The sequence below is a fragment of the Ursus arctos genome, unplaced genomic scaffold, assembly GCF_023065955.2.
Source record: "Ursus arctos isolate Adak ecotype North America unplaced genomic scaffold, UrsArc2.0 scaffold_23, whole genome shotgun sequence".
Taxonomy (NCBI): domain Eukaryota; kingdom Metazoa; phylum Chordata; class Mammalia; order Carnivora; family Ursidae; genus Ursus; species Ursus arctos.
In genome coordinates, this window is record NW_026622908.1 from 36,928,362 (window position 1) to 37,000,450 (window position 72,089).

The 72,089-nt window shown below is 37.6% G+C and overlaps 3 protein-coding genes across 3 annotated transcripts; all 3 read right to left on the reverse strand.

Annotated features, from left to right (window-relative positions):
• Positions 1–17,404: 17,404 nt before the first annotated feature.
• On the reverse strand, positions 17,405–19,495 carry LOC123000391 (olfactory receptor 5AN1-like). The gene has a single exon (XM_044379783.3). The coding sequence runs from the start codon at positions 19,231–19,233 to the stop codon at positions 18,298–18,300; it is 936 nt and encodes a 311-aa protein (XP_044235718.2). The 5' UTR covers positions 19,234–19,495; the 3' UTR covers positions 17,405–18,297.
• Positions 19,496–35,682: 16,187 nt separating this feature from the next.
• Positions 35,683–36,846, reverse strand: LOC123000602 (olfactory receptor 5AN1-like). Its single transcript, XM_044381087.3, has one exon. The coding sequence runs from the start codon at positions 36,664–36,666 to the stop codon at positions 35,683–35,685; it is 984 nt and encodes a 327-aa protein (XP_044237022.2). The 5' UTR covers positions 36,667–36,846.
• Positions 36,847–44,741: 7,895 nt separating this feature from the next.
• LOC125282573 (olfactory receptor 5AN1-like) lies at positions 44,742–45,466 on the reverse strand. Its single transcript, XM_048217654.1, has one exon. The coding sequence runs from the start codon at positions 45,249–45,251 to the stop codon at positions 44,742–44,744; it is 510 nt and encodes a 169-aa protein (XP_048073611.1). The 5' UTR covers positions 45,252–45,466.
• Positions 45,467–72,089: the final 26,623 nt, after the last annotated feature.

Genomic DNA, 72,089 nt, shown 5'->3' on the forward strand with positions numbered 1-72,089 from the left:
CATTCAAAAAACATATGGAATTGTGGATTGTTTAATTAATTCATGATAAAATGTATCTTGTTAAACTTTGATAAGGTATAGGAAAAGGGGAAAAATTAACTTTTTGGTTAAGTTTTTGCAATGGGTACATCATTTCTCAAGATAATTAAAGAAAAGGTGACTGATGTAAATATTTATTGGAAATTTTACTATGTGCATCTAGCTAATCAAAACCTTTCCAATTCTGAATAAGGAGGATATGGCCAGTTGCTAAGGTTGTGCAGAGTACAAAATAAGCTAAAGAAAGCCAAGATGTTGCAATGAAGAAGAATAATATAAGTGAAAAAAAATGTTAAAAGAGACAGACCAACAATGCCTTGAAGGCATCTCTGATATCTGTGTTAGGCACACCCGTGCCTCCAGACCTGCAGGGACTCCAAAGATGACCACAGAGACCCTTTTGAAGTATTTCAAACAAACAAACTGAGGGATCAGAGGGGAGGGAGTGGGGGAATGGGATGGACTGGTGATGGGTAGTGAGGTGGGCACGTGTTGCATGGTGCACTGGGTGTTATACGCAACTAATGAATCACCGAACTTTACATCGGAAACCAGGGATGTACTGTATGGTGACCTACATAATATAATAAAAAAATTTTTTTAAAGTCCAATGAAATGGTACATGAGTACTTTGCTATATCATTATTTAGTGACCTGCTTGCCTTTTACTACTCAAAAATTATCAAAGCTATATATTAACATGGAAATCAACTTAATTAATATTATTATAACAGCAGACTCCTTAAACAAGAGAAAATTCAAAGAATCCTTGGAATGGATAAAGTTGGAAAATCTAGACAAGAATATGGGATCTTAGGAAATTCCCCTGAAAGTCAGCAAATTGTTATTTTTAATTCAGTGCTCAATTATTAACTTCTAAAATTTGTTAGCTTTTATAAACATTGTTTCACTAGATTCTAAATAATTCCACTATCCCCATTTTTACAGGTGAAAAAAAAAACAGAAGATAACAAAGCTCAAGGTCACAGCCTTAAGAAATTGCAGAACGGGAACTCAACATTCATCCCTCATCCTAGAATGATCCCTGACATTTTAGATTAGACATTAATCTTTTCAATGAGGGTCAGAGAAGTTAGGACAGGAGAAAGAAAACCCAAGAAAGAGCCCAGAGTGGAGGGTGTGGGAGTGAGGAAGAGGTGAAAAATGGGAGAGACTAAGGACCACAAACCTTGCTCCACACAGGTCCTACTGGAAGAATTACATGGCTTTTAAGACAGCACAGAATCCATTGTTCTCACCAAGTCTCGCCCTCTCACCTTGACCCAGATTCCCCAAGAAGACACAGCTGCTTATTTCTCTTCCAAAGGAATTTTCCAGGTGGGTTCTATTGCTCTCCAAGATGGGAGACTTTGGCCATGAAATAGGCTGTCCGCTCAGAGTAAGAGAGGAACCTACAGCTGGAGATCCTCTTAAATGTGTAATTGTTAAGGGCAGAGATAATAGGAGAAAAGACAATTAGAGGGAGAAAACTCTCTAGGTACTTGTTCTCTGGAGTCATGGTTGTCATGGAGTTTTTGTCCCTGCTAATTTCATGTCCCGTTTTGCCATGTCCCTTCAGGCTCCATTCCCCAGTTCCCCCATAGTCCAATCATGTCCATATGATTATAGCTTTTCTACTAGAAACTAAAGACTCATTAGAGCTGGAAAGAACCTAGGAATCATCCAGTCCAATACCTTCAATTACCAGGTGAGGAACCTAAAGCCAGAGGAGCTAAAAGATTTGCTCAAGATGACACTGGTAACATAATAGCTGGTAAAATGCCTCAGTTGAAATAAACTAGATATCTGAACATTTCCCTGTGTACGAAGCACTTTCATTTTAGACGTATACATTTGTACATTTTCTCAAATATCTGACCAGATCCAATCATCAAGCACCCTGTGAGACGGACATGGCATTATTTCCTATGCGTAAGCAAGGAAATTGAGGCAGTAAGAAAATCAGTAAAACTAATTCATGACAGAGCCATGACTTATCATGGTTACAAACCAGAGCACTGGTATCAACCAATCTGGGTAGAATTCTGACCCTTCCACTTGATGACTGTGTGACCATGAGCAAATTCACCTCTCCCGGCCTCAGGATTATCACCTGAGGATTACCATAAAAGGGGGCTGAGAGTAGTAGCTACTTCATAGAGTAGGTCTTCATAGAGAGAAGCAAATTGCATAATACTTATAAAGCACTTACCGGGAATGCATTACAAGCCTGCCTTCTATTAATACTCATTGTAATTTCTATGTTCTGATTTGGAGTTATTTCCAAAGTTATGCTGCATTACTAATCCCTCACTAAAAATATCTACTTAACATCATTCCCACAAACATTTTTTGCTTCTTTCTTTCTAGGGTTTTTTTGTTTGTTTGTTTCTAGTTTTCTGAAAATGAAAGTCATCTACCCTACCAGTGACTAGGGATACAGAGATGTTTTAGATAAGGTCCAATTTTTGATTTAATCTACTTCAACTATTCTCACTTCTAGGGAGAAAGGTGTGGGGTGTGCAATGAATTATTTAGCTCTTGCTGAGAGGTTAGTAGGTATATATTCCCCTGATAAGAAGTGTAATAACTTAGTCCTTAAACTGAGCAGGTTGTTAAGCTAGTTTTGGGGGCACCTGAGTGGCTCAGTAGTTAAGTGTCTGCCTTCAGCTCAGGTCATGAACCCAGGGTCCTGGGATCAGGCCCCATATTGGGCTCCCTGCTTGGCAGGAAGCCTGCTTCTCCCTCTCCCACTCCCCCTGCTTGTGTTCCCTCTCTCACTGTGTCTCTCTCTGTCGAATAAATAAAATCTTAAAAAAAAAACATAGTTTTAAAGATATAACACCAAAAGTACAGAATGTGAGCACCATGGCCATGCAATAGAGGACATATATCAGGTCAGAAAAACCCATGTAGTTTCCACAAATCACACTTTGTGATATTCAAATGAATGGTTGCTACAGTGGGAAGACTGTGGCCGACCTCTATGTGCCCAAAGGTTCTATCTGTAATATCTGCAATATAGTTTCTACCTTGCCATCTTCATATGGTAACACAAAAAATCCAATCTAAATGATGTAACTATGTGAAGTATAATGTTCTGTATAAATAATAATGTAATATGTATTAAATTAGTCCATAATGTCTTAAATGGAAAAAAATCTTTCTAAATTTTTCTTGAAAATCTCTTAGTTGGACTCTGTCTTCATGGAAGTCCAAGTCTCCTAGCTCTTCTGCTCCTGATCAACTTAAGGTCCTGGAATCCCTAGGAAGCTCAGATCAGGGACTCACTTCCTGCACCCTAAACACACCCTGACAGCCATCATATCTTGTGAAGCTAACTATCTGAGGTCTTACACATTCTCTGGAAACATACCAAGTACCATGATCCAGGCCTGCCTATGCCAAGAAACCAATGACATTATATAACTTTCAGGTGTACATATAAGCAACATCTATATACACTACAACGTGATCACCAGCAAAAGTCTAGTTACCAGTCATCACCATACAATTGACCCCCTTCCCCATTTTAACACTCCCCACTCTCCTTCCTCTCTGGTAACCATCAGTTGTTCTCTGTACCTGAGAGTTTGTTTTTCTATTATTACGTTTGTTATCTTGTGTCTTTAGATGGAATATATATGAGGGAAATCATATATTTGTGTCTCTCCATCTGTCTTATTTCACATAGCATAATATCTTCAAGGTCCATCCATATTGTCACAAATGACAAACTTTCATTCTTCTTTATGGCCGAGTAGTATTACATTTTCCATATATATTTTTTATTAAAGATTTTATTTATTTATTTGAGACAGAGAGATTGCTCGTGAGCAGGGAAAGGCAGAGGGAGAAGGAGAGAGAGAATCCCAAGCAGACTCCACACTGAGCATGGAGCCCAATGCAGTGCTTGATCCCACGACCCTGCGATCATGACTTGAGACAAAATCAAGAGTCAGACACCCAACCAACTGAGCCACCCACGTGCCCTCACATCCTTTCTACCCACTCATCCACTGATGGACACTAAGGTTGTTCCCCAAAGTCGGCTATGGTAAATAATGTTGCGATTAACATAAGAGTACGTTTATCTTTCTGAATTCGTGTTTTTTATTTCTTTGGATAAATATCCAGAAGTAGAATAGCTGGATCATATGGTAGATCTACTCTTAGTTTTCTGAGGAACCTCCATACTGTTTTCCAAAGTGGCTGAACCAACTTACTTTCCCACTAACACTGCACAAGTGTTCCCTTTTCTCCACATCCTCTCCAACACTTGTTATTTCTTGTCTTGTTGCTACTAGCCATTCTGACTGGTGTAAGTGCTATCTCATTGTGCTTTTGATTTGCATTTCCCTGATGAACAGGGATGTTGAGCATCTTTTCATATGTCTGTTGGCCATAGGTCTTCTTTGGAATTATGTCTGTTCAGGTCTTCTGCCCAGTTTTTAAATTGGACGGTTTGGCTTTTTTGCTGTTGTGTGTATCAGTTCTTTATATATTTTGGATATTAACCTCTTGTCAGATATATCATTTGCAAATACTTTCTGCCATTCAGTGAGTTGCCTTTTCATTTCAATGATGGTTTCCTTCACTGTTTCTCCTTCACAACTTTTTAATTTGATGTAGTCTCATTTGTTTGTTTTTGCTTTTGTTTCCCTTGCCTTTGGCATCAGATCCACAAACACATCAGCTAATTCTGATGTCGAGGAGCTTGCTGCCTATGCTTCCCTCTAGGAATTTTATGGTTTCAGGTCTTACATTTAAGTCTTTAATCCTCTTTGACTTAATTTTTGTGCATGGTATAAGACAGTGATCTAGTTTCACTTTTTTTGCATGAGGCAGTTTTATCAGCACCGTTTTTTGAAGAGACTGCTTTATTTTTTCATTGTATGCTCTTTGCTCCTTTGTTATAAACTAATTGTCCATAACCTGTTTTTTTCTGGGATATCAATTCCATTGATATGTTTATCTGTTTTTGTTTTTATTATGTTCAGTTAGTCAGCATTTAATACATCATAGGTTTTTGTTGTAGTGTTTTTGTGCTAATACCATATTGTTTTGATTGCTATAGCTTGTTAGTATCATAAATCAGAAAGAATAATGTGTTCAGCTCTGTTCCATCTCATGGTTGCTTTTGCTATTCAGGATCTTTTGTGGTTCCATACCAATTTTAGAATTATTTGTTCTAAATCTGTGAAGAACAATTTTGGATTTTTTATGTTCAATTAGACAACATACAATACACCATTATTTTTTGATGTAGCGTTCAATGATTCATTAGTTGCATATAACCCCCAGTGTTCATCACTACATGTGTCCTCCTTAATACCCATCACCCAGTTACCCAAACTCCCCACCCAACTCCCTTGTGTAACCCTCCGTTTATTTCCCAAAGTCCAGAGTCCTTCATGGTTTGTCTCCCTCTCTGATTTCCTCCCGCTCAGTTTTCCCTCCCCTCCCGTGGTCCTCCGTGCTAGAACTTACGTTTCACGTATGAGCAAAACTGTATGATAAGTGTCTTTCTCTGATTGACTTATTTCACTTAGCATAATCCCCTCCAGTTCCATCCATGTGGATGTATTTGGTGGGTATTCATCCTTTCTGATGGCTGAGTAATGTTCCACTGTATACATGAACCACATCTTCTTTATCCATTCATCTGTTGAAGGACATCTTGGCCCCTTCCACAGTTTGGCTATTGTGGACATTGCTGCTATGAACACTGGGGTGCAGGTGCCTTTCTTTTCACTACATCTGTATCTTTGGGGTATATATCCAGTAGTGAAATTGCTGGGCTGTGGGGTAGCTCTATTTTTAACATCTTGAGGAACCTCTATACTGTTTTCCAGAGTGGTTGTACCAGCTTGCATTCCCACCAACAGTGTATGAATGTTCCCCTTTCTTCACATCCTCAACAACACGTGTTATTTCCTGTCTTGTTAATTTTTGCCATTCTAACTGGTGTAGGGTAGTATCTCATTGTGGTTTTGATTTGCATTTCCTTGATGGCTAGTGATGGGGCCCATTTTTTCATGTGTCTATTGGCCAAGTGTCTATTCATGTCTTCTGCCCATTTCTTGACTGGATTATTTGGTTTTTGGGTGTTGACTTTGAGTTCTTTACAGATCTTGGATACAAGCTCTTTATCTGATAGGTCATTTGCAAATATCTTCTCCCATTCTGTGCACTGCCTCTTACTTTTGTTGACTGTTTACTTTGCTGTGCAACAGCTTTTTATCTAAATGAAGTCCCAAAAGTTCATTTTTGCTTTTGTTTCCCTTGCACTTAGAGACATTTCTTTAAAGAAGTCGCTATTGAAATTTTGATAAGGATTGCATTTAATCTGTAGATTTCTTTGGAAAGTATGGACATTTAAACAATATTAATTCTCTTAATCCATGAGCATTATATATCTTTCCATTTATTTGTGTTCTTCATTTTCTTTTATCTTTAGAAAAAATATCATTGTCTTATACAGGTCTTTCATGTCCTTGTTTAAATTCATTCGTAAGTATTTTATTATATTTGATACATTTGTAAATGATATTGCTTTCTTAATTTCTCCTCCTGCTAGTTCATTATTAGTATATAGAAATGTCACAGGTTTTTATATACTGATTTTTATCCTGTAACTTTACTAAATTTGTTATTAGTTCTAACAGTTTTTCAGTAAAGTCTTTAGGGTTTCCTATGTACATTATCATATTATCTACAAAGAGAGACAATTTACATCCTGTTTTCCTACTTGAATGCATTTTATTTCCTTTTCTTGCCTAATGATTCCAGCTAGTACTTCCAGTGCTATGCAGAATACAAGTGGTGAGAGGAGGCATGCTTGTCCTATTCCTGATTTTAGAGGGAAAGCATTCCGCTTTTCACCATTGAGTATAATGTTAACAGTAAGATTGTTTTATATGGCCTTATTTTGTTGAGGCACATTCTGTCTATGCCAAATTCGATGAAAGTTTTGTTTTACCACGTCTAGATGTAGAATTTTGTCAGATGCTTTTTTTGCATTTATTGGGATAATCATATTTTTACCCATCATATTGTTAATGTGTTATATCACACAGATTGATTTGTTGATGTTGAACCATCCTGGCATAACTGAAATAAATCCCACCTCATTATGGCATATGATACTTTTAATGTATTCTTGAATTCACTGTGCAATATTCTCCTGAAGATTTTCTGCATCAATATTCATCAGGCACAATGGGCTGTAATGTACTTTTCTTTTGGTGTCCTTGTCTGTTTTGGTATTAGGGTAATACTGCCCACATAAAATGAGTTTAGAAGTATTCCTTCCTCTTCTCCTTTTTGGAAGAGTTTGAGAATGATTGGCATAATTCCTTTTAAATATTTGGTAAAATTCACCAGAGCACCTCTCTGGTTCTGGACTTTTGTTTGCTAGGAGGTTTTTGATTACTTATTCAATCTCCTTACTAGTAACCGGTCTATTCATATCTTCTATTTCTTTTTTTTAAATTAGAAAATATATCTTTATTTGCTCTGATAAGAGTACACACTTATGATATCTATTTCTTCATGACTCAGTCTTGGTACTCTGTGTGTTTACAAGAATTTGTCCAATTCTTCTAGGTTGTCCAATTTTTTGGCTTGTAGGTATTCATAGTAGTCTCCTAAAATCTGTTATATTTCTGTGATATCAGTTGTAATTTCATTTCTAATTTTATTTACGTCATTCTTCTCTTTTTTCTTGGTGAGTCTAAAGAAATGTCTGTTTTGTTAGGTTTTTGGCACAATTGCAAATGGCATTGATTCCTTAATTTCTCTTTCTTCTATCTCACTGTTAGTGTATAGAAATGCAACTGATTTCTGTGCATTGATTTTATATCTTGCCATGTTGCTGAATTCCTGTTTCAGTTCTAGCAATTTTGGAGTCTTTTGGGTTTTCCACATGGAGTATCGTGTCATCTGCGAAGAGTGAGAGTTTGCCATCTTCTTTGCCAATTTGAATGCCTTTTCTTTCTTTTTCTTCTCTGGTTGCTGAGGCTAGGACTTCTAGTACTATGTTGAACAACAGTGGTGAGCATGGGCATCCCTGTCGTGTTCCTGACCTTAGGGGAAAACCTCCCTGTTTTTCGTCGTTGAGAATGATACTCTCTGTGGGCTTTTCGTAGATGATTTTGTGATATTGAGGTATATTCCCTCTATCCCTACACTGTGGAGAGTTTTATTCAAGAAAGGATGCTGTTTTCATCAAATGCTTTTTCTGCATCAATTGAGAGGATCATATGGTTCTTGTCCTTTCTTTTCTTAATGTGATGTACAATGTGGATTGATTTGCACATGTTGAGCCACCCTTGCAGCCAGGCATAAAACCCACTTGGTCCTGGTGAATAATCCTTTTAATGTACTGCTGGATCCTATTGGCTAGTATCTTGGTGAGAATTTTGGCATCCATGTTCATCAGGGATACTCGTCTGTAATTCTCCTTTTTGAAGGGTTCTTTGTCTGCTTTTAGGATCAAGGTAATGCTGGCCTCACGAACAAGTCTGGAAGTTTATCTTCCCTTTTTGTTTTATGATATAGTTTCAGAAGAATGGTTTAGTTCTTTCTAAATGTGTGGTAGAATTCCCCTGGGAAGCCATGTGGCCCTGGAATCCTGTTTGCTGGGAGATTTTTGATTACTGCTTCAATTTCCTTGCCAGTTATGGTTCTGTTCAGGTTTTCTATTTCTTTCTATTTTAGTTTTGGTAGTTTATAAGTTTCCAGGAGTGCTCCATTTCTTCAGATAACATAATTTGTTGGTAATATAGTTGTTCATAATATGTTCTTAAAATTGTCTGTATTTCCTTGGTGTTGGTCATAATCTCTCCTCTTTCATTCATGATTTTATTAATTTGGGTCCTTCCTTTTTCCTTTTTGATAAGTCTGGCTAGGGGTTTATGGATCTTATTAATTCTTTCAAAGAATCAGGTTCTAGTTTCATTGATCTGTTCTACTGTTGTTCTTTTAATTTTTAAAATGATTTTATTTATTTATTTATTTATTTATTTATTTATTTATTTATTTGAGAGAGAGAGAGCATGAGCAGGGGAGGGGCAGAGGAAGAAAGAGAGGGATAAGCAGACTTCCCGCTGAGCAGGGAGACTGATGCAGGGATTGATCCCAGGACCCTGGAATCATGACCTGAACTAAAGGGAGATGTTTAACCAACTGAGCCACCCAGGCACCTGGGAGGAAATATTTACAAATGACACTACAGATAAAGGGCTGGCATCCAAGATTTATAAGGAACTTCTAACTCAACACACAAAAAACAAATAATCCAGTCAAGAAATGGGCAGAAGACATGAACAGACACTTTTCCAAAGAAGACATACAAATGGTTAACAGACACATGAAAAAATGTTCCACATCACTTGGCATCAGGGAAATACAAATCAAAACCACAATGAGGTACCACCTCAAACCCATCAGAATGGCTAAAATTAACACGACCGGAAACAACAAATGTTACAGAGGATGTGGAGAAAGGGGAACCCTCATAGTGCTGGTGGGAATGGAAGCTGCTACAGCCATTCTGGAAAACAGGATGGAAGTTCCTCAAGACATTAAAAATAGAACTATCCTATGACCCAGCAATTGCACTACTAGGTATTAACCCTAAAGACACAGATGGAGTGATCCAAAGGGGCACCTGGATCCCAACATTCATAGCAGCAATATCCACAATAGCCACACTGTGGAGGAAGCTGAGATGTCCTTCCATAGATGAATGGTAAAAGAAGATGTGGTTCATATATACAATGGAATATTTACTCAGTCATCAGAAAGGATGAATACTTACCTCTTGCATTAACATGGATGGAACTGGAGGGGATTATGCTAAGTGAAATGAGTCAAGCAGAGAAAGACAAATATCATATGGTTTCATGGAACAGTGTGGAGGACCATAGGGGAAGGGACAGGAAACTGAATGGGAAGAAATCAGAGGGTAGACAAGCCATGAGCCACTCTGGACTCCAGGAAACAAACTGAGGGTTACAGAAGGGAGGGGAGATAGTGGAAAGGGTAGTCAGGTGATGAACATTAAGGTGGGCATGTGTTGTGATGAGCACTGTGTTAGTTAGACAGAACTAATGAATCCTTCAATATTACATCAAAAACTAATGATGTCCTATATGTTGGCCAACTCAACATAATAAAAAAAATAATAAATTTTTAAAAAAGAAAAAGAGAAGCAAGGAGAAGGAAGCAGAAAGTTTATTTAAAGATATAATAGCTGAGAACTTCCCAAACCTAGGGAGATACATGACCATCCAAGTTAATGAAGCTAATAGACCATCACGTTAATTCATTGCAAAACAAACTTCTCCAAGGCATATTATAATGAACGTGTCAAAAATCAAAGAAAAAGAATCCTAAAAGCAGCATCTGAAAAAAAGATTATAAACTACAAAGGAACCACCCATTAGGCTATCAGTGGATATCACAGCAGATACCCTTAGGCCAGGAGACAGTGGAATGACATATAAAAAGTGCTGGGGGAAAATGCCAGCTGAGAACCTCTGTCTGCCAAAGTTATCCTTCAGCTAGGAAGGAGAAATAAAGAGTTTCCCAGACAAATAAAAGCTGAGGGTATTAATCACCATTAGACTTTCCCAGCAAGGAATGATGAAAGGAGATCCTCGAGCTGAACTGAAAAGATGTAACCTGAAAACAAATGAAAATAGACCACACACTGGTAGAGGTAAATATACAGCCAGATTTAGAAGCCTATTTCTGTATAGGATAGAATTTTAACCACTTAATTATACTATAACTGTAGTATAGCTTCTATAGTTTGTTAATAAATACACAACATAGGGGTGCCTGGGGGGCTCAGTTGGTTAAGCCTCTGCCTTCAGCTCAGGTCGTGTTCCCAAGCTCCTGGGACTGAGCCCCGTGTCATAGGGCTCCCTGCTCAGTGGGGAGTCTACTTCTCCCTCTTCTTCTGCTGCTCCCTCGCTTGTGCTCTCTCACTCTGTTAAAATAATTAATTAATTAATTTTTAAAACACACACACAACATAAAAAGCAGTAAATTGTGATATCAAAAAAAGATGGAAGTGAAAGGACACCTTTTTTGTATGAGACCAGAGTTAAGTTGCCATCAGCTTAAAACCAGGGATGTTCTGTATGGTGACTAACATAATATAATAAAAAAACATTAAAATAAAAAAACTTATTTTTTTAATAGACATTTTACGTGAGCCATGTGGTAACCACAAACCAAAAACCTACTGTTGGATTCACAAAAGAGAAAGGGATATCAAAGCATACCACAAGAAAAATGACCAATTCACAAAGTTAGGAGGAAACAGGAAGACAAACAATGGATCAACAAAATGGCAGAAAGCAATTAGTAAGTTCACATTAGTGAGATAACATATTAGTAGGTATCCTAAATGTAAATACATTGAAGTCACCAACCAAAGGCACAACAAAAAAACAAAAAACAAGACCCAACTATATGCTGCCTAGAAGAAACTCCAGCTTCAGCTGTAAGGACACACGGGCTACAAGTGAGAAGATGAAAAAAGTGGAAACCAAAAGGAGGCAGGGCCACTATAGTTACATCACACAAAACAGACTTTTAGCCAAGATGGAAATAAGAAACAAGGAAGGTCATTATATAATAATAAAGGGGTCAATTCATCAAGAAGACATAACAATCATAAATACATGCACCCAATATCAGAGTGCCAAATATATTAAGCAAATATTAACATATCTGAAGGGAGAAACAGCAATACAATAATAGTAGGAGACTTCAATACCCCACTATCAGCGATAGATAGACCATCCAGGCAGAAAATCAATAAGGAAATTTTGGACAAAACCAAACATTACACCAGATGTCTCTGACAGACATATATAGAACATTCTATCCAATGGCACCAGAGATCATCCTTCTTAGTGCACAATGAAAATTCGTCAGAATAAATCCTATGATAGGACACAAACCAAGTCTTCACAAATTCAAGAAGACTGAAATCATGCCGAGTATCTTTCCCAACCACATTGTTATGAAACTAGAAATCAACAAGAGGAAAACTGGAAAATTGACAAGCATGTGAAAACTAAACAACACATTCCTGAACAACTGAAGGGTCAAAGAAGAAATCAAAAAAACAATCTACAACTGAAGGGTCAAAGAAGAAATCAAAAAAACAATCAGAAAGCATCTCAAAACAAATGAAAATGGCAACACAACACAGGAAAACCTACAGGATTCTACAAAAGCAGCTCTAAGAGGAAAGTTTACAGGGATAAATACATATACTAAGAAAAGAGAAAGATTTCAAATAAACAACCTAACCTTTTACCTCAGCAACCAGGAAAAGAAGTACAAACATAGCCAAAGTTAGCAGAAGAAAGGGAATAACAAAGATCAGAGTGGAAATAAATGGAATAAAGATCAGAAAAACAACAGAAAAAAATCAACAAAACTAAAAGCTTGTTTTTTTAAAGAGAAAACAAAGTGACAAATATTTAGCTAGACTAAAAAAAAAGAGAAGACTAACTCTAATCCTGACCCTAAATCTCATTTTATGAAGCCAGCATTACCCTGACACCAAAGAGAGATAAGGATACTACGTGAAAATTACAGACCAACATCCCTGATCAACGTAATGCAAAAATTCATAATAAAACATCAGCAAGCCTAAGTCAACAACACATTGAAGGATCATACACCTAACTCAGTGAATATCATCCCTGAGATGCAAGGATAGTTCAACATACACAAAATCACAAATGTGATGAACCACAATATAATCAAGGATAAAAATTATATCATCTCAATAGATGCAGAAAAAGCATCTGAAAAAGTACGATATCCTTTCTTTTTTTTTTTTTAAGATTTTATTTATTTATGTGACAGAGAGACAGCCAGCGAGAGAGGGAACACAGCAGGGGGAGTGGGAGAGGAAGAAGCAGGCTCACAGCGGAGGAGCCTGATGTGGGACTCGATCCCGGAACTCCAGGATCACGCCCTGAGCCGAAGGCAGACGCTTTAACGACTGCGCTACCCAGGCGCCCCGTACGACATCCTTTCTTAATTAAAACTGTCAACAAATTGGGTATAGAAGGAACTGACCTCAACATAATAAAGGCCATAAGTGAGAAAACCACAACTAACATTACATTAAACAATGAAAGGTTAAAATATTTTCCTCTAAGATCAAGAGCAAGAAAAAACTGTCCATTCTCGCCACTGTTACTCAACATACTACTGGAAGTCCTAGATAGAGCAATTAGGCAAGATAAAAAAATAAAAAGCATCAAAATCAGAAGGGAAGAAGGAAAATTATCTTAATTGCAGTTGATATATCCTTGTATCTAGAAAGTCCTAAAGACTCAAGTAAAAACCTATTGGAACTAATCAACAAATTCAGTAAAGTTGCAGTATATAAAAATCAACATACAGAAACCAGTTGCCTTTCTATACACTAACAATGAAACACCTGAAAAAGAAGTAAAATATATTACACCATTCACAGTAACATTAAAAACAATAAAAATACTTAAGAATAAATTTAACCAAGGAAGTAAAAGATCTGTACTATTGAAACTACAATACATTGATGAAATTATGGAAGACATACAAAAAAATGGAAAGACAGCCTGTGTTCATGGATCAAAATTAATATTCTTCAAATGTCCATACTGTTCAAAGCCATCTATAGATTGAAGACAATCTCTATCAAAATTGCAATGTTGCCGAGGATGTGGAGAAAGGAGAAACCTCTTACACTGTTGGTGGGAATGCAAGCTGGTACAGCCACTCTGGAAAACAGTATGGAGGTTCCTCAGGACATTAAAAATAGAGCTACCCTATGACCCAACAATTGCACTACTGGGTATTTACCTGAAAGATGTAGTGAAAAGAAGGAGCACAGGCACTCCAATCTTCATAACAGCAATGTCCACAACAGCCAAACTGTGGAAGGAGCCAAGATGTCCTTCCACGGATGAATGGATAAAGAAGATGTGGTTCATATATACAATGGAATATTACTCAGGCATCAGAAAGGATAAATACCTATCATTTACATCAACATGGATGGAACTGGAGGGTATTATATGCTAAGTGAAATAAGTCAATCAGAGAAACACAAACATATGGTTTCACTCATATGTGGAACATAAGGAATAGTACAGAGGACAAAGGAGTGCGAGGGTGAATGGGAAGAAATCAGAGAGGGAGAAAAACCATATGAAACTCTTGACTCAGGGAAACAAACTAAGTGCCGAGGAAAGGGAGGTGGGGGGGGGGATGGGATAACTGGGTGATGGGCATTAAGGAGGACACGTGATATGATGAGCATTGGGTGATATACTCAACTAATGATTCATTGAACATTATATCAAAAACTAATGATGTACTATACCTTGGCTAACTGAATTCAAATTTTAAAAATTCCCATGACATTTTTCACCAGAATAGAAAAAAAATCCTAAAATTTGCATGAAACTTCAAAAGATCTAAGCCAAAGCAATCTTGAGAAAGAACAAAAGTGAAGACATCACACTCCCGATCTCAAATTATACTGCAAAGCTATACTAAACAAAACAGTATGGGTCTGACATAAAAAGATACATAGACCAACAGAACACAATAGAGCTCAGAAATAAACTCCCACCTACATGTCAACTAATATTTACCAAGGCAACCAACAATACTCAGTGGGGAAAGAATACTCTCTTTAACAAATGGTTTTGGAAAAACTGGATAACCATATGCATAATAATGAAATTGGACCACTATCTTTCACCACTCACAAAAATCAATCCTGAATGGATTAAAGACAGGAACATTAGATCTGAAACCATAAAACCCTAGAAGAAAAGACTGGGAACAAGTCCTTGGTCTTGAAAAAGATATTTTGTACCTCACACCAAAAGCACAAGCAACAAAAGCAAAAAGCAACAAGTGAAACTATATCAAATATAAAAGCTTCCACGCAGCAAAAGAAACAATCAACAAAATAAATCAACTGAGAGAATGGAGAAAATACCTATAAACATAGCTTGAAAAATATTTGCCAACCAAGTACCATGTAAGGGGTTAATATCCAATATATATAAAGAACTCCTACAACTCAAAAAAAAAATCTGATTTAAAAATGGGTTGAGGAAACAATAAGTCACGGAAGACTACAACAAATCTAATGATGTACGGTATGGTGACTAAAGTAACATAGTAATTAAAAAATAATAAAATAAAATAAAACAAAAATGGGTGGAGGAAATGAATAGGTATTTCTCTTAGAAGACACTCAAATGGCCAACAGGTACATGAAAAGGTACCCAACATCACTAATCATCAGGGATATGCAAATCAAATGCAAAATGAGATATCAACTCACACCTGTTAGAATGACTATCATCAAGAAAGAGATAACAAGTGGTGGTGAGGATGTGGAATAAAGGGTATACTTGTACACTCTGGGTGGAAACTTAATTTGGTTCAGCCACTATCAAAAACACTACGGATTTTACCAAAAACGTAGAGAAGTACCATACAATCCACCAACCCCACTTCTGGGTATACATTCAACACAAATAAAAACAGATGCCAAAAAGATAATCTGCACTTCCATGTTTATTGCAGCATTATTCATAACAGACAAGATATGGGAATGATAAAGATGATAAAGAAGACATGGTATTTATACACAATACAGTGGAATATTATCAACTGGGAGAGTGAAGGAAATCCTAACATTTGGGACATTATGGATGCACCCTGACAGCATTATGCCAAGTGAGATAAGCCAGACAGAGAAAGACAAATACTGTATGAGATCACGAATAGGCAGAATCAAAAAGTCAAACTCATAGTAACAGAGAGCACAATGGTGGTTAGCAGGGCCTGGGGGGCAAGGGAATTGGAGATAGGTTTTTTGAAAAGCTACAATCTTGCAACTGAAGGATAAAGAAACCTGGCAATCTAATGCATAGCATAATGACTATAATCAGTAACACTGTGTTACATTCCTTACAGAGGCTTTTCTACTACTGAAGCCCTCATCGTTTCTTAGAAAGACTTCTCAGACATTCTTACACATTTTTAAAGAACAATGTTTCAAAGAACATACCTATGCCTCCATGGTGGGGATGAGGGCACACACCCTTTATTCATACTGCACTACTTCTGTGGCATGGGATAGGCCTTCACATTCTCTCCCAGAGGTTCAATGATTCTCCTCTCAGTCCTGTCCATCTGTAAACTTGTGAAAATTTTGGCAAGGCTTCAAATACCTCTTCATTTATAGTCTTTAACTAAATGGAAGAATTATGTGACTTATCAGAATTGAGACCCCCCCCCAAAAAAACATTAAAAACCCAGTGACTCTCCAGAGATAATATGTAATTGTAACATCTGTTTTATATCAGTTGGTTCAAGTCTGAGCAATCCGTATATCAGCAGCCAGTGTTGATACACATCTTGTTCCACTTTTGAAACAGATCACGAGGACTAAACATTTTAATCATTCTACTTTAGACAGAGAAAACTGGCCACAGTTAAAAACCCTGCCTATCGCACTATTTATTTCCTCTCTGGCTCTGGAGGCTTCCTAGAAAGTATCAGCATTAGAGTAAGTCTAATCATCTACTCCATAAATTAGATCACCCCGTACAAAACCATAAATCTGTATAATATAAAATGTTGAACACAGACAATAAAAAAGTATACCAGCTCTCCATATTTGTTCTTAGTCTGCAATATTCAATATTCAGTCACTCTATTATTGCAATGAATTTACACACAAGCCTACTCACACCAAACATGAATAGATGCTTGAAATACTAGAAATGATTTGATAGTATGAAGCACTAGCTATGTCAGCCAGGGTAAATTTTCTTGACTTAATGAGAGAGAGAGAGAGGTTTGAATCCCAGAGTATCAGAAATAGCTACTGGCTGTGATACGGATTTTGAATGTCATCTTCCATCAGAAATCCCCACTGATAATACTAAGTGAAATAAGTCAAGCCGAGAAAGACAAGTATCATATGGTTTCACTCATTTATGGAACATAAGAAGTAGGAAGATTTGTAGGAGAAGAAAGGGAAGAAGAAAGCGGGGGGTAAAGAGAAGGGGGAATGAACCATGAGAGACTATGGACTCTAGGAAACAAACTGAGGGCTTTAGAGGGGAGGGGGGTGGGGGATCGGGATAGGCTGGTGATGGATATTAAGAAGGGCACGTATTGCATGGTGCACTGGGTGTTACACGCAAGTAATGAATCATGGAACTTTACATCAAAAACTAGGGATGTACTGTATGTTGACTAACATAACAAAAATTATTAAAAAAAAAAAAAAAGAAATCCCCACTGAACACTAAAGCAAGAAACAAAGTCATCAGACTCATAAGTAAATGATACTGAAGGGATGACATTCTTCATTCCACTTCTCTTTATAAATTAACTCCTGCTTCCTTAGATTACAGTTGCCGCAGACTGACATGTGACCAAATTTATTAGATGACTAGTCTCAAAAGAGGCCTTAGACAAACATTAGCCATCTGAGACTGCTCTTCCAGGAGACACAACTAGGACAATTGTATAGCTTTGTTTCTATTCAAAGGCACATCACCTCTATTTATTCCCATTATGGTCAGAAATACAGAACATCGAACACTCTCATGTCTGGATGACGCTGCATCAAAATATTTAGGAGACAAGGTCTCTACACTCCCGGGGGCCTGTGTCCGGTATCACTCCTTTATATTCAGAGGTCGGAGATTGAACAGGACTCAATCTTTGAGGCAAAAAGAAGTAACAAGTTTCTAAACCTTAACATTTTACAAATACCTGCAGATCATTTTAAAGATTTTATTTATTTGAGAAAGAGCAAAGCAAGAACAGGGGCAGAGTAAAAGGGAGAAGCAGACTCCCCACTGAGCACAGAGCCCAATGTGGGTCTCAATCCCATGACCCTGGGATCATGACCTGAGCATAAAGGAGACATTTAACTGACTGAGCACCCCAGACCCCACTTACAGATTGTTAATAAATAATGAGGCCCCTCCAGTAGGGTGAAAGGATGAACCTACAGGACATAAAGGTATTGTGTTTGTGTTGAATCAAGACAGCTGTCAGTCCATTTGGCATATTATCTCTGTCAATTTAAGCTTTCTTTTTCCAAAGGCAGTATGAATTTGTCAGAGTCCATTCATGTGCACATTACTGAGGGTTAAGGTTTCTAATAGGACAAATCTGGACAGGACCTCAGCAAGAACATCGCTTTTGTAACCTCCTCACGGCATCTTTGATTTCCTTGTTCCTCAGACTGTAAATCAACGGATTCAACATGGGAATAACCACAGTGTAGAACACTGATGCAAATCTGTCAAAGCTGGAGGAACCACCAGAGCTGGAACTCAAATAAACAGAGATACTTGAGGTATAGAAGAGGGAGACCGCTAGCACATGAGAAGCACAGGTGTTGAAAGCCTTGGACCTGCCTTTAGCTGAAGTGATCTTCATGATGGACATGACAATATAGCCATAGGATATCATGATAATGAGGGCATTTATTATCCCAAAAAACACTGTTAATACACCAAGCAACAGTTGTACAAAGAAAGTGTCAGTGCAGGACAGATTTAACAGTTGGGGAATGTCACAGAAGAAGTGCTTGATGACATTAGGCCCACAAAAGTGGAGCTGAAACACGGTACACAATGGAGATATAGAAGCAGAGAATCCAGCCAAATAGGATCCCAGCACCATCCGAATACAGAGGGTGGGTGACATGATTGCTGAATAGAGAAGTGGATTACAAATGGCAGTATATCGGTCATAAGCCATGGCTGTCATGAGACAAGACTCACTCAATCCCATGGTTGAAAAGACAAGGAACTGAACAGCACAACCCACAAAGGTGATAGTCTGCTGCTCTTGGAAAAAGGTGGAGAGCATCTTGGGAGCTATCGAGGTCACATAGCAGATATCTATGAAGGCCAGATTACTGAGGAAGAAGTACATGGGTGTGTGGAGGTGAGAGTCCATCCTTATTAAGATGATGAGGCACAGGTTCCAAGTCAGAGTCACAATGTAGATCAGCAGGAATACAACAAAGAGCACTGCTAGGATTCTGGGAAAATCAGAGAATCCCAAAAGGATGAAATAAGTGACCTCTGTAATATTTCCTCCCCCAATCATTGGCTTGCTGCTTCTGAAATCAGAAAAGAGAGTAGAGAATGCGCCGCTGAATCAGGTGAAATGACAGCATTAAAATTCTCGTATGTGTCATTTTTTCCTCCAATGAGTACAGGGAAAGAAGCAATCCTTCACTGTCCTAATGAAAACACCCAGCTTTTCATCTGAAATTGTCAAGACGTGTGTTGTTAAAAGTGCTTCAAACTAAAGATGTCCTATCTGTTGCCTAATTAAATTGAAATTAAAAAAGAAAAAAAGTGCTTCGGATTCTCAATTATTTCATGACGTCGTATGAAAATTAAAGAGTTATTTTTGAATTTGACTGAGAACTAAAATAACAGAAATGCTGTGATTATTACAGACATCATTAATTAAAAGTTTTTTTAAAACCTCTGATAATTCATATATAACCACTGCTTTACAAAAAAATACGTGAAATCACTCTAGATTAAAAATGAGATAGCTTTTCAGTCCCAGATGGTCATCTAGATAATGTTTTAAAATTTCCTCCTTATCCTAAAGAAAAGTTATTTACCGAATTTGTAATAATTTCACAATCTCTTATATGAATGCAGTTAATATATCATTTTCTAAGTGGTCTGGAAAACTATATCATAACTGATGACTCTGATAATATTTTCTTGAGGCACAGTATATGCGCCCAGTAAAGTTGTGGAACAAGTCTTCTTAGTGAAGTCTTCGTACTAAGTATGCCAAAGGGAAGGTAGTAGAGCTCACCATTGACCCCAACCGTTTTTCAATTTTAGGGTATTTTACTACTTGACAAACAGCATGGTACTGTGCTTAAAGTTCAGACTTTGGACTTTTGTCTGATTCCCTCTCGCTTTATGAACTTGTTCCAGTAGCTTACACACTAAGATTGATTTACACAAAATAACGTGAGAACATTAAGAGCCCCCGAACTCTCAGATTACTAGGATAGTTACATGAAAATTCATGGGGATGCTCAGCACACAATCCTGTACACAGTAATTGTTCAATAGCTGTTGGCTGTTACCATGATGGATTGCTTACTGATAACCATGAATGACAGCTGTACCCATGGTTAGCAGCGTCAACAGTGCTGTAGTTCTATGGGTTAATTTGAGGGATTTCCTGAGGCACCACTGACCTTGTAGACAGTGAGGAATCATTACCTCTGGGCAGATGTAGATTCAGACCTCATGTAGAAGCAAATCAAACCACCTGGGGCCACGAAGATACAAAGCACAGAAACAATTTTCTATTTAGTCTGCTTGAGTTTGGGTACACTTGGTCAACTGACAACCAGCAACAAACTATGATGGACCTTGATGCGAGGAAAAGTAAATAACTTCAATTACCAGGTACCACATAGTATATTTCATATGTTTTATTGATACAGTCATCATGTTAGAGCTCACTAACAGATTCGTAATGGATTGCAACTATGGCCTATGCTCCATAACCAACTGTACTTCCTTGACATGAAAGAGTAAATCAGTGAGAACAGCTAAGAAATTTTTGAAAAAATATGAATAATTAAAAAGACATGAACTTTCAAGTATTAAAAAGTATTATAAACACTGACAATTCCCTATTTTTTTATAATAATATTTTTTTATTTTATTATTTTAGTAACCATACAGTCAGTACATCCCTGGTTTTTGATGTAAAGTTCCATGATTCATTAGTTGCCTATAACACCCAGTGCACCATGCAATACCTGCCCTCCTTACTACCCATCACCAGCCTATCCCATTCCCCCACCCCCTCCCCTCTGAAGACTTCAGTTTGTTTCTCAGAGTCCATAGTCTCTCATGCTTCATTCCCCCTTCTGATTACCCCCCTTTCTTTACCCCTTTCTTCTCTTACCGATCTTCCTACTTCTTATGTTCCTTAGATGAGTGAAACCATATGATAATTGTCTTTCTCTGCTTGACTTATTAATAATTAAAAAGACATGAACTTTCAAGTATTAAAAGTATTATAAACACTGACAATTCACTATCTTATAAAAACAGACACGTGTCAAAAGACCTTACAGACATTTTAGAAAAATTTAAATATCGGTAAGAATTTAAATATGATAAAATTAGTATTTTAAATTGATACACAAAGGATAAATTCTTGTTATGCATGTATGTAATCTTGGTATGTGGAAAAAATGTCTGAAATATAACACCAAAACAGTAACTAGAAGAGAAAAATGTAACAATTTTAAACTTGGTTATGAGAGAAAAACCCACTTAAGTAAATACTTCTGAAATACAATTGATAAGGGAAAAAGAGTCACAAAGCATAAAAAGAGAATGTAGCAATGCCCTCAATATAAAAGGCACTGATCAGATGATGAGGCACTCATATTTAGTACTGATGAGGGTACAAAATGGTTCTACCTTTCTGAAGGAAAATTTTTTTTGCGTTATATAATATCTCTGTCTCTCTTTCTCTCTCACACACACATAGAAACACAGGAAACAATTAAAAATGCCAAAAGTAATGACTGATATGATTTTGATTTCCTTCTTTAAGCCTCTCTGTATTTGATCAATTTTCGACAACTGCTCTATATATAGGAAGAAAACTTATTAAGATATATAAATCCTTAAAAGTAAGCACAGAGTAAGACAGAAAGGGAGAGGGGAAGGGGAACTGAAGGGCAGACAGCATTACTGAGAGAATAGACTTTCAGAATTTCCTGGCTTTGACCTACTGGTAGGGTCATCCTTAGCAAGTTATTAACCTCTCTGTGCCTCAGTTGCCTCATCTATAAACGGCACTAAGAGTACTTATCACCTCAGAGGGTTGCTGCAAGGATTGGTTGACATAAAGGGCTTAAAACAGTAAGGGCTCAATAAATGTTAGCAATTATCATCCCCATTATCGTTCCTCTCTGTGAAAGAAAAAGGAAACTAATACTGAAGGAGATTTTAGATCAATTATTTTCTAAGGTCTCTAAGCCTAGAGTCAAGAATATCGTTAGTCAATGACTGTACTTATTTCTATCTCGGATTACTCCATTACCTCCCAGTCAGCTGGACTGTAAACTCCTCATGTCCCTTTTTATGTGCCACCACCACCAGGTACTCTGAGCTCACGAGGCTCTACACAGTACGTGCTCTACTGGAGATGCCTCACTATTTAACGATAAGCACCTTGTATACTAATATTTGTGTTACTGAATAACTACATATTGAGCAATGGTTCTTTCACCCCTTTTGGATGCAAAACTAAAATTATCTTAAATCATTTCCGTCATGGTTTTATGACATTGGAAGTCTTTCTGTTATCTCCTAAAGTGTTGCCAATATGATTTCTCCACAATTTTATCCAAGATGAGTTGGAGTCAATGAAAATATTTTGAAAATATAAACTCTCACGCACAACATCACCCAATGCACTGACATAGTTGATGAGTTCAGTGAAAAGAAGTCAATCTTCTGATCAATCACTTGCAGTAAGGCTCTTCACTTTCTTACTACATTCTGGTGTCAAAGGCAGCCAGAGGTAAAGGTATTTTATGTGGCTTATCATTCCAAAAAAGATAATGAATTCTGGATTGTTTGATGAAATTAATCTTGTTAAACTTTGATAAGGTATAGAAAAAGGGGGGAAATTTACTTTTTGGTTAAGTTTTTGCATGTGTCCACCGTTTCCCAAGAAAATTTAAAGAAAAGGTGACTGATGCAAATATTAATTGGAGATTTTACTATGTGCATCTACCTAATCAAAACCTTTCCAATTCTGACTAAGGAGGACATGGTCAATTCATAAGGTTGTGCAGAGTACAAAATCAGGTAAGGAAAGCCAAGATGTTGCAATGAAGAAAAACAATGTAAGTAAAAAAAAAAAGCTTAAAGAGACAGACCAACAATGCCTTGAAGTGAGGCATCTCTGATATCTGTGTTACCCACACCCGTGCCTCCAGACCTGCAGGGACTCCAAAGATGACCACAGAGACCCTTTTGAAAAGGCCAATGGAATTGTACATGAGTACTTGTTATATCATTATTTAGTGACCTGCTTGCGTTTTGTTACTCAAAAATTATCAAAGCTATATAATAACATGATAATCCAATTAATTAATATTATTATAACAGACGCCTTAAACAAAAGAAAATTCAAAGAGTCCTTAGGATGAAGTTGGAAAATCTAGACAAGAATATGGGATCTTGGGAAATTCCTCTGAAAGTCAGTAAATTGCTGGTTTTAATTCAGCGCTCAATTATTGACTTCTAAAATTTGTTAGCTTTAATAAACATCGCCTCATTAGATTTTTTTTTCGCCTCAATGGATTTTAAATAATCCCATTACCTGCCATTTTACACGTAAAAAAAAAAAAACCACCAAGAGGTAACAGAGCTGAAGGTCACAGCCTTAAGAAATTGCAGAACTGGAACCCAACATTCATCCCTCATAGCAGAATCATCCCTGAAATTTTAGATAAGACATTAATCTTTTCAATGAGGGTCCGAGAAGTTAGGTAAGGAGACAGAGAACCCAAGAAAGAGCCCACAGTGGAGGGTGTGGGAGTGAGGAAGAGGTGAAGAATGCCAGAGACTGAGGACCATAAACCTTGCTCCACACAGGTCCTAATGGAAGTATCAAATGGCTATTAAGATAGCACAGAATCCACTGTTCTTACCAAGTCTTGCCCTCTCACCTTGACCCAGATTCCCAAGAAGAGAAACCTTTACCAAAGGCTGAAACTGCTTATTTCTTTTCCAAAGGAATTTTCCAGGTGGGTTCTATTGCTCTCCAAGATGGGAGCCTTTGGCAATGAAATAGGCTGTCCACTCAGATTAAGAGAGATACCCACAACTGGAGATCATCTTAACTGTGCTATTGTTAAGGGCAGTGATAATAGGAGAAAAGACAATTAGAGGGAGAAAACCCTCTGGGTACTTGTTCTCTGGAGTCATGGTTGTCATGGAGTTTTTGTCCCTGCTAAATTCATGTCCCATTTTGCCATGTCCCTTCTGGCTCCATTCCCCACTTCCCCCATAGTCCAATCATGTCCATATGATTATAGCTTTTCTGTTAGAATCTGAAGAGTAATTAGACCTGGAAAGAACGTAGGAACATTCCAGTCCAATACCTTCAATTACCAGGTGAGGAACCTAAAGCCGGAGGAGCTAAAAGGTTTGCTCAAGATGACACTGGTAACATACTAGCTGGTAAAATACCTCAGTTGAAATAAATTAGATATCTGAACATTTCCCTGTACACAAAGCACTTTTATTTTAGATATATACATCCGTACATTTTCTCAAATATCTGACCAGATCCAAACATCACAGCAGCCTGTGAGGCAGACATGGAATTATTTCCTATGCGTAAGCAAGGAAATTGAGGCAGTAAGGAAATCAGTAAAACTAATTCATGACAGAGCCATGACTTATCATGGTTACAACCTGGGGCATTGGTATCAACCAATCTGGGTAGAATTCTGACCCTTCCACTTGATGACTGTGTGACCATGAGCAAATTCACCTCTCCCAGCCTCAGGATCATCACCTGAGGAGGACCATAAAAGGGGGCTGAGAGTAGTAGCTACTTCATAGAGTAGGTCTTCATAGAGAGAAGCAAATTGGATAATACTTATAAAGCACTTACCGGGAATGCATTACAAGCCTGCCTTCTATTAATACTCATTGTAATTTCTATGTTTTGATTTGGAGTTATTTCCAAAGTTATGCTGCATTACTAATTCCTCACTAAAAATATCTACTTAACATCATTACCACAAATATTTTTTTTTATCATTGAAGCATATCTTTAATATTTTTCTCACTTCCATATGTTTTTCAAATCTTTACTTCAGAAATTCTTGATTGCATCTTGACTCTCTCAAACAAAAACTCAAATTTTATTACCTTTTCTGCTTACTCTCCATACCCCTGGTCTTTTTTTTGAGGTTTTCTGTTTTAATTCCAGTATAGTTAACATATAGTGTTATATTAATTACAGGCATACAATATAGTGATTCAACAGTTCTATACAATACTCAGTGCTCATCGTGCATTTTTTCCTTCTTTCTTTCAAGGGTTTTTTTTTGTTTGTTTCTAGTTTTTTGAAAATGAAAGTCATCTACCCTACCAGTGACTAGGGATAAAGAGATGTTTTAGATAAGGTCCCATTCTTGACATGATCTACTTCAACTATTCTCACTTCTAGGGAGAAAGGCGTGGGTGTGCAATGAATTATTTAGCTCTTGCTGATAGGTTAGTACTTACATATTCCCTTTGATAAGATCTGTAATAACTTAATCCTTAAACTAAGCAGGTTCTTAAGATAGTTCAAAGGTATAACACCAAAAGTATTAGAATGTGGGCACCATGGCCACAAAATAGACGTCATGTATTGGTCACAAAGAACCATGTATGTTCCACAAATCACACTTTGTGATATTCAAATGAGTTGTTGCTACAGTGGGAAGACTGTGGCCGACGTCTATGTGCCCAAAGGTTCTATCTGTAGTATCTGCAATATAGTTTCTCACCTGCCATCTTCATAAGGTAACAGAAAAATAAATCCAATCTAAATGATGTAACTATGTGAAGTATAATGTTCTGCATAAATAATAATGTAATATATATGAAATTAGTGCATAACATCTTGAATGGAAAAAAATCGTTCTAAATTTTTCTTGAAAATCTCTTAGTTGGACTCTGTGTCTTCACGGAAGTCCAAGTCTCCTAGCTCTTCTGCTCCTGATCAACTTAAAGTCCTGGAATCCCTAGGAAGCTCAGATCAGGGACTCACTTCCTGCACCCTAAACACACCCTGACAGCCATCATATCTTGTGAAGCTAACTATCTGAGGTCTTACACATTCTCTGGAAACATACCAAGCACCATGATCCAGGCCTGCCTATGCCAAGAAACTAATGACATTACATAACTTTTAGGTGTACAGTATAAGCAACATCTATATACAGTACAACGTTATCACCAGCAGAAGTCTAGTCACCAGGCATCACCATTAAATTGACCCCCTTCACAATTTTTTTCTTTTTCTTTTTAAAGAATGTTTTTTATTTTTATTTATTTGTTTTTAATGTGTTTTTATTACATTATGTTAGTCACCCCACAGTACATCCCTGGTTTCTGATGCAAGGTTCGATGATTCATTAGTTGCGTATAAAACCCAGTGCACCATGCAATATGTGCCCTCCTTACTGCCCATCACCAGTCTATCCCATTCCCCCACGCCCCTCCCCTCTGAAGCCCTCAGTTTGTTCCCCTTCACCATTTTAACACTCCCCACTCTCCTTACTCTCTGGTAACCATCAGTTGTTCTCTGTACCTGTGAGTTTGTTTTTGTTTTATTACGTTTTTTTATCTTGTGTCTTTAGATGAAATATATATGAGGGAAATCATATATTTGTGTCTCTCCATCTGTCTTATTTCACATAGCATAATATCTTCAAGGTCCATCCATATTGTCACAAATGGCAAACTTTCATTCTTCTTTATGGCCGGTAGTATTCCATTTTTCATATATTTTTTTATTAAAGATTTTATTTATTTATTTGAGACAGAGAGATTGCTCATGAGCAGGGAAGGGCAGAGGGAGAAGGAGAGAGAGAATCCCAAGCAGGCTCCACACTGAGCATGGAGCCCAATGCAGTGCTTGATCCCACGACCCTGAGATCATGACTTGAGACAAAATCAAGAGTCAGACACCCAACCAACTGAGCCACCCACGTGCCCTCACATCCTTTCTACCCACTCATCCACTGATGGACACTAAGGTTGTTCCCCGAAGTCGGCTATGGTAAAGAATGCTGCGATTAACATAAGAGTGCATATATCTTTCTGAATTCGTGTTTCTGATTTCTTTGGATAAATATCCAGAAGTAGAATAGCTGGATTATATGGTAGATCTACTCTTAGTTTTCTGAGGAACCTCCATACTGTTTTCCAAAGTGGATGAACAAACTTACATTCCCACTAACACTGCACAAGGGTTCCCTTTTCTCCACATCCTCTCCAACGCTTGTTATTTCTTTCTTTTTTTTTTTTAAAGATTTTATTTATTTATTTGACAGAGATAGAGACAGCCAGCGAGAGAGGGAACACAAGCAGGGGGAGTGGGAGAGGAAGAAGCAGGCTCATAGCAGAGGAGCCTGATGTGGGGCTCGATCCCATAACGCCGGGATCACGTCCTGAGCCGAAGGCAGACGCTTAACTGCTGTGCCACCCAGGCGCCCCTAACGCTTGTTATTTCTTGTCTTGTTGGTACTAGCCATTCTGACTGGTGTAAGTGCTATCTCATTGTGCTTTTGATTTGCATTTCCCTGATGAACAGGGATGTTGAGCATCTTTTCCTATGTCTGTTGGCCATAGGTCTTCTTTGGAATTATGTCTGTTCAGGTCTTCTGCCCAGTTTTTAAATTGGATTGTTTGGCTTTTTTGCTGTTGTGTGTATCAGTTCTTTATATATTTTGGATATTAACCTCTTGTCAGATATATCATTTGCAAATACTTTCTGCCATTCAGTGAGTTGCCTTTTCATTTCAATGATGGTTTCCTTCACTGTTTTTCCTTCACAAGCTTTTTCTTTGATGTAGTCTCATTTGTTTGTTTTTGCTTTTGTTTCCCTTGCCTTTGGCATCAGATCCACAAACACATCAGCTAACTCTGATGTCAAGGAGCTTGCTGCCTATGTTTCCTTTTAGGAAATTTACGGTTTCAGGTCTTACATTCAAGTCTCTAATCCATTTTTAAAAATTTTTATTATGTTATGTTAGTCACCATACAGTACATCATTAGTTTTTGATTAGTGTTCCATGATTCATTGTTTGCATATAACACCCATTGCTCCATGCAATATTATGTCCCCCTTAATTCCCATTTTGACTTACTTTTTGTGTATGGTATTAGATAATGGTCTAGTTTCATTTTTTTCCATGAGGTTGTCCAGTTTTACCAGCACCATTTATTGAAGAGCCTGCTTAATTTTTCTATTGTATGCTTTTGGCTCCTTTGTTGTAAACTAATTATCCATTACTGTGTGAATGTTCTCCTGGGCTCTCAATTCCATCGATATGTGTATCTGTTTTTGTGCCAATATCATACTCTTTTGATTGCTATAGCTTGTTAGTGTCATTTAAGTCAGGGAGTATAATGCCTCCAGCTCTGTTCTTCCATCTCAAGGTTGCTTTGGGCTATTCACATTATCTTGTGGTTCCATATAAGTTTTAAAATTGTTAATTCAGGTTCTGTGAAGAATGCTATTGGAATTTTGATAGGAATTGTATTTAATCTGTAGGTTGCTTTGGAAAGTATAGACATTTTAACAAATCTAATTCTTCCAATCCATGAGCATTATGTATCTTTCCATTTATTTGTGTTCTTCAATTTCTTTTATCATTGTGTTTACTGGACTTTCACTTCTTTAGTAAATTCATTCCTAAATATTTTATAATATTTGATACAATTGTAAATGAGAATTCTTTCTTAATTTCTCCTCCTGCTAGCTCATTATTAGTGTATAGCAATTACACAGGCTTTTATTTTATTGATTGATTGATTGATTTTTGTCCTGTAACTTTATTAAATTTGATATTAGTTCTAACAGTTTTTAGACTGTAGAATACATGATTCTACAAAGACCAAAAATTTTACATCATCTTTTCCTACTTGAATGCATTTTATTTTTCTTCTCTAATCACGCTGACTAGTACTTCCAGTGCTACGTATAATAAAAGTGGTGAGAGGAGGCATGCTTTTCCTGTTCCTGATTTTAGAAGGAAAGCATTCAGCTGTCTACCATTGAGCATAATGTTATTAGTGAGTTGTTTTATATGGCCGTATTATGTGGAGATGGTCTACGCCAAATTTGTTGACAGTTGTTTATCATGTCTGGATGTTGAATTTTGTCAAATGCTTTTTCTGCATCTATTGGAATGAACATATGTTTACCCTTCATTTTGTTAATGTGTTATATCACACAGATTGGTTTGTTGATGTTGATCCATCCTTGCATAATTGAAATAAATCCCCCTTGATTAGGGTATATGATAATTTTTTAAATAAAGATTTTATTTATGTATTTGTCAGAGAGAGAGCGCATGCACAAGCAAGTGTGCAGCAGGCAGAGGAGGAAGCAGACTCTCCCCTGAACAAAGAGCTCTATGTGAGACTCGATCCCAGGACCCTGAGACCATGACCTGAGCCAAAGGCAGATGCTTAACCAACTGAGCCTTACAAGTGTCACGGTATATGATCCAGTTAATGTATTCTTGAATTCACTGTACATTATTTTCTTGAAGATTTTTGCATCTATGTTCATCAGGCACAATGGGCTGTATTTTACTACTCATTTGGTGTCCTTGTCTGTTTCGGTATTAGGGTAATGCGCCCCACGTAAAATGAGTTTAAAAGTATTCCTTCCTTTTCTACCTTTTGGAAAAGTCTGAGAATAATTGGAATTAATTCCTTTTAAATATTTGGTAACATTCACCAGAGAAGCCCTCTGGTTCTCAACTTCTGTTTTGGGAGGTTTTCGATTACTGATTCAATCACCTTACTAGTAATTGGTCTATTCATATCTTCTATTTCTTCATGGTTCAGTCTTGGTAGTCTGTACGTTTACAGGAATTTGTCCAATTCTTCTAGATTGTCCAAGTTTTTGCTTCTAATTATTCATAGTCTCTTAAAATCTGTTGTATTTCTGTGGTATCCAACATCTTTTCTTTCATTTCTAATTTTATTTACCTCATTCTTCTCTTTTTTCTTGGTGAGTCTAAGGAAATGTCTGTCTTCTTAGGTTTATTCCTAGGTATCTTATGGCTTTTGGCCCAATTGTAAATGGCATCGATTCCTTGATTTCTCTTTCTTCTATCTCATTGTTGGTGTATAGAAATGCAACTGCTTTCTGTGCATTGATTTTATATCCTGCCATGTTGCTGAGTTCCTGCTTCAGTTCTAGAATTTTGGAGTCTTTCAGGTTTTCCACACGGAGCATCATGTCATCTTTCAAGAGTGAGAGTTTGCCTTGTTCCTTGCCAGTTTGAATGCCTCTTATTTCTTTTTGTTCTCCGAATGCTGAGGTCAGGACTTCTAGTACTCTGTTGAACAACAGTGCTGAGCATGGGCATCCCTGTCCTGTTCCTGACCTTAAGGGGAATGCTCTCAGTTTTCCCCCTTTGAGAATGATATTCACTGTGAGCTTTTCATAGATGGGTTTTATGATATTGACCTCAATATCATAAAAGAGTTTTAATCAAGAAAGAATGCTGTATTTTGTCAAATGTTTTTCTGCACCAATTGAGAAGATGATGTGGTTCTTGTCCTTTCTTTTCTTAATGTGATGTACAACGTTGATTGATTTGCAGATGTTGAGCCACGCTTGTAGCCCAGGCATAAAACTCATGTGCTCCTGGTGAATAATTTTTTAATGTACTGTTGGATCCTATCAACTAGTATCTTGGTGAGAATTATGGCATCCATATTCATCAGGGATATTGGTCGGTATTCCCCTTTTTGACGGGTTCTTTGTCTGGTTTTGGGATCAAGGTAATGCTGGCCTCAGAGAATGAGTTTGGAAGTTTACCTTCCTTTTCTACTTCATGAAACAACTTCAGAAGAATAGGTATTAGGTTCCTTTTTAAATGTTTGGTAGGATTCTCCTGGTAAGCCACCTGGCCCTGGATTTCTACTGCTGAGACATTTTTGATTATTGCTTCAATTTCCTGCATCTCTTCAGAATTTCTATTTCTTCCTGTTTTAGTTTTGGTAGTTTATAAGTTTCCAGTATGCATTCATTTCTTCCAGATAACCTACTTTATTGGCATACACGTGCTCACAATAAGTTCTAAAAATTCTCTATATTTCCTCGGTGTTGGTTGTGATCTCTCCTCTTTCATTCATGATTTTATTAATTTGGGTCCTTTCTCTTCTCTCTTTGATAAGTCTGGCTAGGGGTTTATGGATCTTATTAATTCTTTCAAAGAACCAGCCTGTAATTTCATTGATCTGTTCTATTGTTCTTCTGATTTCTATTTCAATGATTTCTGCTCTAATCTTTAGAATTTCTCTTCTCCTGCTTGGTTTAAGCTTTAATGCTGTTCTTCCTCCAGCTCCTTTGGGTGTAAGCTAAGCAATAAAGGATCTATAGTCCAAAAACTACAGAACACTTGTGAAAGAAACTGAGGAGACACAAAGAAATGGAAATACATTCCATGCTCATGGATCAGAACAATAAATATTGTTGAAATGTCCATGTTACCCAGAGCAAACTACACATTCAGTGAAATCTCTATCAAAATACCAACAACATTTTTCACAGAGCTGGAACAAATAATCCTAAAATTTATATGGAACCAGAGAAGAACTCAAATATCCAGATGAACGTTGAAAAAGAAAACCAAAGCTGGTGGCATGATGAAGCCAGACTTCAAGCCACATTACAAAGCTGTAATCATCAAGACAGTATGGTACTGGTACAAAAGCAGACACGTGGATCAATGGAATGGAATAAGGAACCCAGAATTGGACTCTCAATTCTATTGCCAACTAATCTTCGACAAAGCAGGAAAGAATATCCTATGGAAAAATGTCTCTTCAATAAATGGTGCTGGGAAAATTGGACAGCCACATGTAGAAGAATGAAACTGGACCATTCGTTTACACCATACACAAAGATAAACTTTGGATGAAATGGATGGATAGATGAAAGACCTCATGTGAGTTAGGAATCCAACAAACTCCTAGAGGAGAACATAGGAAGTAACGTCTTTGACCTTGGACGCAGCAACCTCTTGCTGGACGTGTCTCCAAAGGAAAGGGAAACAAAAGCAAAAATGAACTATTGGGACTTCAAAAAAACCAAAAGCTTCTGCAGAGCTAGGGAAACCATCAACAAAACTAAGCGGCAGGGGATGGGAGAAGATATTTGCAGATGACAAACAGATAAAGAGCTGGTATCCAAGATCTATAAAGAATTTCTCAAATTCATTACCAAAATAAACAAATAATCCAGTCAAGAAATGGGCAGAAGACATGAGTAGACATTTCTCCAAAGAAGGCATACAAACGGCCAACAGACACATGCAAAAATGCTTCCCATCACTTGGCATGCGGGAAATACAAATCAAAACCACAATGAGATACCACCTCATCCTCACACCAGTCAGAATGGCTAAACTTAACAAGACAGAAAACAACAAATATTACGGAGGATGTGGAGAAAGGGTAACACTGCTGGTGGGAATCTAAGCTGGTACAGCAACTCTGGAAAAAAGTATGGAGTTTCCACAAGACATTGAAAATAGAGCTACCGATGACCCAGCAATTGCATTAGTAGGTATTTATCCCCAAAATACAAATGTAGTGATCCGAAGGGGCACTTGTACGCCAATGTTCACAGCAGCAATGTTCACGATAGCCAAACTGTGGAATGATCCAAGATGTCTTTCAACAGATGAATGGGTAAAGGAGATGTGGTTCATATATGCAATGGAATATTACTCAGCCAAAAGAATGGATGAATATCTACCATTTATATTGACACAAATGGTACTGGAGGTATTATGCTAAGTGAAATAGATCAATCAGAAAAACACAACTGCCATATGGTTTCACTCATATGTGGAACATAAGGAATAGTGCAGGGGACAATAGGGCTGGGGTGGGTGAAGAGAACTAGAAGAAATCAGAGAGGGAGACAAACCATATGAGACTCTTGACTCCAGGAAACAAACTCAGTGTTGTGGAAAGGAAGGTGGGTGGGGGGACTGGGAAACTGGGAAACTGGGTGACGGGCACTAAAGAGGACATGTGATACGATGAGCACGGGGTGATATATTCAACTAATGATTCATTGAACATTATATCAAAAACTAATGATGTACATTACCGTGGCTAAGTGAATTCAAATAAAAAAAAATTCCAATGACATTTTTTCACCAGAACAAAAAGAATCCTAAAATTTGCATGAAACTTTAACAGATTGAAGCCAAAGCAATCTTGAGAAAGAACAACAGGGAAGACATCACACTCCTGATTTCAAACTATACTACAAAGCTACACTAAATAAAACACTATGGGTCTGACATAAAAGACACAGCAACCAACAGAACACAATAGATTCCATAAATAAACTCCCATCTATACATCAACTAACATTTAACTAAGGAACCAGCCATACTCGGTGGAGAAAGAATAGCCCCTTTACTAATGGTTTTGGAAAAACTGGATAACCCTATGCACAGTAATGAAATTGGACCACTATCTTCCACCACTCACAAAAATTAACCCTGAATGGATTAAAGACAGAAAGGTTAGATATGAAACCATAAATCTCCTAGAAGAAAAAATAGGGAACAATCTCCTTGGCCTTAGTCTTGAAAATGATATTTTGTATCTCACACCAATAGCACAAGCAACAAAAGCCAAGGGCAACAAGCAGAACTATATCAAATGTAAAACCTTCCACTCAGCAAAAGAAACAATCAACAAAATAAATCAATTGACAGAATGAGAGAAAACACCTGTAAACCATAGCTTGAAAAATATTTGCCAAGCATGTATCATGTAAGGGGTTAATATCCAATATATATAAAGAACTCCTACAATTCAAAAGCAAAACAATCTGATTAAAAAATGGGTAGAGGAAATGAACAGATATTCGTCCTAGAAGACATTCAAAAGGCCAAAAGGTATATGAAAAGGTACCCAACATCACTAATCATCAGGGAAATGTGAATCCAAAGCACAATGAGGTATTGATTCACACCTGTTAAAATGGATATCATCAAGAAAGAGATAACAAGTGGTGGTGAGGATGTGGAATAAAGGGTAAACTTGTACACTATGGGTGGAAACATAATTTGGTTCAACCACTATCAAAAACAGTAGCGATGATCTTCAAAAAATTAGAGAACTACCATATGAACCACCAACTCCACTCCTGGTATATATTCAACACAAATAAAAACAGGTACCAAAAAGATAATCTGCACTCCCATGAATATTGCAGCTTTATTCATAAGAGACAAGATATGAGAATAATAAAGATGATAATGAAGACATGGTATTTATACACAATACAGTGGAATATTATTCAACTGGGAGAGTGAAGGAAATTCTGACATTTGAGACATTATGGATGCACCCTGACAGCATTATGCCAAGTGTGATAAGCCAGACAAAGACAGTGTATGAGATCAGGAATAGGCAGAATCAGAAAGCCAAACTTATACTAACAGAGAGCAAAATGGTGGTTAGCAGGGCCTGGGGGCCAAGGGAATTGGAGATAGGTTTTTTGAAAAGGTACAATCTTGCAACTAAAGGAAGAAGAAACCTGGCAATCTAATACATAGCATAATGACTATAATCAATAACACTGTGTTACATTCCTCACAGAGACCTTTCTCCTACTGAAGCCCTCATGGTTCCTTAGAAAGACTTCTCATACATTCTTACACATTTTTAAAGAACAATGCTTCAAGAACATACCTATGCCTGCATGGCGGGGATGAGGGCACACCCCCTTTATTCATACTGCACTACTTCTGTGGCATGGGATAGGCCTTCACATTCTCTCCCAGAGGTTCAATGATTCTCCTTCTCTCAGTCCTGTCCATCTGTAAACTTCTGAAAAATTTCACAAGGCTTCAAATACCTCTTCATTTATAGTCTTAACTAAATGGAAGAATTATGGGACTTCTCAGAATTGAGACCCTGTTCACCCCAAGAAACATTAAAAACCCAGTGAATCTCCAGGGATAATATGTAATTGGAATGATATATGTTTATATCAGTTGGTTCAACTCTGAGCAACCTGTATATCAGCAACTAGTGTTGATACACATCTTGTTCCACTTTTCAAACAGATTACGAGGACCAAAACTCTATGTTCTACTTGAGACAGAGAAAACTGGCCACAGTTAAAATCCTGCCTATCACACTGTTTTGGCTCTGGCTCTTGAAAGCTTTCCAGAAAATATCAGTTTTAGAGTGAGTCTAACCATCTACTCCAGAAATTAGATCATCCCATACAAAACCATAAATCTCTATGACGTAAAATAAAAAACACTACAGATCTCCATATTTGTTCTTAGTCTGCAATATTTAATATTGAGTAACTCTAATATTTATTTAAGATATTTATTTTCTGAGAGAGACAGAAAACACAGAGGAGAGTGAGAGGGAGAAGCCGACTCCCCACTGAGCACAGAGCTTAATATGGGGCTTGATTCCATGACCCCGGGATCATGACCTGAACATAAGGCAGATGCTTAACTGACTGATTCACGCAGGAGGCCCACTTGCAGATTATTAATAAATAATGAGGCCACTTCTCATGTAGGGTGAAAGTAAGAACCTCCAGGACTTAAAGGTATTGTGTATGTGTGGAATCCAGTCAGCTGTCAGTGTATTTGGCATATTATCTGTGTCAAATTAACCTTTCTTTATCCAAAGGCAGTAGGAATTTTGTTAGAGTCCATTCATGTGCATACTACTGGGGGTTAAGGTTTCTGATAGGACAAATCTGGACAGAACTTCTGCAAGACCATCTCTTCTTTTGTAACCTCTTCAAGGCATCTTTGATTTCCTTGTTCCTCAGACTGTAAATCAATGGATTCAACATGGGAATAACCACAGTGTAGAATACGGATGCAAATCTGTCAAGGCTAGAGGAACCACCAAAGCTGGAACTCAAATAGACAAACATACCTGAGGTATAGAAGAGGGAAACTGCGGTCAGATGAGAAGCACAGGTGTTGAAAGCCTTGGATCTGCCTTTAGCTGAAGTGATCTTCATGATGGACATGACAATATAGCCATAGGATATCATGATAGTGAGGGCATTTACTATCCCAAAGACCATTGTTAATATAGCAATCAGCAGTTGTACAATGAAAGTGTCGGTGCAGGACAGGACTAAAAGTTGGGGCATGTCACAGAAGAAATGGTTGATGACATTAGGCCCACAAAAGTGGAGTTGAAGCATGGTACACAATTGGGATATAGAAGCAGAGAGTCCAGCCAAATAGGATCCCAGCACCATCCGAATACAGAGGGTGGGTGACATGATTGCTGAATAGAGAAGTGGATTACAAATGGCAGTGTATCGGTCATAAGCCATGGTTGTCATGAGACAAGACTCACTCAGTCCCATGGTTGAAAAGACAAAGTACTGAACAGCACAACCCACAAAGGTGATAGTCTGCTGCTCTTGGAAAAAGGTGGAGAGCATCTTGGGAGCTGTCGAGGTCACATAGCAGATATCTATGAAGGACAGATTACTGAGGAAGAAGTACATGGGTGTGTGGAGGTGAGAGTCCATCCTTATTAAGATGATGAGGCACAGGTTCCAAGTCAGAGTCACAATGTAGATCAGCAGGAACACAACAAAGAGCACTGCTAGGATTCTGGGAAAATCAGAGAATCCCAAAAGGATGAAATAAGTGACCTCTGTAATATTTCCTCCCCCAATCATTGGCTTGCTGCTTCTGAAATCAGAAAAGAAAGAAGAGAATGCACTGCTGACTCAGGTGAAATGACAGCATTACAATTCTCGTATGTGTCATTTTTTTCCTCCAATGAGTACAGGGAAAGAAGCAATCCTTCACTGTCCTAATGAAAACACCCAGCTTTTCATCTGAAATTGTCAAGAAGTGTGTTGTTAAAAGTGCTTCAAGCTAATGATGTACTATCTGTTGCCTAATTAAATTTTAATAAAAAAAGAAAAAAAGTGCTTTGAGTTCTCAATTATTTCATGACATCATATGAAAATTAAAGTTATTTTTGAATTTGACTGAGAATTAAAATAACAGAAATGCTGTGATTATTACAGACATCATTCATTAAAAATTTTTTAAACCTCTGTAATTCATACATAACCACTGCTTTACAAAAACATAAGGTGAATCACTCTAGATGAAAAATGATATACCTTTGCAGTCCCAGATGGTCATCTAGGTAATGTTTTAAAATTTTCTCTTTTTTCTTAGGACAAATTATTTACCACATTTATAATAATTTCACAAATTCATACATGAATGCACTTAATATATCATCTTCTAACTGGCCTGGAAAACTATATCATAACTGATGACTCTGATAATATTTTCTTGAGGCACAGTATATGTGCCCAATAAAGTCATGGAACAAGTCTTCTTAAGGAAGTCTTCGTACTAAGTATACCAGAGGGAAGGTAGTAGAGCTCACTACTGACCCCAACCTTTTTCCAATTTTAGGGTATTTTACTACTTGACAAACCGCATGGTACTGTGCTTAAAGTTCAGACTTTGGAGTTTTGTCTGATTCCCTCTCGCTTTATGAACTTGTCCCAGGAGATTACACACTAAGATTGATTTACTCAAAATAACGTGAGAACATTAAGAGCCCCTGAACTCTAAGATTACTAGGATGGTTACATGAAAATTCATGGGGATGCTCAGCACACAAATCCGTACACAGTAATTGTTCAATAGGTGTTGGCTACTACCATCATGGATTGCTTACAGATAATCATGAATGACAGCTGTACCCATGGTTAGCAGCGTCAACAGTGCTGTAGTTCTATGGGTTAATTTGAGGGATTTCCTGAGGCACCACTGACCTTGTAGACAGTGAGGAATCATTACCTCTGGGCAGATGTAGATTCAGACCTCATGTAGAAGCAAATCAAACCACCTGGGGCCACGAAGACACAAAGCACAGAAACAATTTTCCATTTAGTCTGCTTGAGTTTGGGTACACTTGCTCAACTGACAACCAGCAACACACTATGATGGACCTTGATGCAGAGGAAAAGTAAATAACTTCAATTACCAGGTACTACATAGTATATTTCGTACATTTTATTGATACAGTCATCATGTTAGAGCTCACTAACAGATTCGTAATGGATTGCAACTATAGCCTATGCTCCATAACCAACTGTCCTTCCTTGACATGAAAGAGTAAATCAGTGAGAACAGCTAAGAAATTTTTGAAAAAATACGAATAATTAAAAAGACATGAACTTTCAAGTATTAAAAAGTATTATAAACACTGACAATTCCCTATTTTTTTATAATAATATTTTTTTATTTTATTATTTTAGTAACCATACAGTCAGTACATCCCTGGTTTTTGATGTAAAGTTCCATGATTCATTAGTTGCCTATAACACCCAGTGGAACATGCAATACGTGCCCTCCTTACTACCCATCACCAGCCTATCCCATTCCCCCACCCCCTCCCCTCTGAAGACTTCAGTTTGTTTCTCAGAGTCCATAGTCTCTCATGCTTCATTCCCCCTTCTGATTACCCCCCTTTCTTTACCCCTTTCTTCTCTTACCGATCTTCCTACTTCTTATGTTCCTTAGATGAGTGAAACCATATGATAATTGTCTTTCTCTGCTTGACTTATTAATAATTAAAAAGACATGAACTTTCAAGTATTAAAAGTATTATAAACACTGACAATTCACTATCTTATAAAAACAGACACGTGTCAAAAGACCTTACAGACATTTTAGAAAAATTTAAATATCGGTAAGAATTTAAATATGATAAAATTAGTATTTTAAATTGATACACAAAGGATAAATTCTTGTTATGCATGTATGTAATCTTGGTATGTGGAAAAAATGTCTGAAATATAACACCAAAACAGTAACTAGAAGAGAAAAATGTAACAATTTTAAACTTGGTTATGAGAGAAAAACCCACTTAAGTAAATACTTCTGAAATACAATTGATAAGGGAAAAAGAGTCACAAAGCATAAAAAGAGAATGTAGCAATGCCCTCAATATAAAAGGCACTGATCAGATGATGAGGCACTCATATTTAGTACTGATGAGGGTACAAAATGGTTCTACCTTTCTGAAGGAAAATTTTTTTTGCGTTATATAATATCTCTGTCTCTCTTTCTCTCTCACACACACATAGAAACACAGGAAACAATTAAAAATGCCAAAAGTAATGACTGATATGATTTTGATTTCCTTCTTTAGCTTCTCTGTATTTGATCAATTTTCGACAACTGCTCTATATATAGGAAGAAAACTTATTAAGATATATAAATCCTTAAAAGTAAGCACAGAGTAAGACAGAAAGGGAGAGGGGAAGGGGAACTGAAGGGCAGACAGCATTACTGAGAGAACAGATTTTCAGAATTTCCTGGCTTTGACCTACTGGTAGGGTCATCCTTAGCAAGTTATTAACCTCTCTGTGCCTCAGTTGCCTCATCTATAAACGGCACTAAGAGTACTTATCACCTCAGAGGGTTGCTGCAAGGATTGGTTGACATAAAGGGCTTAAAACAGTAAGGGCTCAATAAGTGTTAGCAATTATCATCCCCATTATCATTCCTCTCTGTGAAAGAAAAATAAAGCAAACTAACACTGAAGGAGATTTTAGATCAATTATTTTCTAAGGTCTCTAAGCCTAGAGTCAAGAATATCGATAGGCAATGACTGTATTTATTTCTATCTCGGATTACTCCGTTACCTCCAGTCAGCTGGACTGTAAACTCCTCATGTCCCTTTTTATGTGCCACCACCACCAGGTACTCTGAGCTGACGAGGCTCTACACAGTACGTGCTCTACTGGAGATGCCTCACTACTTAACGATAAGCACCTTGTATACTAATATTTGTGTTACTGAATAACTACATATTGAACAATGGTTCTTTCACCCCTTTTGGATGCAAAACTGAAATTATCTTAAATCATTTCAATCATGGTTTTATGAGATTGGAAATCTTTCTGTTGACTCCTAAAGTGTTGCCAATATGATTTCTCCACAATTTTATCCATGATGAGTTGGAGTCAATGAAAATATTTTGAAAATATAAACTCTCAAGCACAACATCACCCAATATACCAACATAATTGATTAGTTCAGTGAAAAGAAGTCAAGCTTCTGATCAATCACTTGCAGTAAAGCTCTTCACTTTCTTATTACATTCTGGTGACAAAGGCAGCCAGAGGTAAAGGTATTTTATGTGGCTTATCATTCCAAAACAGACAAAGAATTGTGGATTGTTTAATTAATCCATGATAAAATGTATCTTGTTAAACTTTGATAAGGTATAGGAAAAGGGGGAAAATTCACTTTTTGGTTAAGTTTTTGCATGTGTCCACCATTTCTCAGGAAAATTTAAAGAAAAGGTGACTGATGCAAATATTAATTGGAGATTTTACTATGTGCATCTACCTAATCAAAATCTTTCCAATTCTGACTAAGGAGGACATGGTCAATTCATAAGGTTGTGCAGAGTACATAATCAGGTAAGGAAAGCCAAGATGTTGCAATGAAGAAGAACAATGTAAGTAAAAAAAAAAAAAAAAAAAAGCTTAAAGAGACAGACCAACAATGCCTTAAGTGAGGCATCTCTGATATCTGTGTTACCCACACCCGTGCCTCCAGACCTGCAGGGACTCCAAAGATGACCACAGAGACCCTTTTGAAAAGGCCAATGGAATTGTACATGAGTACTTGTTATATCATTATTTAGTGACCTGCTTGCGTTTTGTTACTCAAAAATTATCAAAGCTATATAATAACATGATAATCCAATTAATTAATATTATTATAACAGACGCCTTAAACAAAAGAAAATTCAAAGAGTCCTTAGGATGAAGTTGGAAAATCTAGACAAGAATATGGGATCTTAAGAAATTCCTCTGAAAGTCAGTAAATTGCTGGTTTTAATTCAGCACTCAATTATTGAATTCTAAAATTTGTTAGCTTTAATAAACATCACCTCATTAGATTTTTTTTTCGCCTCAGTAGATTTTAAATAATCCCATTACCTGCCATTTTACACGTAAAAAAAAAAACAAAACACCAGGAGGTAACAGAGCTGAAGGTCACAGCCTTAAGAAATTGCAGAACTGGAACTCAACATTCATCCCTCATCGCAGAATCATCCCTGAAATTTTAGATAAGACATTAATCTTTTCAATGAGGGTCCGAGAAGTTAGGTAAGGAGACAGAGAACCCAAGAAAGAGCCCACAGTGGAGGGTGTGGGAGTGAGGAAGAGGTGAAGAATGCCAGAGACTGAGGACCATAAACCTTGCTCCACACAGGTCCTAATGGAAGTATCAAATGGCTATTAAGATAGCACAGAATCCACTGTTCTTACCAAGTCTTGCCCTCTCACCTTGACCCAGATTCCCAAGAAGAGAAACCTTTACCAAAGGCTGAAACTGCTTATTTCTTTTCCAAAGGAATTTTCCAGGTGGGTTCTATTGCTCTCCAAGATGGGAGCCTTTGGCAATGAAATAGGCTGTCCACTCAGATTAAGAGAGATACCCACAACTGGAGATCATCTTAACTGTGCTATTGTTAAGGGCAGTGATAATAGGAGAAAAGACAATTAGAGGGAGAAAACCCTCTGGGTACTTGTTCTCTGGAGTCATGGTTGTCATGGAGTTTTTGTCCCTGCTAAATTCATGTCCCATTTTGCCATGTCCCTCCTGGCTCCATTCCCCACTTCCCCCATAGTCCAATCATGTCCATATGATTATAGCTTTTCTGTTAGAATCTGAAGAGTAATTAGACCTAGGAAGAACAAAGGATCATCCAGTCCAATACCTTCAATTACCAGGTGAGGAACCTAAAGCCAGAGGAGCTAAAAGATTTGCTCAAGATGACACTGGTAACATACTAGCTGATAACATACCTTAATTGAAATAAATTAGATATCAGAACATTTCCCTGTATACAAAGCACTTTCATTTTAGATATATACATTCGTATATTTTCTCAAATATCTGACCAGATCCAATCATCACAGCAGCCTATGAGGCACACAGGGCATTATTTCCTATGCGTAAGCAAGGAAATTGAGAAATTATGAAAACAGTAAAATTAATTCATGTCAGAGCCATGACTAATCATGGTTACAACCTGGGGTATTGGTATCAACCAATCTGGGTAGAATTCTGACCCTTCCACTTGATGACTGTGTGACCATGAGCAAATTCACCTCTCCCGGCCTCAGGATTATCACCTGAGGATTACCATAAAAGGGGGCTGAGAGTAGTAGCTACTTCATAGAGTAGGTCTTCATAGAGAGAAGTAAATTGGATAATACTTATAAAGCACTTACCAGGGATGCATTACAAGCCTGCCTTCTATTAATACGCATTGTAATTTCTATGTTCTGATTTGGAGTTATTTCCAAAGTTATGCTGCATTACTAATACCTCACTAAATATCTACTTAACATCATTACCACAAATATTTTTTTTATCATTGAAGCATATCTTTAATATTTTTCTCACTTCCATATGTTTTCCAAATCTTTACTTCAGACATTCTTGTTTGCATATTGACTCTCTCAAACAAAAACTCAAATTTTTTTAAAAGATTTTATTTATTTATTTAACACAGATAGAGACAGCCAGCGAGAAAGGGAACACAAGCAGGGGGAGTGGGAGAGGAAGAAGCAGGCTCATAGCAGAGGAGCCTGATGCGGGGCTCGACCCCATAACACTGGAATCACGCCCTGGGCCAAAGGCAGACGCTCAACCGCTGTGCCACCCAGGCGCCACCAAAAACTCAAATTTTATTACCTTTTCTGCTTACTTTCCATACCCCTGGTCTTTTTTTTTTGAGGTTTTTTGTTTTAATTCCAGTATAGTTAACATATAGTGTTATATTAAATACAGGCATACAATATAGTGATTCAACAGTTCTATACAATACTCAGTGCTCATCGTGCATTTTTTCCTTCTTTCTTTCAAGGGTTTTTTTTGTTTGTTTCTAGTTTTTTGAAAATGAAAGTCATCTACCCTACCAGTGACTAGGGATAAAGAGATGTTTTAGATAAGGTCCCATTCTTGATTTGATCTACTTCAACTATTCTCACTTCTAGGGAGAAAGGGATGGGGAGACAATGAATTATTTAACTCTTACTGATAGGTTAGTACTTACATATTCCCTTTGATAAGAACTGTAATAACTTAATCCTTAAACTGAGCAGGTTCTTAAGATAGTTTAAAGGTATAACACCAAAAGTATTAGAATGTGGGCACCATGGCCACAAAATAGACATCATGTTTTGGTCACAAAGAACCATGTATGTTCCACAAATCACACTTTGTGATATTCAAATGAGTTGTTGCTACAGTGGGAAGACTATGGCCGAATTCTATGTGCCCAAAGTTTCTATCTGTAATATCTGCAATATAGTTTCTCACTTGCAGTCTTCATATGGTAATAGAAAAATAAATCCAATCTAAATGATGTAACTATGTGAAGTATAATGTTCTGCATAAATAATAATGTAATATGTATGAAATTAGTCCATAATGTCTTGAATGAAAAGAAATCTTTCTAAATTTTTCTTGAAAGTCTCTTAGTTGGACTCTGTGTCTTCATGGAAGTCCAAGTCTCCTAGCTCTTCTGCTCCTGATCAACTTAAAGTCCTGGAATCCCTAGGAAGCTCAGATCAGGGACTCACTTCCTGCACCCTAAACACACCATGACAGCCATCATAACTTGTGAAGCTAACTATCTGAGGTCTTACACATTCTCTGGAAACATACCAAGCACCATGATCCAGGCCTGCCTATGCCAGGAAACTAATGACATTATATAACTTTTAGGTGTATAGTATAAGCAACATCTATATACACTACAACGTGATCACCACCAAAAGTCTAGTTACCAGTCATCACCATTAAATTGACCCCCTTCACAATTTTTTTTCTTTTTCTTTTTTAAAGAATGGTTTTTATTTTTATTTATTTATTTTTAATGTTTTTTTATTACATTATGTTAGTCACCATACAGTACATCCCTGGTTTCTGATGCAAGGTTCTATGATTCATTAGTTGCGTATAACACCCATGCACCATGCAATATGTGCCCTCCTTACTGCCCATCACCAGTCTATCCCATTCCCCCACGCCCCCCCCTCTGAAGCCCTCAGTTTGTTCCCCTTCACCATTTTAACACTCCCCACTCTCCTTCCTCTCTGGTAACCATCAGTTGTTCTCTGTACCTATGAGTTTGTTTTTGTTTTATTACGTTAGTTTATCTTGTGTCTTTAGATGGAATATATACGAGGGAAATCATATATTTGTGTCTCTCCATCTGTCTTATTTCACATAGCATAATATCTTCAAAGTCCATCCATATTGTCACAATGGCAAACTTTCATTTCTTTATGGCCGGTAGTTTTCCATTTTGCATATTTTTTTTATTAAAGATTTTATTTATTTATTTGAGACAGAGAGATTGCTCATGAGCAGGGAAGGGCAGAGGGAGAAGGAGAGAGAGAATCCCAAGCAGACTCCACACTGAACATGGAGCCCAATGCAGTGCTTGATCCCACGACCCTGAGATCATGACTTGAGACAAAATCAAGAGTCAGACACCCAACCAACTGAGCCATCCACGTGCCCTCACATCCTTTCTACCCACTCATCCACTGATGGACACTAAGGTTGTTCCCCAATGTTGGCTATGGTAAAGAATGCTGCGATTAACATAAGAGTGCATATATGTTTCTGAATTCATGTTTCTGATTTCTTTGGATAAATATCCAGAAGTAGAATAGCTGGATCATATGGTAGATCTACTCTTAGTACACAATTGGGATATAGAAGCAGAGAGTCCAGCCAAATAGGATCCCAGCACCATCCGAATACAGAGGGTGGGTGACATGATTGCTGAATAGAGAAGTGGATTACAAATGGCAGTGTATCGGTCATAAGCCATGGCTGTCATGAGACAAGACTCACTCAGTCCCATGGTTGAAAAGACAAAGTACTGAACAGCACAACCCACAAAGGTGATAGTCTGCTGCTCTTGGAAAAAGGTGGAGAGCATCTTGGGAGCTGTCGAGGTCACATAGCAGATATCTATGAAGGACAGATTACTGAGGAAGAAGTACATGGGTGTGTGGAGGTGAGAGTCCATCCTTATTAAGATGATGAGGCACAGGTTCCACGTCAGAGTCAAAATATAGATCAGCAGGAATACAACAAAGAGCACTGCTAGGATTCTGGGAAAATCAGAGAATCCCAAAAGGATGAAATAAGTGACCTCTGTAATATTTCCTCCCCCAATCATTGGCTTGCTGCTTCTGAAATCAGAAAAGAGAGTAGAGAATGCACTGCTGACTCAGGTGAAATGACAGCATTACAATTTTCATATATGCCATTTTTTCCTCAAGTTGAGTGCTGGGAAAGAAGGAATGCCTCACCGTCCTGATTAAAACACCCCAGCTTTTCACCTCAAATTGTCAAGAAATACTTTTTACTGTTTCAGCTTCTCAATTATTTCATGAAGTCTCATGAAAATTAAAGAGATATTTTTGAATTGGACAGAGAAATAAAATAATAGAAATACTGTTTTTATTACACAGATCATTACAGCTTTTTTAAAAACCTCTGATAATTCATATATAACTGCTGCTTTACAAGAACATAAGGAATCACTCCAGATTAACCCTGAGATAGCCCTTCAGTCCCAGAAGGTCATCAATACAATGTTTTAAAATTTCCTCTTTCATCCTTAAGAAAAGTTATTTACCCTGTCTGTAATAATTTTATGAACACTTATAAGAATGCAGTTAATATATCATCTTCAAACTGGTCTGGAAAACTATATCATAACTTATGATAATATTTTCCTGAGGCACAGTATATGTGCCCAATAAAGTCATGGAACAAGTCTTCATAAGGAAGTCTTCCTACCAAGTATACCAAAGGGAAGGTACTATAGCTCACCATTGACCCCAACCTTTTTTCAATTTTAGGGTATTTTACTACTTGACAAACAGCATGGTACTGTGCTTAAAGTTCAGACTTTGGAGTTTTGTCTGATTCCCTCTCGCTTTATGAACTTGTCCCAGTAGCTTACACACTAAGATTGATTTACACAAAATAACGTGAGAACATTAAGAGCCCCTGAACTCTCAGATTACTAGGATAGTTACATGAAAATTCATGGGGATGCTCAGCACACAATCCTGTACACAGTAATTGTTCAATAGGTGTTGGCTACTACCATCATGGATTGCTTACAGATAATCATGAATGACAGCTGTACCCATGGTTAGCAGCGTCAACAGTGCTGTAGTTCTATGGGTTAATTTGAGGGATTTCCTGAGGCACCACTGACCTTGTAGACAGTGAGGAATCATTACCTCTGGGCAGATGTAGATTCAGACCTCATGTAGAAGCAAATCAAACCACCTGGGGCCACGAAGACACAAAGCATAGAAACAATTTTCTATTTAGTCTGCTTGAGTTTGGGTACACTTGCTCAACTGACAACCAGCAACACACTATGATGGACCTTGATGCAGAGGAAAAGTAAATAACTTCAATTACCAGGTACTACATAGTATATTTCATATGTTTTATTGATACCGTCATCGCGTTAGAGCTCACTAACAGATTCGTAATGGATTGCAACTATGGCCTATGCTCCATAACCAACTGTTCTTCCTTGAGATGAAAGAGTAAATCAATGAGAATAGCTAAGAAATTTTTGAAAAAAATATTAATAATTAAAAAGACATGAACTTTCAAGGATTAAAAAGTATTATAAACACTGACAATTCACTATTCTTATAAAAATAGATACATGTCAAAAGACCTTACATTTTAGAAAAATTTAAATATCAGTAAGAATTCAAATATGATAAAATTAGTATTTTAAATTGATAGACAACGGATAAATTCTTGATATGCATTTATGTAATCTTGGTATGTGGAAAATATGTCTGAAATATAACACAACACAGAAACTAGAAGAGAAAAATGTAACAATTTTAAACTTGGTTATGTGAGAAAAACCCACTTAAATAAAATACTTTTTGTAATACAATTGATCAGGGAAAAAGAGTCACAAAGCATAAAAAAGACAATGTAGTAATGCCTTTAATAAAAAAGGCACAAATTAGGGGATGGGGCACTCATATTTACTTCCGATGAGGGTACAAAATGATTCTACCTTTCTGAAGGAAAAATTTTTTTCCTTCATATAGTATCTCTGTCAATATCTCTGTCTCTCACTCTCTCTCTCACACAAACACAAACACAGAAGACAATTAAAAATACTGGAAGTAATGACTGGTATGATTTTGATTTCCTTCTTTAAGCCTCTCTGTATGTGATCAATTTTCGACAACTGCTATATTTATAAGAAGAAAAGTTATTAAGATATATAAATCCTTAAAAGTAAGCACAGTGTAAGACACAAGGGAGAGGGGAAGGAGGGGAATTGAAGAAGAGAGAGAATCACAGAGAGAACAGGCCTTCAGAATTTCCTGGCTTTGACCTACTGGCTGTGTCACCCTTAGCAAGTTATTAACCTCTCTGTGCCTCAGTTGCCTCATCTATAAACGGCACTAAGAGTACTTATCACCTCAGAAGGTTGCTGCAAGGATCCGTTGACATAAAGGGCTTAAAACAGTAAGGGCTCAATAAATGTTAGCAGTTATCATCCCCATTATCATTCCTCTCGGTGAAAGAAAAAGGAAACTAATAGTGAAATGTCAAGGAGCTCTTTAGATCAATTATTTTCTAAGGTCTCTAAGCCTAGAGTCAAGAATATCATTAGTCAATGACTGTATTTATTTCTATCTCGGATTACTCCGTTACCTCCCAGTCAGCTGGACTGTAAACTCCTCATGTCCCTTTTTATGTGCCACCACCACCAGGTACTCTGAGCTGACGAGGCTCTACACAGTACATGCTCTACTGGAGATGCCTCACTACTTAACGATAAGCACCTTGTATACTAATATTTGTGTTACTGAATAACTACATATTGAACAATGGTTCTTTCACCCCTTTTGGATGCAGAACTAAAATTATCTTAAATCATTTCCATCATGGTTTTATGAGGTTGGAAATCTCTCTGTTGACTCCTAAAGTGTTGCCAATATGATTTCTTTTTTTTTTCTTTTTTTTTTAAATGATTTTGTATTATATTATGTTAGTCACCATACAGTACATCTCCGGTTTCCGATGTAAGGCTCGATGATTCATTAGTTGCGTATAACACCCAGTGCACCATGCAATACGTGCCCTCCTTACTACCCATCACTGGTCTATCCCATTATTTCTCCACAATTTTATCCAAGATGAGTTGGAGTCAATGAAAATATTTTGAAAATATAAACTCTCATGCACAACATCGCCCAATACACCAACATAATTGATCAGTTCAGTGAAAAGAAGTCAAACTTCTAATCAATCACTTGCAGTAAAGTTCTTCACTTTCTTATTACATTCTTGTGACAAAGGCAGCCAGAGGTAAAGGTATTTTATGTGGCTCATCATTCCAAAAAAGAGGAATTGTGGATTGTTTTACTAATTCATGATAAAATGTATCTTGTTAAACTTTAGTAAGCTATAGGAAAAGGGGAAAAATTCACTTTTTGATTAAGGTTTCGCATGTGTCCACCATTTCCCAAGACAATTTAAAGAAAAGGTGACTGATGTAAATATTAATTGGAGACTTTACTATGTGCATCTACTTAATCAAAACCTTTCCAATTCTGACTACTGAGGACATGGCCAGTTTGTAAGGTTGTGCAGAGTACAAAATCAGCTAAAGAAAGCCAATGTTGCAATGAAGAAGAACAATGTAAGTTTAAAAATGTTAAAAGAGACAGACCAACAATGCCTTGAAGTGAGGCATCTCTGAAATCTGTGTTACCCACACCTGTGCCTCCAGACCTGCAGGGATTCCAAAGATCACCACAGAGAGCCATTTGAAGATTTCACAAGGTCAATGGAATTGTACATGAGTACTTGTTATATCATTATTTAGTGACCTGCTTGCCTTTTGCTACTCAGTAATTATCAAAGCTATATATTAACATGTAAATCTAATTAATTAATATTATTATAACAGAGTCTTTAAACAAAAGAAAATTCAAAGAGTCCCTGGGATGAATAAAGTTGGAAAATCTGGATCAGAATATGTGACATTAGGAAATTCCCCTAAAAGTCAGTAAATTGTTATTTTTAATTCAGTGCTCAATTATTGACTTCTAAAATTTGTTAGCTTTTATGAACATCATCTCATTAGATTCTAAATAATCCCATTATCCCCAATTTTACAGGTAATAAAAAACCTGGAGGTGACAGAGCTCAAGGTCACACCCTTCAGAACTTGCAGAACTAGATGCAACATTCATGCCTCACCCCAAAATGATCCCTGAAATTAATTTTTTCAATGACGGTAAGAGGAGTTAGGTAAGGAGAAAGAACCCAAGAAAAAGCCCACAGTGGAGGGTGTGGGAATGAGGAAGAGGTGAAGAATGTGAGACTGAGGACCATAAACCTTGCTCCACACAGGTCCTACTGGAAGAATCACATGGCTATTAAGATAGCACAGAACCCACTGTTCTCACCAAGTCTTGCCCTCTCACCTTGACCCAGATTCCCCAAGAAGACAGAGTTCTTGCCAAAGGCTGAAATTGCTTATTTCCTTTCCAAAGAAGTTTTCCATGTGGGTTGTATTGCTCTCCAAGATGGGAGACTTTGGCCATGAAATGGGCAGTCCACTCAGAGTAAGAGAGATGCCCACAACTGGAGAACCTCTTAAATGTGTTATTAAGGGCAGAGTGACAATTAGAGGGAGAAAACCCCCAGGTACTTGTTCTCTGGAGTCATGGTTGCCATGGAGTTTTTATGCCTGATAATTTCATGTCCCATCTTGCCATGTCTCTTCTGGATCCGTTCCCCACTTCCCCCATAGTCCAATCATGTCCATATGATTATAGCTTTTCTACTAGAAACTATATACTCATTAGAGCTGGAAAGAACCTAGGAATCATCCAGTCCAATACCTTCAATTACCAGGTGAGGAACCTAAAACCAGAGAAGCTAAAAGGTTTGCTCAAGATGACACTGGGAACATACTAGCTGGTAAAATACCTTAATTGAAATAAATTAGATATCTGAACATTTCCCTGTGTAAAAGGCACTTTCATTTTAGATATATATATCCATGCATTTTCTCAAATATCTCAGCAGATCCAATCATCACAGCAGCCCGAAAGGCATACATGGCATTATTTCCTATGCATAAGCAAGGAAATTGAGGAAATAATGAAAACAGTAAAACTAATTCATGACAGAGCCATGACTAATCATGGTTACAACCTGGGGCATTGGTATCAACCAATCTGGGTAGAATTCTGACCCTTCCACTTGATGACTGTGTGACCATGAGCAAATTCACCTCTCCCAGCCTCAGGATTATCACCTCAGGATTATCATAAAATGGGGCTGATCATAGTAGCTACTTCATTGAATACATCTTGATAAAGAGAAGCAAATTGGATGACGCTTATAAAGCACTTACCAGGGGGTGCAAAAAGCCTGCCTTCTATTAATAGTCATTGTACTTTCTATGTTCTGATTTGGAGTTCTTTCCAATATGTTATGCTGCATTACAATCCTTCACTAAAAATATCTACTTAAATCATTCCGACAAACATTTTTGCTTGTTTGTTTCTAGTTTTTTGAAAATGAAAGTCATCTACCCTACCCCTACCAGAGACTAGGGTTACAGAGGTGTTTTAGGTAAGATCCTATTCTTGACTTTATCTACTTCAACTATTCTCACTTCTAGGGAGAAAGGGATGGGGAGGCAATGAATTATTTAACTCTTGCTGATAGGTTAGTACTTACATATTCCCTTTGATAAGAACTGTAATAACTTAATCCTTAAACTGAGCAGGTTCTTAAGATAGTTTAAAGGTATAACTCCAAAAGTATTAGAATGTGGGCACCATGGCCACAAAATAGAGGTCATCTTTTCATCACAAAGAACCATGTATGTTCCACAAATCACACTTTGTGATATTCAAATGAGTTGTTGCTGCAGTGGGAAGACTGTGGCCGACCTCTATGTGCCCAAATGTTCTATCTGTAATATCTGCAATATAGTTTCTCACCTGCCATCTTCATAAGGTAACAGAAAAATAAATCCAATCTAAATGATGTAACTATGTGAAGTATAATGTTCTGTATAAATAATAATGTAATATGTATGAAATTAGTCCATAAAGTCCGGAATGGAAAAAATCTCTTTTTAAATTTTTCTTGAAATTCTCTTCATTGGATTCTGTGTCTTCATGGAACTCCCAATCTGCTGGCTCTTCTGCTCCTGATTAACTTACGGTCCTGGATTTCCTAGGAAGCCCAGATCATGGATTCAGTTCTTGTACCCTAAACACACCATGACAGCCATCAAATCTTGTGAAACTAACTATTTGAGGCCTTACACATTCTCTGGAAACATACCAAGCACCATGATCCAGGCCTGCCTATGCCAAGAAACTGATGACATCATATAACTTTCAGGTGTACAGTAAAGCAACATCTATATACATGACAAAGTGATCGCCACCAAAAGTCTACTGACCAGTCATCACCTTATAATTGACCCCCTTCACCATTTTGACACGCCCCAACCTCCTTCCTTTCTGGTAACCATCAGTTGTTCTCTGTACCTATGAGTTTGTTTTTATATGATTACGTTTGCTTATCTTCTGTCTTTATATTCCAAATATGAGGAAATCATATAATTGTCTTTCTCTACCTGTCTTATTTCACATAGCATAATATCCTCAAGGTAAATCATATTGTCACAAATGACAAACTTTCATTCTTTTTTTTTTTAATATTTTTATTTACTTATTGGACAGAGAAACAGCCAGCCAGAGAGGGAACACAAGCAGGGGGAGTGGGAGAGAAGAAGCAGGCTTCCAGCGGAAGAGCCTGATATGGGGCTCGATCCCACAACGCCAGGATCATGCCCTGAGCCGAAGGCAGACGCTTAATGACTGCGCTACTCAAGCGCCCCTCATTCTTCTTTATGGCTGAGTAGTATTCCATTTTACATATATTTTTTAATTAAAGATTTTACTTATTTATTTGATACAGAGATTGCTCGTAAGCAGGGAAGAGCAGAGGGAGAAGGAGAGAGAGAATCCCAAGCAGACTCCACACTGAGCATGGAGCCCAACGCAGTCCTTGATCCCACGACCCTGAGATCATGACTTGAGACAAAATCAAGAGTCAGACACCCAACCAACTGAGCCACCCAGGTGCCCTCACATCCTTTTTATCCATTCATCCACTGATGGACACTAAGGCTGTTTCCCAATGTTGGCTATAGTAAATAATGCTGTGATTAACATAACAGTGCATATATCTTTCTGAATTTGTGTTTTTTTATTTCCTTGGATAATACCCAGAAGTAGAACAGCTGGATCATATGGTAGATCTACTCTTAGTTCTCTGAGGAACCTCCACACCGTTTTCCAAAGTGGCTGAACCAACCTACATTCCCACTAACACTGCACAAGGGTTCCCTTTTGTCCACGTCCTCTCCAAAACTTATTTCTTGCCTTGTTGGTACTAGCCATTCTGACTGGTGTAAGGTGCTATCTCATTGTGCTTTTGATTTGCATTTCCTTGGTGAACAGGGATGTTGAGCTTCTTTTCATTTGTCTGTTGGTCATAGGTCTTCTTTGGAATTACGTCTATTCAGGTCTTCTGCCCAGTTTTTAAATCGGACTGTTTGGCTTTTTTGCTGTTGTGTGTATCAGTTCTTTATATATTTTGGATATTAACCTCTTGTCAGATATATCATTTGCAAATACTTTCTGCCATTCAGTGAGTTGCCTTTTCATTTCAATGATGGTTTCCTTCACTGCTTCTCCTTCACAACTTTTTAATTTGATGTAGTCTCATTTGTTTGTGTTTGCTTTTGTTTCCCTTGCCTTTGGCATCAGATCTACAAACACATCAGCTAACTCTGATGTCGAGGAGCTTGCTGCCTATGCTTCCTTCTAGGAATTTTATGGTTTCAGGTCTTACATTTAAGTCTTTAATCCTCTTTGACTTAATTTTTGTGCATGGTATAAGACAGTGATCTAGTTTCTTTTTTTTTTTTTTTTTGCATGAGGCAGTTTTATCAGCACCATTTATTGAAGAGACTGCTTTATTTTTTCATTGTATGCTCTTCGCTCCTTTGTTATAAACTAATTGTCCATAACTTGTGTTTTCTTCTGAGATATCAATTCCATTGATATGTTTATCTGTTTTTGCTTTTATTATGGTCAGTCAGCATTTAATACATCATAGGTTTTTGTTGTAGTGTTTTTGTGCTAATACCATATTGTTTTGATTGTTATAGCTTGTTAGTATCATAAATCAGAAAGAATAATGTCTTCAGCTCTGTTCCATCTCATGGTTGCTTTTGCTATTCAGGATCTTTTGTGGTTCCATACCAATTTTAGAATTATTTGTTTTAAATCTGTGAAGAACACTTTTGGATTTTTTATGTTCAATTAGCCAACATATAATACACCATTATTTTTTGATGTAGCGTTCAATGATTCAGGAGTTGCATATAATCCCCAGTGGTCATCACTACTTGTGTCCTCCTTAATACCCATCACCCAGTTACCCAAACTCCCCACCCAACTCCCTTGTGTAACCCTCAGTTTATTTCCCAAAGTCCAGAGTCCTTCATGGTTTGTCTCCCTGATTTCCTCCCGCTCAGTTTTCCCTCTCCTCCCGTGGTGCTCCGTGCTAGAACTTACGTTTCACGTATGAGCAAAACTGTATGATAAGTGTCTTTCTCTGATTGACTTATTTCACTTAGCATAATCCCCTCCAGTTCCATCCATGTGGATGTATTTGGTGGGTATTCATCCTTTCTGATGGCTGAGTAATGTTCCACTGTATACATGAACCACATCTTCTTTATCTATTCATCTGTTGAAGGACATCCTGGCCCCTGCCACAGTTTGACTATTGTGGACATTGCTGCTATGAACACTGGGGTTGCAGGTGCCTTTCTTTTCACTACATCTGTATCTTTGGGGTATATACCCAGTAGTGAAATTGCTGGGCTGTGGGGTAGCTCTATTTTTAACATCTTGAGGAACCTCCATACTATTTTCTAGAGTGGCTGTACCAGCTTGCATTCCCACCAACAGTGTATGAATGTTCCCCTTTCTTCACATCCTCAACAACACGTGTTATTTCCTGTCTTGTTAATTTTTGCCATTCTAACTGGTGTAAGGTAGTATCTCATTGTGGTTTTGATTTGCATTTCCTTGATGGCTAGTGATGGGGCCCATTTTTTCATGTGTCTATTGGCCAAGTGTCTGTTCATGTCTTCTGCCCATTTCTTGACTGGATTATTTGGTTTTTGGGTGTTGACTTTGAGAAGTTCTTTACAGATCTTGGATACAAGCTCTTTATCTGATAGGTCATTTGCAAATATCTTCTCCCATTCTGTGCACTGCCTCTTACTTTTGTTGACTGTTTACTTTGCTGTGCAACAGCTTTTTATCTAAATGAAGTCCCAAAAGTTCATTTTTGCTTTTGTTTCCCTTGCACTTAGAGACATTTCTTTAAAGAAGTCACTATTGGAATTTTGATAAGGATTGCATTTAATCTGTAGATTTCTTTGGAAAGTATGGACATTTTAACAATATTAATTCTCTTAATCCATGAGCATTATATATCTTTCCATTTATTTGTGTTCTTCATTTTCTTTTATCTTTAGAAAAAATATCATTGTCTTATACAGGTCTTTCATGTCCTTGTTTAAATTCATTCCTAAGTATTTTATTATATTTGATACATTTGTAAATGATATTGCTTTCTTAATTTCTCCTCCTGCTAGTTCATTATTAGTATATAGAAATGTCACAGGTTTTTATATACTGATTTTTATCCTGTAACTTTACTAAATTTGTTATTAGTTCTAACAGTTTTTCAGTAAAGTCTTTAGGGTTTCCTATGTACATTATCATATTATCTACAAAGAGAGACAATTTACATCCTGTTTTCCTACTTGAATGCATTTTATTTCCTTTTCTTGCCTAATGATTCCAGCTAGTACTTCCAGTGCTATCAGAATACAAGTGGTGAGAGGAGGCATGCTTGTCCTATTCCTGATTTTAGAGGGAAAGCATTCTGCTTTTCACCATTGAGTATAATGTTAACAGTAAGATTGTTTTATATGGCCTTATTTTGTTGAGGCACATTCTGTCTATGCCAAATTCGATGAAAGTTTTGTTTTACCATGTCTAGATGTAGAATTTTGTCAAATGCTTTTTTTGCATTTATTGGGATAATCATATTTTTACCCATCATATTGTTAATGTGTTATATCACCCTGATTGATTTGTTGATGTTGAACCATCCTGGCATAACTGAAATAAATCCCACCTCATTATGGCATATGATACTTTTAATGTATTCTTGAATTCACTGTGCAATATTCTCCTGAAGATTTTCTGCATCAATATTCATCAGGCACAATGGGCTGTAATGTACTTTTCTTTTGGTGTCCTTGTCTGTTTTGGTATTAGGGTAATACTGCCCACATAAAATGAGTTTAGAAGTATTCCTTCCTCTTCTCCTTTTTGGAAGAGTTTGAGAATGATTGGCATTAATTCCCTTTAAATATTTGGTAAAATTCACCAGAGAAGCTCTCTGGTTCTGCACTTTTGTGTGCTGGGAGGTTTTTGATTACTGATTCAATCTCCTTACTAGTAACCAGTCTATTCATATCTTCTATTTCTTTTTCTTAAATTAGAAAATATATCTTTATTTGCTCTGATAAGAGTATACACTTATGATATCTATTTCTTTATGATTCAGTCTTGGTACTCTGTGTGTTTATAAGAATTTGTCCAATTCTTCTAGGTTGTCCAATTTTTTGGCTTGTAAGTATTCATAGTAGTCTCCTAAAATCTGTTATATTTCTGTGATATCACTTGTAATTTCATTTCTAATTTTATTTACGTCATTCTTCTCTTTTTTCTTGGTGAGTCTAAAGAAATGTCTGTTTTGTTAGGTTTTTGGCACAATTGCAAATGGCATTGATTCCTTAATTTCTCTTTCTTCTATCTCACTGTTAGTGTATAGAAATGCAACTGATTTCTGTGCATTGATTTTATATCTTGCCATGTTGCTGAATTCCTGTTTCAGTTCTAGCAATTTTGGAGTCTTTTGGGTTTTCCACACGGAGTATCGTGTCATCTGCGAAGAGTGAGAGTTTGCCGTCTTCTTTGCCAATTTGAATGCCTTTTCTTTCTTTTTCTTCTCTGGTTGCTGAGGCTAGGACATCTAGTACTATGTTGAACAACAGTGGTGAGCATGGGCATCCCTGTCGTGTTCCTGACCTTAGGGGAAAACCTCCCTGTTTTTCGCCATTGAGAATGATACTCTCTGTGGGCTTTTCGTAGATGATTTTGTGATATTAAGGTATATTCCCTCTATCCCTACACTGTGGAGAGTTTTAATCAAGAAAGGATGCTGTTTTCGTCAAATGCTTTTTCTGCATCAATTGAGAGGATCATATGGTTCTTGTCCTTTCTTTTCTTAATGTGATGTACAATGTGGATTGATTTGCACATGTTGAGCCACCCTTGCAGCCAGGCATAAAACCCACTTGGTCCTGGTGAATAATCCTTTTAATGTACTGCTGGATCCTATTGGCTAGTATCTTGGTGAGAATTTTGGCATCCATGTCCATCAGGGATACTGGTCTGTAATTCTCCTTTTTGAAGGGTTCTTTGTCTGCTTTTAGGATCAAGGTAATACTGGCCTCAAGAACAAGTCTGGAAGTTTATCTTCCCTTTTTGTTTTATGATATAGCTTCAGAAGAATGGTTTAGTTCTTTCTAAATGTGTGGTAGAATTCCCCTGGGAAGCCATGTGGCCCTGGAATCCTGTTTGCTGGGAGATTTTTGATTACTGCTTCAATTTCCTTGCCAGTTATGGTTCTGTTCAGGTTTCCTATTTCTTTCTATTTTAGTTTTGGTAGTTTATAAGTTTCCAGGAGTGCTCCATTTCTTCAGATAACATAATTTGTTGGTAATATAGTTGTTCATAATATGTTCTTAAAATTGTCTGTATTTCCTTGGTGTTGGTCATAATCTCTCCTCTTTCATTCGTGATTTTATTAATTTGGGTCCTTCCTTTTTCCTTTTTGATAAGTCTGGCTAGGGGTTTATGGATCTTATTAATTCTTTCAAAGAATCAGGTTCTAGTTTCATTGATCTGTTCTACTGTTGTTCTTTTAATTTTTAAAATGATTTTATTTATTTATTTATTTATTTATTTGAGAGAGAGCATGAGCAGGGGAGGGGCAGAGGAAGAAAGAGAGGGATAAGCAGACTTCCCGCTGAGCAGGGAGACTGATGCAGGGATTGATCCCGGGACCCTGGAATCATGACCTGAACTAAAGGGAGATGTTTAACCAACTGAGCCACCCAGGCACCTGGGAGGAAATATTTACAAATGACAGTACAGATAAAGGGCTGGCATCCAAGATTTATAAGGAACTTCTAACTCAACACACAAAAAACAAATAATCCAGTCAAGAAATGGGCAGAAGACATGAACAGACACTTCTCCAAAGAAGACATACAAATGGTTAACAGACACATGAAAAAATGTTCCACATCACTTGGCATCAGGGAAATACAAATCAAAACCACAATGAGGTACCACCTCAAACCCATCAGAATGGCTAAAATTAACACGACCGGAAACAACAAATGTTACAGAGGATGTGGAGAAAGGGGAACCCTCATAGTGCTGGTGGGAATGGAAGCTGCTACAGCCATTCTGGAAAACAGGATGGAAGTTCCTCAAGACATTAAAAATAGAACTATCCTATGACCCAGCAATTGCACTACTAGGTATTAACCCTAAAGACACAGATGGAGTGATCCAAAGGGGCACCTGGATCCCAACATTCATAGCAGCAATATCCACAATAGCCACACTGTGGAGGAAAGCTGAGATGTCCTTCCATAGATGAATGGTAAAAGAAGATGTGGTTCATATATACAATGGAATATTTACTCAGTCATCAGAAAGGATGAATACTTACCTCTTGCATTAACATGGATGGAACTGGAGGGGATTATGCTAAGTGAAATGAGTCAAGCAGAGAAAGACAAATATCATATGGTTTCATGGAACAGTGTGGAGGACCATAGGGGAAGGGACAGGAAACTGAATGGGAAGAAATCAGAGGGTAGACAAGCCATGAGCCACTCTGGACTCCAGGAAACAAACTGAGGGTTACGGAAGGGAGGGGGATAGTGGAAAGGGTAGGCAGGTGATGGACATTAAGGTGGGCATGTGTTGTGATGAGCACTGTGTTAGTTAGACACAACTAATGAATCCTTCAATATTACATCAAAAACTAATGATGTCCTATATGTTGGCCAACTCAACATAATAAAAATAATAATAAATTTTTAAAAAAGAAAAAGAGAAGCAAGGAGAAGGAAGCAGAAAGTTTATTTAAAGATATAATAGCTGAGAACTTCCCAAACCTAGGGAGATACATGACCATCCAAGTTAATGAAGCTAATAGACCGTCACGTTAATTCATTGCAAAACAAACTTCTCCAAGGCATATTATAATGAACGTGTCAAAAATCAAAGAAAAAGAATCCTAAAAGCAGCATCTGAAAAAAAGATTATAAACTACAAAGGAACCACCCATTAGGCTATCAGTGGATATCACAGCAGATACCCTTAGGCCAGGAGACAGTGGAATGACATATAAAAAGTGCTGGGGGAAAATGTCAGCTGAGAACCTCTGTCTGCCAAAGTTATCCTTCAGCTAGGAAGGAGAAATAAAGAGTTTCCCAGACAAATAAAAGCTGAGGGTATTAATCACCATTAGACTTTCCCAGCAAGGAATGATGAAAGGAGATCCTCGAGCTGAACTGAAAAGATGTAACCTGAAAACAAATGAAAATAGACCACACACTGGTAGAGGTAAATATACAGCCAGATTTAGAAGGCTATTTCTATATAGGATAGAATTTTAACCACTTAATTATAGTATAACTGTAGTATAGCTTCTATAGTTTGTTAATAAATACACAACATAGGGGTGCCTGGGTGGCTCAGTTGGTTAAGCCTCAGGTCGTGATCCCAAGCTCCTGGGACTGAGCCCTGTGTCATAGGGTTCCCTGCTCAGTGGGGAGTCTACTTCTCCCTATTCTTCTGCTGCTCCCTTGCTTGTGCTCTCTCACTCTGTTAATAATTAATTAATTAATTTTTAAAACACACACAACATAAAAAGCAGTAAACTGTGATATCAAAAAAAGGAGGAAGTGAAAGGACACCTCTTTTGTATGAGACCAGAGTTAAGTTGCTATCAGCTTAAAACCAGGGATGTTCTGTATGGTGACTAACATAATATAATAAAAAAACATTAAAATAAAAAAAACTGATTTTTTTAATCAACATTTTTCATGAGCCATGTGGTAATCACAAACCAAAAACCTACTGTTGGATTCACAAAAGAGAAAGGGGAATCAAAGCATACCACCAGAAAAATGACCAATTCACAAAGTTAGGAGGAAACAGGAAAACAAACAATGGATCAACAAAATGGCCAGAAAGCAGTTAGTAAGTTCACATTAGTAAGATAACATATTAGTAGGTATCCTAAATGTAAATACATTGAAGTCACCAACCAAAGGCACAACAAAAAAACAAAAAACAAGACCCAACTATATGCTGCCTAGAAGAAACTCCAGCTTCAGCTGTAAGGACACACAGGCTACAAGTGAGAAGATGAAAAAAGTGGAAACCAAAAGGAGGCAGGGCCACTATAGTTACATCACACAAAACAGACTTTTAGCCAAGGTGGAAATAAGAAACAAGGAAGGTCATTATATAATAATAAAGGGGTCAATTCATCAAGAAGACATAACAATCATAAATACATGCACCCAATATCAGAGTGCCAAATATATTAAGCAAATATTAACATATCTGAAGGGAGAAACAGCAATACAATAATAGTAGGAGACTTCAATACCCCACTATCAGCGATAGATAGACCATCCAGGCAGAAAATCAATAAGGAAATTTTGGACAAAACCAAACATTACATCAGATGTCTCTGACAGACATATATAGAACATTCTATCCAATGGCACCAGAGATCATCCTTCTTAGTGCACAATGAAAATTCGTCAGAATAAATCCTATGATAGGACACAAACCAAGTCTTCACAAATTCAAGAAGACTGAAATCATGCCGAGTATCTTTCCCAACCACATTGTTATGAAACTAGAAATCAACAAGAGGAAAACTGGAAAATTGACAAGCATGTGGAAACTAAACAACACATTCCTGAATAACTGAAGGGTCAAAGAAGAAATCAAAAAAGGAATCAGAAAACATCTCAAAACAAATGAAAATGGCAACACAACACAGGAAAACCTACAGGATTCTACAAAAGCAGCTCTAAGAGGAAAGTTTACAGGGATAAATACATATACTAAGAAAAGAGAAAGATTTCAAATAAACAACCTAACCTTTTACCTCATGCAACCAGGAAAAGAAGTACAAACACAGCCAAAGTTAGCAGAAGAAAGGGAATAACAAAGATCAGAGTGGAAATAAATGGAATAAAGATCAGAAAAACAACAGAAAAAAATCAACAAAACTAAAAGCTTGTTTTTTTTTAAAGAGAAAACAAAGTGACAAATATTTAGCTAGACTAAGAAAAAAAGAGAAGACTAACTCCAATCCTGACGCTAAATCTCATTTTATGATGCCAGCATTACCCTGACACCAAAGAGAGATAAGGATACTACGTGAAAATTACAGACCAACATCCCTGATCAACGTAGATGCAAAAACTCACAATAAAACATCAGCAAGCCTAAGTCAACAACACATTGAAGGATCATACACCATGACTAAGTGAATATCATCCCTGAGATGCAAGGATAGTTCAACATACACAAAATCACAAATGTGATGCACCACAATATAATCAAGGATAAAAATTATATCATCTCAATAGATGCAGAAAAAGCATCTGACTCAGGGTTAAGATGGCGGAGGAGTAGGGGACCCCTTTTACAGCTGGTCCCCTGAGTTGAGTTGGATAGGTACCAGACCAGCCTGAACATCCACGGAATCAGCCTGAGACGCAGGAAGATACATCTGGATCTCTACAAATGAACATCTTCAGCGCTGAGTATTGAGGTAGGAAGCGGGAAGTCGTGAAACCACGCAGAAAATGGAAAGGGGAGGGAGCTGCTGCGTTCAGGCGCCAGGAAACGGTAGCCACCTGCACGGGGGCGGGGGGGGGGGGGAGACACTCACAGACGGCACCCGCGAGAAAACAGACTGTGACTGTGACCGGGGAGCGCACACCACCAGACTTCTCATGGAACTCCGGTGTGCTCACTGGATCCAGACTGAGACCAGGAGCTCTGGGAGCACGCGGGGCGGCTGGCGGCTGGCAGTGTTAGAAACACAAAGGACAGAGAAGCGCCGGCCCTGGAAGTGAGGGCTGGGACGCCGGGTGTGGGGCGCACATCCCGGGATGCTGCAGGGTTGAGCAGCACCAACAGAAAGAGAGTTAAAGTGGCCAGTTCATCAGTGGAGAGTGGCCCGCGATCCCCTCTGTTCTGTGACAGAGGCTGAGATTCGGCCACTTCTGCTCTGACTCTCAGAAGAGGCACAGCAAACCGCCAGGGAAAGCTGCCAGAGAACAAAAGCCTGGAAACACTGGCTCACAGGGTGCCCATCCCCATCCCCCCTTACAGGAGACACGGAGACCCTACCCAAACAGAGTTGCCTGAGTATTGGAACAGCAGGCCCCTCCCCCAGAATGCAGTCTGAAAAATGAAGAAGCCCACATCCCTAAGATCCCTATAAAACAAGGGCGCACGGCCTGGGTCCTGGTCAGTAATTTGGGCTCTGGACAACCCCGCAACCTCTCATCATCAGAATGACAAGAAGGAGAAATCCCCCCACCCAGCAAAGAAAAGACAATGAGTCTATAGCCTCTGCCACAGAACTAATGGATATGGATGTAACCAAATTATTAGAAATGGAATTCAGAGTAACAATGGTCGAGATGATGTGTAGACTTGAAAAAAGTATTAACGAAAATGTTAATGAGAATATAGAATCTCTAAGGGCGGAAATGAGAGTGAATCTGGCAGAAATTAAAAATTCTATGAGCCAAATGCAGGCAAAACTAGAGGCTCTGACAGCCAGGGTAAATGAGGCAGGGGAACGTATTAGCAAACTGAGGGATGGGTTAGTAGAAGAAAAGGCGAAAATAGAAGCTGGACTTAAAAAAATCCACGCCCACGAATGTAGGTTACGGGAGATTACTGACTCAATGAAACGTTCCAATGTCAAAATCATCGGCATCACCGAGTGGGTGGAGAAAAACAGAGCTCTAGAAGAGATATCTGAACAAATAGTACCTGAAAACTTCCCTAATCTAGCGAGGGAAACAAACATTCGTGTCCAAGAGGCAGACAGGACCCCTCCCAAGCTCAACCACGACAAACATACGCCACGTAACGTCATAGTGCATTTCGCAAATATTAGATCCAAGGATATACTATTGAAAGCGGCCAGGGCAAAGAAATTTCTCACGTACCAAGGCAAAGGTATCAGAATTACGTCAGATCTGTCTACACAGACCTGGAATGAGAGAAAGGGTTGGGGGGGAATTTTTAAAACTCATTCAGAGAAAAGCATGCAGCCAAGGATCCTTTATCCAGCAAGGCTGTCATTCAGAATTGATGGAGAAATAAACACCTTCCGAATTGCCAGTCATTAACCAATTTCGTAACCACGAAACCATCCCTACAGGAGATATTAAGGGGGGTTCTATAAAGGTAAAAGGCCCCAAGAGTGATACAGAAAAGAAAGTCACAACCGATACAAACAAAGACTTTACTGGCAACATGGCATCATTAAAATCATTTCTCTTAGTATTCAGTCTCAATGTGAATGGCTTAAATGCTCCCATAATCACCACAGGGTTGCAGATTGGATAAAAAGAAATGACCCATCCATTTGCTGTCTACAAGAGACTCATTTTGAACCCAAAGATACATTCAGACTGAAAGTAAAGGGATACAGTACCATCTTTCACGCAAATGGACCTCAAAAGAAGGGCTGGGGTAGCAATTTTCATATCAGATAGATTGGATTTTAAACTAAAGACTATGGTTAGAGAGACAGAAGGGCACTATATTATTCTTAAAGAATGTATCCAACAAGTGGATATGACAATTATAAATATCTATGCCCCCAACAGGGGAGCAGCAATATACACAAGCCAACTCTTAACCAGAATAAAGAGACATATAAATAAAAATACATTAATAGTAGGGGACCTCAACACTCCACTATCAGAAATAGACAGAACACCCTGGCAAAAACTAAGCAAAGAATCAAAGGCTTTGAATGCCATACTCGACAAGTTGGACCTCATAGATATATATAGAACACCACAACCCAGAACCAAAGAATACTCATTCTATTCTAATGCCCATGGAACATTCTCAAGAATAGACCATGTTCTGGGTCACAAAACAGGTCTCAACCAATACCAAAAGACTGAAATTATTCCCTGCATATTCTCAGACCACAAAGCTTTGAAAGTGGAACTCAATCACAAGGAAAATTTTGGAAGAAACTCAAACACTTGGAAACTAAGAACCATCCTGCTCAGGAATGATTCAATAAACCAGGAAATCAAAAATCAAATTAAACAATTTATGGAGACCAACGAGAATGAAAACACAATGGTCCAAAACCTATGGGATACTGCAAAGGCAGACCTAAGGGGAAAATACATAGCCATCCAAGCCTCACTCAAAAGAATAGAAAAATCTAAAATGCAGTTTTTATATTCTCACCTCGAGAAGCAGGAACAGCAACAGAGGGACAGGCCTAATCCACGCACGAGGAAGCAGTTGACCAAGATTAGAGCAGAAATCAACGAATTAGAAACCAGGAGTACAGCAGAGCAGATCAACAGACCTAGAAGCTGGTTCTTTGAAAGAATCAATAAAATTGACAGACCTCTGGCAAGACTTATCCAAAAGAATACAGAGAGGACCCAAATTAATAAAATTATGAATGAAAAGGGAGAGGTCACAACCAACAACAATGAAATTGGAAGGATTATTAGAAACTTTTATCAAAAGCTTTATGCCAATAAATTAAACAATCTGGAAGAGATGGAGGCCTTCCCGGAAACCCATAAACTACCAAGACTGAAACAGGAAGAAATTGATTTTTTAAACAGGCCAATTAATTATGAAGAGATTGAGTCAGTGATAAACAATATTTCAAAAAATAAAACTCCAGGCCCAGACGGTTTTCCTGGGGAATTCTACCAAACATTCAAAGAAGAAATAAAACCATTCTCCTAAAGCTATTTCGAAAAATAGAAACAGAAGGAAAGCTACCAAACTCATTCTATGAGGCCAATATTACCTTGATCCCCAAACCAGGCAAAGACCCCAACAAAAAAAGGAGAATTACAGACCGATTTCCCTAATGAATATGGACGCCAAAATCCTCAACAAGATCCTGGCAAATAGAATCCAACTTTACATTAAAAGGATTATCCATCATGACGAAGTGGGATTCATCCCTGGGATGCAGGAGTGGTACAATATTCACAAACTATCAGTGCCTTAGATTTTATTCAGAAGCAAAAATTCAGAAATCATATGATTCTCTCAATAGATACAGAAAAAGCATTTGACAAAATACAGCATCCTTTTCTGATTAAAACTCTTCAGAGTGTAGGAATAGAGAGTTCATTTCTCAAGCTCATAAAAACCATCTATGAAAAGCCTACAGCAAATATTATTCTCAACGGGGAAAGGCTGGAAGCCTTTCCCTTAAGATCAGGAACACGACAAGGATGCCCACTCTCGCCACTATTATTCAACATAGTACTAGAAGTCCTTGCAACAGCAATCAGATGACAAAAAGGTATAAAAGGTATCCAAATTGGCAAAGAAGAAGTCAAACTGTCTCTCTTCGCAGATGACATGATACTCTATATGGAAAACCCAAAAGAATCCACTCCTAAACTATTAGAAGTTATAGAGCAATTCAGTAATGTGGCAGGATACAAAATCAATGCTCAGAAATCAGTTGCATTTCTATACACGAATAATGAGACTGAAGAAAGAGAAATTAGGGAATCCATCCCATTTACAATAGCACCAAAAACCATACGTTACATTGGAATTAACTTAACCAGACAGATAAAGGATCTATATTCTAGAAACTATAAATCACTCTTGAAAGACATTGAAGAAGACACAAAAAGATGGAAAAATATTCCATGCTCACGGAGCGGAAGAATAAACATAGTTAAAATGTCTATGCTACCCAGAGCAATCTACACTTTCAATGCAATCCCGATCAAAATACCAATGATATTTTTCAAAGAACTGGAACAAACAGTCCTTAAATTTGTATGGAAACAGAAAAGGCACCGAATCGCAAAGGAACTGTTGAAAAGGAAAAACAAAGCTGGGGGTATCACAATGCCAGATTTCGAGCTGTACTACAAAGCTTTGATCACAAAGACAGCATGGTACTGGCACAAAAACAGACACATAGACCAATGGAACAGAATAGAGAGCCCAGAAATGGACCCTCGGCTCTTTGGGCAACTAATCTTTGATAAAGCAGGAAAAAAACAGCCAGTGGAAAAAAGACAGTCTCTTCAATAAATGGTGCTGGGAAAATTAGACAGCTATATGCAAAAGAATGAAACTTGACCACTCTCTCACACCATACACAAAGATAAATTTCAAATGGATGAAAGACCTCGATGTGAGACAGGAATCCATCAAAATTCTAGAGGAGAACATAGGCAGCAACCTCTACGACATCGGCCAAAGCAACCTTTTTCTGACACATCTCCAAAGGCAAGAGAAACAAAAGATAAAATGAACATGTGGGACTTCATCAAGATAAAAAGCTTCTGCACAGCCAAGGAAACAGTCAAAAAAATTAAGAGGCAGCCCACGGAATGGGAGAATATATTTGCAAATGATGCTACAGATAAATGACTAGTATCCAAGATCTACAAAGAACTTCTCAAACTCAATACACGAGAAACAAATAAACAAATCAAAAAATGGGCAGAAGATATGAACAGACACTTTTCCAATGAAGACATACAAATGGCTAACAGACACATGATAAAATGTTCAAAGTCATTAGCCATCAGGGAAATTCAAATCAAAACCACACTGAGATACCACCTTACACCAGTTAGAATGGCAAAAATAGACAAGGCAAGAAACAACAATTGTTGGAGAGGATGTGGAGAAAAGGAATCCCTCCTACATTATGGTGGGAATGCAAGTTGGTACAGCTACTCTGGAAAACAGTGTGGAGGTCCCTTAAAAAGTTAAAAATTGAGCTTCCCTATGACCCAGCCATTGCACTACTGGGTATTTACCCCAAGGATACAGATGTAGTGAAGAGAAGGGAATTAGCACCCCAATGTTCATAGCAGCATTGACCAAAATAGATAAATCGTGCAAGGAGCCGAGATGCCCTTCAACCGATGACTGGATTAAGAACTTGTGGTCCATATATACAATGGAATATTACTCAGGTATCAGAAAGAACAAATTCTCAACATTTGCTGCAACATGGACGGCACTGGAGGAGATAATGCTACGTGAAATAAGTCAAGCAGAGAAAGACAATTATCATAGGATTTCTCTCATCTATGGAACATAAGAACTAGGAAGATCGGTAGGGGAAGAAAGGGATAAAGAAAGGGGGGTAATCAGAAGGGGGAATGAAGCATGAGAGACTGTGAACTAAGAGAAACAAACTGAGGGCCTCGGAGGGGAGGGGGATGGGGGAATGGGATAGACCAGTGATGGGTAGTAAGGAGGGCACTTATTGCATGGTGCACTGGGTGTTATAGGCAACTAACGAATCATCAAACCTTACATCGGAAACCGGGGGTGTACTGTATGGTGACTGACATAATAAAAAAAAAACATTTAAAATTTATTTATTTATTTATTTGAGACAGAGAGATTGCTCATGAGCAAGGAAGGGCAGAGGGAGAAGGAGAGAGAGAATCCCAAGCAGACTCCGCACTGAGCATGGAGTCCAACGCAGTGCTTGATCCCACGACCCTGAGATCATGACTTGAAACAAAATCAAGAGTCAGACACCCAACCAATTGAGGCACCCAGATGCCCCCCCATCCTTTCTACCCACTCATCCACTGATGGACACTAAGGTTGTTTCCCAATGTTGGCTATGGTAAATAATGGTTCGATTAACATAAGAGTGCATATATCTTTCTGAATTTGTGGTTCTAATTTCTTTGGATAAATATCCAGAAGTAGAATAGCTGGATCATATGGTAGATCTACTCTTAGTTTTCTGAGGAACCTCCACACAGTTTTCCAAAGTGGCTGAACCAACTTACATTCCCACGAACACTGCACAAGGGTTCCCTTTTCTCCACATCCTCTCCAACACTTATTATTTCTTGTCTTGTTGGTACTAGTCATTCTGACTAGTGTAAGGTGCTATCTCATTGTGCTTTTGATTTGCATTTCCCTGATGAACAGGGATGTTGAGCATCTTTTCCTATGTCTGTTGGCCATAGGTCTTCTTTGGAATTAGGTCTATTTGGGTTTTCTGCCCAGTTTTTAAATTGGATGGTTTGGCTTTTTTGCTGTTGCGTGTATCAGTTCTTTATATATTTTGGATATTAACCTCTTGTCAGATATATCATGTGCAAATACTTTCTGCCATTCAGTGAGTTGCCTTTTCATTTCAATGATGGTTTCCTTCACTGTTTTTCCTTCACAAGCTTTTTCTTTGATGTAGTCTCATTTGTTTGTTTTTGCTTTTGTTTCCCTTGCCTTTGGCATCAGATCCACAAACACATCAGCTAACTCTGATGTCGAGGAGCTTGCTGCCTGTTTCCTTCTAGGAATTTTATGGTTTCAGGTCTTACATTCAAGTCTTTAATCCATTTTAAAAAATTTTTATTATGTTATGTTAGTCACCATACATTAGTTTTTGATGTAGTGTTCCATGATTCATTGTTTGCATATAACACCCAGTGCTCCATGCAATATGTGTCCCCCTTAATACCCATTTTGACTTAATTTTTGTGTATGGTTTTAGATAGTGGTCTAGTTTCATGTTTTTTCCATGAGTTTGTCCAGTTTTACCAGCACCATTTATTGAAGAGACTGCTTAATTTTTCTATTGTATGCTCTTGGCTCCTTTGTTGTAAACTAATCATCCATAACTGGGTGAGTTTTCTCCTGGGCTCTCAATTCCATTGATATGTGTATCTTTTTTTGTGCCAATATCATACTCTTTTGATTGCTATAGCTTGTTAGTGTCATTTAAGTCAGGGAGCATAATGCCTCCAGCTCTGTTCTTCCATCTCAACGTTGCTTTGGGCTATTCGCATTATCTTGTGGATTCATATAAGTTTTAGAATTGTTTATTCAGGTTCTGAAAAGAATGCTATTGGAATTTTTCAATAGGAATTGTATTTAATCTATAGATTGCTTTGGAAAGTATGAGCACTATGTATCTTTGCATTTATTTGTGTTCTTCAATTTCTTTTATCATTGTGTTAAATTAGTCTTTCACGTCCTTAGTTAAATTCATTCCTAAGTATTTTATATTATTTGATACAATTGTAAATGAGAATTCATTCTTAATTTCTCCTCCTGCTAGCTCATTATTAGTGTATAGCAATGTCACAGGCTTTTATTTTATTGATTGGTTGATTTTTGTCCTGTAACTTTACTAAATTTCCTATTAGTTCTAACAGTTTTTAGACTGTAGAATACATGATTCTACAAAGACCAACAATTTTACATCATCTTTTCCTACTTGAAAGCATTTTATTTTTCTTCTCTAATCACGCTGACTAGTACTCCCAGTGCTACGTATAATAAAAGTGGTGAGAGGAGGCATGCTTGTCCTGTTCCTGATTTTAGAAGGAAAGCATTCAGCTGTCTACCATTGAGCATAATGTTATTAGTGAGTTGTTTTATATGGCCTTATTATGTGGAGATGGTCTATGCCAAATTTGTTGACAGTTGTTTTTTTTTTTTTTATCATGTCTGGATGTTGAATTTTGTCAAATGCTTTTTCTGCATCTATTGGAATGAACATATGTTTACCCTTCATTTTGTTAATGTGTTATATCACACGGATTGATTTGGTGATGTTGAACCATCCTTGCATAACTGAAATAAATCCCCCTTGATTAGGGTATATGATAATTTTTTAAATAAAGATTTTATTTATGTATTTGTCAGAGAGAGAGAGAGAGAGAAGGACAGCATGCACAAGCAAGGGTGCAGCAAGCAGAGGGAGAAGCAGACTCTCCCCTGAGCAAAGAGCACTATATGGGACTCGATCCCAGGACCCTGAGACCATGACCTGAGCCAAAGGCAGATGCTTAAACAACTGAGCCTTCCAGGTGTCATGGTATATGATTCAATTAATGTATTCTGGAATTCACTGTACATTATTTTCTTGAAGATTTTTGCATCTATATTCACCAGGCACGATGGGTTGTATTTTACTACTCATTTGGTGTCCTTGTCTGTTTTGGTATTAGGGTAATGCAGCTCACATAAAATGAGTTTAAAAGTATTCCTTCCTATTTTACTTTTTGGAAGAGTCTGAGAATAAATGGCATTAATTCCTTTTAAATATTTGGTAACATTCACCAGAGAAGCTCTCTGGTTCTCAACTTCTGTTTTGGGAGGTTTTCGATTACTGATTCAATCACCTTACTAGTAATTGGTCTATTCATATCTTCTATTTCTTCATGGTTCAGTCTTGGTAGTCTGTATGTTTACAGGAATTTGTCCAACTCTTCTAGGTTGTCCAATGTTTTGCTTGTGATTATTCATAGTCTCTTAAAATCTGTTGTATTTCTGTGGTATCTGTTGTAACATCTTTTCTTTCATTTCTAATTTTATTTACCTCATTCTTCTCTTTTTTCTTGGTGAGTCTAAAGAAATGTCTGTCTTGTTAGTTTTATTCCTAGGTTTCATGCTTTTGGTCCAATTGTAAATGGCATCAATTCCTTTACTTCTCTTTCTTCTATCTCATTGTTAGTGTATAGAAATGCAACTGATTTCTGTGCATTGATTTTATATCCTGCCATGTTGCTGAGTTCCTGTTTCAGTTGTAGCAATTTTGGAGTCTTTCAGATTTTCCACACGGAGTATCATGTCATCTGTGAAGAGTGAGACTTTGCCTTGTTCTTTGCCAGTTTGAATGCCTCTTATTTCTTTTTGTTCTCCGAATCCTGAGGTCAGGACTTCTAGTACTATGCTGAACAACAGTGCTGAGCATGGGCATCCCTGTCCTGTTCCTGACCTTAAGGGAAAAGCTCTCAGTTTTTCCCCCATTGAGAATGATTTTCACTGTGGGCTTTTCATAGATGGCTTTTATGATATTGACCTCAATGTCATAAAAGAATTTTAATGAAGAAAGGATGCTGTATTTTGTCAAATGCTTTTTCTGCATCAAATGAGAAGATCATACAGTTCTTGTCCTTTCTTTTATTAATGTGATGTACAACATTGATTGATTTGCAGATGTTGAGCCAACCTTGCAGCCCAGGCATAAAACTCATTTGGTCCTGGTGAATAATCCTTTTAATGTACTGTTGGATTCTATCAGCTAGTATCTTGGTGAGAATTATGTCATTCATGTTCATCAGGGATATTGGTCTGTAATTCTCCTTTTTGATGGGTTCTTTGTCTGGGTTGGGGATCAAGGTAATGCTGGCCTCAGAGAATGAGTTTGGAAGTTTACCTTCCTTTTCTACTTCATGAAACAACTTCAGAAGAATAGGTATTAGGTTCCTTTTTAAATGTTTGGTAGGATTCCCTGGGAAGCCACCTGGCCCTGGATTTCTACTGCTGAGAGATTTTTGATTATTGCTTCAATTTCTTGCATCTCGTCAGGTTGTCTATTTATTCCTGTTTCAGTTTTGTTAGTTTATAAGTTTCCAGTATGCTTTCATTTCTTCCAGATAGCCTATTTTGTTGGCATATAGCTGACCACAATATGTTCTTAAAATTCTCTGTATTTCCTTGGTGTTGGTTGTGATCTCTCCTCTTTCACTCATGATTTTATTAATTTGGGTCCTTTCTCTTCTCTTTTTGATAAGTCTGGCTAGGGGTTTATGGATCTTATTAATTCTTTCAAAGAACCAGCCTTAATTTCATTGATATGTTCTATTGTTCTTCTGATTTCTATTTCATTGATTTTTGCGCTCATCTTTAGAATTTCTCTTCTCCTGCTTGGTTTAAGCTTTAATGCTGTTCTTTCTCCAGCTCCTTTGGGTGTAAGCTTAGCAATAAAGGATCTATAGTCCAAAAACTACAGGACACTTACAAAAGAAACTGAGGAAGACACAAAGAAATGGAAATACACTCCATGCTCATGGATTGGAACAATAAATATCGTTGAAATGTCCATGCTACCCAGAGCACTCTACACATTCAGTACAATCCCTATCAAAATGCCAACAACATTTTTCACAGAGCTGGAACAAATAATCCTAAAATTTATATGGAACCAGAGAAGACCTCGATATCAAGATGAATGTTGAGAAAGAAAACCAAAGCTGGTGGCATGACGAAGCCAGACTTTAAGCTACATTACAAAGCTGTAATCATCAAGACATATGGTACTGGCACAAAAACAGACACATGGATCAAAGGAACAGGATAAAGAACCCAGAAATGGACTCTCAATTCTATTGCCAACTAATCGTTGACAAAGCAGGAAAGAATACTTATAGAAAAATGTATCTTCAATAAATCTTGCTGGGAAAATTGGACAGCCATGTGTAGAAGAATGAAACTGGACCATTCTCTTACAGCATATACAACGATAAACTCAAAATGGATGAAAGTCCTCATGTGAGACAGGAATCTATCAAAATCCTAGTGGAGAGAGGCTGGAAGAAAAAAAGATTGTGGTGGAGTAGGGGATCTTTTTTCAGCTGGTCCCCTGAATCGATCTAACATCT

Coding starts and splice junctions, on each gene's coding strand:
- LOC123000602 (XM_044381087.3), bottom strand. CDS start 36,666: ATGATTGGGGGAGGAAATATTACAGAGGTCACTTATTTCATCCTTTTG.
- LOC125282573 (XM_048217654.1), bottom strand. CDS start 45,251: ATGATTGGGGGAGGAAATATTACAGAGGTCACTTATTTCATCCTTTTG.
- LOC123000391 (XM_044379783.3), bottom strand. CDS start 19,233: ATGATTGGGGGAGGAAATATTACAGAGGTCACTTATTTCATCCTTTTG.